The following is a 72,089-nucleotide window of genomic DNA, read 5'->3' on the forward strand; positions in this document are numbered from 1 at the left end:
TGTCCACTTGCAACGTGGCACAGTTTATATTTTGTCTGACTGTTTTTGGATTTGAGTTGGCCTTTTCATTCTGGGCAGTCAGAAAGGGAAGAATTCCTTATTTGGAGTTATGTGGACATTTAGTCTGATGTAGTTTTTAAAGACATTACAGAGTTTGGGATAGAGGCAAGATGCCTGGGATTAGTTTCAGTTCTTTAACTGTCTAACTGTGTAGGTTCCTTGGCATCTGACAAGGAGGAGTTTGCCCTGAACAGCTGTTGGTTCCTTTTTGATTCCAAGTTGTCTGTCCAGCCACCTGCAACACAGACTCACCAAGTAATTCATGTCTGAGAGATTTTTGATCTTGAAGACGTATGGAGGCAGGTTCAGTTTGCAGAGGAGATTATCTGATACATTGGAGTTAATAGTCATACTCTGCCCTAATTACTTACAGCTCTTTGCAGTTTCCAAATAGCTTTCCTCAATAAACATTATCCTCCCGGCCAGATGCTGAAAGTACGATAAACAGCAAGACAGGGATGGCTCTATCTTCATAGACATTATTACCCTGTTTTCACTAAAGCAACCTCATAATGATCATCATTACACAATAGAGCAGTCGGATATGCTTTGATACTTCACTGTTTTGTCTACACAATAATTCTAAACACCAAATAGGACATAGTTTGAAGGTTGCATTTTATTTACATTTGTATGCCTGATGTTCAGCCCAATTCCTGTCATGTGCAATATATTCAGTGAGTATATAAATGAAACAGTCTCTGATAATTCTGAGAAGGTATAGATTAGATAATATACTTTTGGTTTTGTTTTATTTTCCAAGTGCTTTAGGATCCCAGGGCGTGGCACATACTAGGCAAAGACTCCATCACCGAGTTAATCCCCAGCCCTAATTTCTGTTTTGATACTTCAAAAAGAAAGGGCATATGTACTAGTGGTAAGGGATCAACATTTACTTAACATTTATTATGTGACTCCCGTTGGAAGGGTGCTTCAAATGCATTTGTTAATATGACTAATAAAAATACTTTTAAAATTTATTTTATGTAATATATATATATATATATATATATATATATATATATATATATAGTGTTTTGCCTGCATGTATGTGAATAAACTGTGTGTGTGGCTGATGTTCATGGAGGGTGTTGGATTTCATGGAACTGGAGTTACAAACAGTTGTAAGCCATCACGTGGAGGCAGATCTTTTCTAAGAGCAATAAGTGTTCTTAATTGTTGAACCATCTCTACAGCCCTTACTATGATTCTTTTAACTGCTTGTTTTGTTCTGATGAAAAACTAAGGTCTAGAGAGAGTGTTACCAAGGTTTTGACAGTTTTTCTTATTTTTGTTTTTGTTTTTCAAGATGGTTTCTCCATGTAGTGTTGGTGCCTGTCCTGGATCTCGCTCTGTAGACCACGCTGGCCTCGAACTCACAGAGATCCATCTGTCTCTGCCTCCCGAGTGCTGGGATTAAAGGCGTTCACCACCACTGCCCCAGCTAGTTTTTTCTATTAATTAAACTTTTTCATTTATTTTACATACTGACCACAGTTTCCCCTCCTTCCTCTCCTCCTGTTCCCCACATGCCTCTCATCTACCTACCTACCCATCCACTCCTACTCCATTGTCTTCATTTAGGAAGGGGTAGGCCTCCCTTGGGATTGAACAAAGCATGGCACATCAAGTTGTGGCAGGACCAAGCTCCTCCCCCTGCATCAAGGCTCAGCGAAGAAATCTAGCATGGGGAACAGGTTCCCAAAGGCCAGCTAAGCATGCCAGAAGTAGGTCATGATCTCACTGCTAGGAGCCTTGCAGACCAAGCTACACAACTGTCACACACATGCAGAGCGCCTAGGTCGGTCCCTTGCAGGCTCCCTAAGTCCAGAGCTCCCAGGAGCTCAGGTAAGCCTGACAGAATTTTTATATTTATTCTTCTCTCATGTGTTACATTTCAACTGCAGTTTCCACTCCCTCTTCTCCTCCCAGACCCTTCCCCACACCTCCCCTCTCCCTCTGGTCCATTCCTCCTCTGTTTCCCTTCAGGAAAGGACAGGCCTCTCAAGGATACCAATCAAACATGGCTTATCAAATTGCAGTAAGGCTAGACACCCTCCTCATGTTAAGACTGGACAAGGCAATCCAATAGGAGAAAAAGGGTCCTCAAATCAGGCCAAAGAGCCAGGAACAGCCCGCGATCCTACTGTTAGGAGTCCTACAAGAACATCATGCTACACAACATACATGCAGAGGACCTAGGTCCGACTCATAGAGGCTCCCTGATTATTGGTTCCAGCTCTGTGAGCCACTATGAACCCTGGTTAGTTCATTCTGTGGATTTTCTTGTGTCCTTGGCCCCTCTGACTCCTCCAACCAGGGCTCTTCCCCTTCAATCCTTCCTTCCCTTCTTCCACAGTATTCTTTGAGCTCCACATAATGTTTGGCTGTGGTTCTCTGCGTTTTCTCCCATCAGTTGCTAGATGAAGCCTCTTTGATGACCTAGGCTCCGAGGCTTTAAACCATGGCCTACCTGACTTAAAGGTTTCAATGATTACATTGTTTTGTTTTTATGTTTCTCACAGTTGCAGGAATTACTGATAAACTCACAAGTAAAATCTACAACCAGTACTCTTATATAAATAAAAGCACTATGACATTTGGGGACTTCTAGGTTCTGCCTATCTAGCATCAATTTTACTATTTTATCACAGAGTTTCAGGAAGGTGATTGGCCATAATAGCCCCTAGCCCAATGATGGGACAAAAAATGACAAGCTAGAGATAAAATAAATGCTATTTTCTATTATCCACAGTATTAATGATTACACAGCCATGCTTCTTTGTATTAAGACACAAAGCACTTGCCCAGGTGTCAATATTCTGAAAAGTAGACAAGGGAGGGACTAGTAAGGTTTCATAAATCACCCAAATCCGCCTGCCAAAAGGTGGCCCAGCTGAGCCTGATCTTTTGTCACTTGTCCAGAGACATGCAGAGTAATGAGACATTCTCAGTTTGGAACAACCATGTGTGTATAAACTATAAACTAACCTGGCAGATAAATGGATTTATACTTAGGGTCAAAATTGTAACAGCATAATTTCATAACAGCTCGCAATTTACTTTTCCTGCTGAAAAGGAAAAAAACGTCCTTGCTCCTTGATTTCTTTGTGCTTGTCAGAAAACCCAGTTGTAGATTTCAGTTGTGAGTGGAGAGTGGAATTCTCTTAGTTCATTCCAATTTTCAGGGCATCACAAAAGAAGGAAAAGCTCTTCAGTCATTTGGAAATTGTAGTAAGTGGAAATCTGTGCCTGGATATTTGCAGGGGACCTGAGCAATTAAGGCTCTTTGATGTGTTTTGAAAAGAGAGCCTCCTCACAAGCTGTCTCCCACTGAAACTGACAGTCAGCAGGGGCACTGGGAGGCATGCCTTGCTCTTCTTGCCCAAGGAGCTAAGACCCACTTTCTCCCACATAGTCCTTCTCTGGGAATCACACACCAAGGCTTCTGTGGGCTTCAGCAGCATTGTTTATTTTTGACTTCCGTCTCTTGGTGTGTCTTCTGTGTTTAAAGCATGACACAGTTCCTCTGGAGTAGGCAGCTTGGTTTAAAAAGAAGCACACAGTGGATTTAAGAAATGAAACACCTGAGTAGGATGCCATCTGTAGGCTGTGTTCTTGTAAAAGTATCACCAGCCCCTCATTTTTCATCCATGAAACGGAAATGAAGTCTTCCACACAGGGCTATGGGTAGAGTGTGACAATGCATGTGAATGTACTTGTACAAAAAACCCACATCATTATTTACTTCTTCTTTTTTATAAGTCTGATACAGGGGCTTCATAGCCTAGGGTACTCTTGAATTCATGATCCTCTTGCCTCTACCTGTAGAGTGATGGTGTTACAGGTGTGTACCATACCTAGACCTATCATTTTCTTACATTTATGGCTCTATTAAAATAATGTGGGACAAGATGTTCTGTTAGGCTATAAACTATGTGATCAATACTGCTGAAAGACTCATCACTAATTATATGGGTGGAGTACCAGAAGCATAGAAGTTCAATAAATCATGGCTTTCTTCCATTTCCCTATAATTTAGTGTACTCTGCTAAAAAGTCAATGTTATTCATTCATAGACCCTCCACTTGATTTTGTGCCTTAAGATGTGGGTCTGCTTGATTCTCATCTTAAGACCTGGAACCACAACATCACATATACAACAAGACTGTTTGAAACTGATTAAATTTAAATAATTTCTTGAAATATTTTTGGCTACTTTCTTTGGATTCATAACAGAATGAATTATTTAAAATAAAGTTTCATGTCTTTAATAGATATCTGTGGAGTCAATGTCATTGTAAATTCACTGATTGGATTCTAAGTTGGTCTCACTGAGGGCTGGGGAATCACCAGTTGTGGCAGTCAACTTGATTGTGAAATAGACCCAGAAAATAAGTGAAGTATGCCTTTGGGGAGGTTATCACTGAAGGTGTTTCCAGAGAGGATTATCTAAGGGGCATCATCAGGGTCTGTCTTAAATGTAAGTGACACCATCTCACTGTTCCTCGGGGGATTAAAAGGGAGAAGGAGAACATAGAGACTCTTTCTTTCCACCTCTGCTGCACTGGTGTGAGGTACTCTGCTTTGCTGCAGCATCCTGCCAATGATGGACTGACTCCCTTAGATCTGTGAGCCAAAATAAACCTCTCTTAAGTCATAGTGACAGGAGGCATGACTGGCACACCACTCTTCATTTCTCTTCTCCCTGTGGCTTGTCATTGGGCGGGTGCTTGAAAGGCTTGCTGAACCACTTGGGGAACCAGCCATGTAGTTCTGTTTTTTCCTCTCTCTATGAAATCCTCCAAGAGAACTTGTGAAATAGTTGCTTTGGAAGGCAAAAAGACAGACTGCTTGTGTATACATGAAAAATAGAAGCAGAGAGGAGATTCGTGGAAGAATTTTAAAACAATGAAAATCATGTCCTATCGTGCATGGAAAGTTACTATCATCTCTCTTTCCTGTTGTGCACTTCAGGGTTGTCCTGAAAAGGCAAAGTGAGAGGCTACAGTTCCCTCAATGTTCGCTGATAGGTCAAGATAATACATAGACACACAGGGACGGAGATTAAGGCAGCAGAGAGGAGTAAGTCTTTCTCCTTGGGCCCTCAATCCAGCCAGCCAGGCCATGGCTTGTCCCAGAATTCACTCACCAAAGGTGTCCTCTACACCATCCCTGATAGGTTGATATGCCTGGGCCACTACAAAGTGTGAGCAGAAGTGAGTAAAGCTGGCAAAGGAATGTTTTTAGTGGTGGCTCCAGGAAGTGTGTGCAATGATCCCATATATGGAATAAATAGCATAATGAGCCAGGTGGTGATGGTGCACACCTTCAATCTCAGCACTTGGGGAGCAGAGGTGGGTGCATCTCTGTGAGTTTGAGGCCAGACTGGTCTACAAAGTGGGTCCAAGGATAGTCAGGGATACACAGAGAAACCCTGTATTGAAACAAACAAACAAACAAACAAACAAACAAAAAACCAAAAAAACTAATATATATAATGAAGCTTCATCCATGGGTTGTCAGTCAACCTATCAACCTTGTCCTGCTTGAGGCAATGCCCAGGGCCCAAGGGCCTCTGAAACTTCTGTCTATTACTTCTAGTAAATTAAAGAAATGGAGCTATAGATGCAAACTGTTTGCTGCAGTAATGTGTCTGGATCAGGAAAGTCTATGGCTGGTGTCCCTGCCAGGAAACACACAAGCTGGTGATGTTCTTATGTCTGTCTCCCCAGCTCCAACTGATGCAAAGCAACTCAGAGGAATGATGTGCCAAGTCTCCCTCCTTTTCCCTCCAGTTTCCATTCTGGGTTTATGTGCTCTTGGCACGAGGGCTGCCCAGCTGTAGGCCCTGCTTCTCAGGATCCCCATAGGGAAGCTGTGATGATGGCTCTTTGGGTTGAAGAAGGGAAGTGGATAGTTTCCTGCACCTGCTCTGGTCCACACCAGGCATTTCTTCCTTCACTAACTTGACTGCAGCTGAGGGGCAAATGCACTATTTCTATTCTATGGTAGTGGGGCAGTTGGATTAGGTTTTATGTTCAAGAGGAGACTCATAGTTAACAGCAGTGTTTTATCTTGAGAAGATACAGCCTGGACCCCATTTCAAAACCAGCCATCTGTCACATCTATCATACTGGGCTCCTCAAATCAAAAGGACTATATGGATTACATGAATCTGAATTTCTAAATTCCCAAAGTATGTGGTTTTGAGAAGTTAATGTCTCTAAACCTCTGTGTCCTGTTTTATGGGATGAAGAATGAAAGGATGATTACACACACACACACACACACACACACACACACACACACACACACACACACATATATATGCATGCATATGTGTGTATATTCATGCAAACATGTATCTACTCATCTATTTATCTATGTTGTCTGTCTTCTAAATCTTAATTATAATCCCCTTATGGTTTCTGACCCTTGTAACTGTGTAGAAATCTTACAGTTTTCTAAAATCACATTTTTACAATGAGATGTTTATTATTTGGATATGCCAACACTCTTGTTCTCCAAGCCATGTATGTGTGCAAGTTTGTGTGCTTGTGCATTAGCCTGTATGTATATGTTTGTGTGCTATACACAAACATTTGATTATTTATCCAATATAAAAATATATCATAGTAAACCAAGGAGGGAGATTTTGAATTAGAATAGGACTGTAATCTTGCAATTCCAAATTAAATAATAAAGGAAGTAGGCAGATAAGGTAAACTACTAGACAGAAAAGATAAGAGTGAAATGGACTAGATCTATTTTGTCGTAAAAAGAAAACAGCAGTTCTGTCTACTGAAAATCCAACTTAGATGGAATGAACACTCATCACATCTAAATTGTGTCCTCCAAATGCCATTCCCAAGGGTTGGGGACTTCTTTGAGAAGTAGATGATTACAGGTATGGAGCAGGAAACATTTTAGATGCTTCTGGAACAGCTTGTTATATCTGAAAGAAGGGAAGCTATCAAAAGCTCTTGGGGTTAAGTTTTAATGACTTAGAAACAATGAGAATTTGCAGGAAATTTTAGCATCAAAGAAATAAAAGCTGAAATATATTGAAATACATCATATATGTTAAAAATCCTTGTGTTCATAATGATATTTTAAAACAACATATTCACTATTTCCTTTGGACAATTCTAGAGCATCTATTAGTGAGAAACTTGGAAATAAAGGGAAAGATGAAACATCTAACATCTTGTTTTTCCTAGACAAGCTATTCCTTGAGACAACCAAATGGTTGAATGGGAACATTCTTCTTCATAAAAGCATGCCTGATAGCAAATTAAGGAAGGGAATTTGAATTAGAATAGAACTATAATCTTTGAATTCCAAATTAATTTATAAAGTCAGTGGCAGGTGTTGTGGTTTATGCCTGCTATCCTAGCATTTGGGAAGCTGAGCCACAAGTTGGGACCAGCATGGGCTGTATGGTGAGTTCCAGGTTAGTCAGTTCTACAGAGTGAAACCTTGTATGAAGAAACAAAACGAGCACATATAAGACGGTGACCAATGTCTTAGGTAAAATCCAGTAGGGAGTTCTATGAAGAGTTGTTGATTTGTCTGATCCCATGGAAATCCATCATATTAACAGAGGCAATCCTATATGAAAGAAAAAGGAACTCAAATGTAATCCAACTGTTTGAACTGACCCCACAGTTTTCAGAAAATGTGAGAGGCAGAACACACAGAACACAATCCTGGGTATACACATGAGTACACTTTGAAAAATATATAATATGGGAAATTCTAGCAAAATCGTTACATATTACTTCAACAAATATTTTATAAAGAAAAACAGAGGAGTCTAGGGAAGCACCTATAGATCTAAGGGGACTAAGAGACATGTTAACCAGTACAATTAGGAAACAAATGGGCTCTGATCAGAATGGATATTTTATAACACCATGAAGTTAGTGTTAGTTTTTTTTTAAAAGACATTTAACAGTATTATGGAATTGTGTGTGTACTTTGCAGAGAGAGTCACTCTGCTCTGTGATATAGTCACTGATAAATGGCTCATGAGCCAGTCAATAACCTCTCACTGATTGGAAAAAGATTCAAGAACCATCACAAGCACAGGAAACAAAAGTACAATTATTTTCCATTTATTACCTTAGCTTTACTGAGATATAATTTATATGCTAGTTGATTCACCATTTTAAGTATAGCATATTTTGAGGTACTTTGTTATTACATTCATAGAAATGTAAAGCCTCCACTGGTTTCTAACTTTAGAACTTTTTTTAATCACCCAAAGGAAACTCTGTATCTATTTAGTATCACTCCTCATTCATCCCTGTCAATCCTCCGCCATGTCAACCACCATCAACTAATTATAGATATTTTCTTTAAATAGGTACATACTGTTATACTTATAAATTAATCAGAATGTCCAGGATATCGATAGACTTGTTGGATTAAGGAATAGAAAGAAAAAGAATGAGACAAGGTTCACCATGCACTGATAACAGTTGAGAGCTGGAAACAGATGCGTGGGATTTCATGGTATTAATCTTTCAACCCTTGTTCATGTTTGCATTTCCCCCAATCAATAAACAACTTTAAAATGAAACAAGAGCACATATATCGCCATACCCTCTCTTTAGGGATTGTTACAAACTCTGTGTTCTCCCTTGAGCCTTCTTGTTCCTTTGTGCCAATTTTGGGCATTTGCAAGCAATGCATATTCATGTAGGCTATAGAATTTGGTAGTCCAAATGGACAGACTCTAATTCTCAGTTTCCTGTTGCTTGAAATTCTTTCTGTGTCTTTATTTTATTATTATTATTATTATTATTATTATTATTATTATTATTATTATTTGTTAAAAGCCAGAAGTTAGTCTTCAGTTTCATCCCAGGTCTTGCCCTATCTGAAAATAACCTCACACACTTCCAAGAATTTATGGCCATTTATGAGACACCTGTACACTTGGCCCTAGATAAGCAAGCATTCAACTGGATCTTACAATCATTCATTATTTGATATTCCTTTGCATATAGGCAAATAAGAATAACAAAAACAAACAGGCACAAAGCAAAATAGTACTTAGATGTTATGCAATTTTGAAAAGACAAGTGAGACATTTTAAGAACAGTAAAGAAGATATATTGTAGGAGACAATATATATGTTTCTGATATAATAATATTAAGCTGTGTGGAATGAATGGTAAGTCTATGTTCTTCCCCATGTCGTAACAATATCTTTAAAAGGAAAATCATAAAGATTGAGAAAGAGACTGGCTTTCCTCTAGGGCTGAACTATAATCAATCTCAGTCAGTGTGGAGGGCTTTAAAAGGAATAGCCACTTAGGAAAAGTGGATTAATTGTTTACATGGTAGAGTGACCAACAGTCACAATTTTTCCAGAATTGAAGTCTCTTAGGACAAGATTTAAAGCTAAAGACAGAGGCCAGAACACCGCCTCAGCAGTTAAGAACGCTTGCTGCTTCTCCAGAGGGCCCAAGCTGGGTGGGTTACAGCCACCTGCAACTCTGCTCCAGGGGATCTGATGCTCTCTTCTGGCTTCTACAGGCACCCACATGCATATGCCTGTGCTCATGCATGCACGCTGTGCACACAAAGAATAACTGGTCACCCAACAATGAGACCAAAGAAACATTCCTTCAAAAAAAAATACAGGCCTAGTAAAATGAGTATAAACTGGAGGAAAATTTGTTATTTTGGCAATGGGCATTAGTTCTTATGCAATTAATAACCTTTTCCGTAGACAAAATTGGGTGGGAGATCATTTTACATTCAGAATTCTTGAACTTATAAAATCACCCTTCCTGGTTCTCTACATTAAAGCCAATATAATCCTAGGAAAACAATTTCCCAAAAACATTTGTCTAAGGCCTTACAGTTTCCAGATAACAATTTCAATATTAAAATTTCTTTATAATTACCATTTTTGTTTTCCAAGAGAAGTAAGTGCATTAAAATACCTAAAGTCTACGGAAACAGCTTTCCTCTGAGTGGGCAAGCACTAACATGACACAGCTTTGCCTGCTTCATACTGCATTTATTTTTAGGATTTCTCATTTTTAATTTAAGGAATTTTAAAATGGGGCTCCTGCTTTATAAGAGCACAATGGAGTTATACATTGCTAGCTTATGCAAAAAGGAATGTTGGCTCATTTGCTCTTCTATCTAAAATTAACAGAGAGGGTCATTTTGTGTTTGTAGGACAAAGAGCAGATTCCATCTTCCTTTCCATAGGAATACAGAAAGTAGGAAAGGGTCAGGTGTGATAGCACACATCTTTAATCCCAGCACTTGGGAGGCAGAGGCAGGTGGATTTCTATGAGTTCAAGGTCAGTCTGGTCTACATAGTGAGTTCCAAGATAGCCAGTACTCCACAGTGAGACTCTGTCTCAAAACACCAAACCCAAAACCAAACCAAAACAAAAAAGCACCTCTGTGTGTGTGTGTGTGTGTGTGTGTGTGTGTGTGTGTGTGTGTGTGTGTAGGAGATTTGAACTTCAGAAACAGGAATTATGATTAACACAGAATCTGTAAAATTTATGTAGTCCATGAAATGGGCTTATGGAGCTACCCTACTTTATTTAAAACTGGATTGGTATAAATGTACATTATTTTTGTCAGACTTTCCATAGCATTCACTAGATTATGAAGAAGACTTTATTAAATAATTACAATTGATGTTTTAGGCTGCTGAAGAGGAAAGATCAATGGTACTGCCATCCACTAATATTTATGGGGGTAAATATTAAGAAAACAGTGGAACTGCACTACTGTCTCAGAGTGCTGAAGAGCAAGAGGGGAGATCAGCAAAAGGATGTTCTCCAAGACAGCCTGGTTGTCACTAGTGGGAGCATTGAATTACTGTCAAAAGGCTTTGGATTCAGGGTTGGGGGAACTAGAATCAGACCAGGGGATGTTATGACGACTCTTGTGCCTCATGTCAGCCATGGAGTTCATCCTGGTCATTTCTATGGGACAGTCTCTCATTGCAGCATTTCTGGTGTTCAGGATGGAGAATCCCTGGTGCTATAGGGCTTTTCTACAAATGGTTTAGCAGCCGTTCCCGGCCTTTCCTACCCACGAGATGCCAATAGAACTTCCACAGTCTTGATAAACAAACATATCTGTCAACATTTCTAAATATGCCTTGGAGGGCAAAGTCTCCTCCAACCAGGAGTAAATGTTGGAGCAGACTCATGAGAGCCAATGACTTGCTGCTTTGCACAGACCAAGCTGAAGGCAGCAGAAATTCTTCCTATGCTACACAAAATTTTCTCCAGCAAAATCTCGTCTTTGTTCTCAGCAGCTGGGGTCTTGATTTCCCCAAGGTGACGTACACAGCTGCATCTGTAGGAGTCAGTTGGTTATCTGTCTGTTCTGACAAGGCCCCTGGTGTGTTTGAGGGAGGTGCGTCTTTGACTCATCAAAGCACAGTGCATGCACAATTACATCTCTGCATTGTGCTTGCCAAAGCACGACAATCAGAACACTTTGATCCAAGGCTTGTTTTGTTCTGGTTGGTATCAGAAGTTCCTAACCTTAGATTGAGTGGTGAAATTGATTGTATATTCCATTTACCACAAGCCTTCCAGCTTGTACATCTATTCTTTTCATTTTTTTGGCCCACGTTCACAGGCAGCAGTCATATAATATTCTTTAAAGTGTTTTCCATTGTGACTAGGCTTTCCAGAGTAAATTTGGGAGGGGCAACTGCACTCTCAGCATTTCTACCTTGGAATGTCCAAATGGATAGGTCTCGAGCTAGAGCTGTTGAGTCTGGAGTTGAACTGCAGAAGAAGCCAAAATATCTGAAGGATCAAATGGAAAGGAATAGTATAGAAGGCCAGCATGTAAAACCATTAAGTCAGGAGAAAGGTTTCCCTGAACAGAACACTAAAAGCAGATTCTAAAATTGGGATATGGAGCCACTGTGATATGGGCAGGGGGATGGAAGCAAGGAGAAGGCTCAGAACAGCAGCTGCTGTGAAGCAAGGTGGAACAAAAACTTGTGAGTATAAGCTACTAGCTGGGCATTGTACTCTGCATTCTCAGGAAGAACGTGTGGTGCAGGTTCTGCCATCTGGAAAGGAGGCAGAGAGGAGTTCAGCTACTTGCTCAGCATCACACAACTGAGTGTAGAAGGGACAGAAGCAAAAGGGTGAGAATTCTGGCTGTCTGACGCCAGAGCTGGGCTGTGAGTCATTGAAGTCTGTGCCACCCTGAGAAATACACTGGTGGGTATTGAGTAGATTGTTATAATGTCAAGGATCAGGGAAAAATAGGTGAGGAAATTATTTTAATATTGTCCCAGAGGTTAGTTCATAGGAGAGAAAGAGGCCCATGATCAAAGCAACCTAAACTTAGCCAACAATTGTTGGCTTTCAAAATTCCAAAGGATGACACAGCTTAAAAGCCCAAACCTTTGTATTCTGTTGATTTTTGAGCAAAGGATGCTTGAGTTTGATGAGCAGCAAAGTACCAAATACTGTATGATCTGAATAACAGACACTGATAGTTTCAGCATTCAAACTATACCTGATTATGATAGGTAGGTACATCTCCCTATGAGCAAACCTTCTCAATGTTTTGAAATGAAATGTCCTACTTTGTCTCTCATACCAATTTTTGCCTTAAGGTCTACCATGTCTAACTTAAAATAGCACCCCAACTCTTTTGGTTACTGCTCACATGGTGTGCATGTCTTACTGCTTACATGATATGTATGTTTTTTCCTCCAGTTTTTCCCCATTAAAAATTATTTTTATTTTATATGTCTAAGTGTTTTACCTACATGTATGTAAGTCCACCACAAGCATGCTCAGTGCCTGTGAGTGTCAGAAGAGGGTATCCCATCCTTACAAATGATTATGATCTGCCAAGTGTGTGCTGGGACTGGAAGCTAGGTACTCTACAAGAGCAGTATGTGCTCTGAATCACTAAGCAATCTCTCTTGCCCCTTTCTTCCAGTTTTTAATTATATGACTTATTTGTGTATTTTCTTTATCTGTTGAGCTTACCCCCATTGTCTTTTTCTTCTTTGTTCTGTGTATGTGCTGAATTACACTTAATTTTGGAGTGTGAAGTTAATTCATATTCATAATATATTTCACTAATTCATGTTGAGTTACCCCTATGATTGACAGACTCTACATGTCCACATTATATTGACAATTGTTGAATCTTAATAGTTTTCTATTGTCAGGATAATGGCACTAATGACTCCAGAAATGGCGTGGGAAGTACTCCCACTCCTATTTTGTGTGAGATTAGTGTTACTTCTTTTCTAAAAGGTTGACTAAATTCACCAGTGAAACTCCCTGAATCTGGACTCCTTCCCATGCCAAGAATGCTTTCAATGGTCCTGCCTTATGAGATGCTCAAATGTTTTGGTCTGTCTTCTGACTAAGTCTGTCAGGCTTAGTAGGTTTCTTATATGAGATGTGGTCATTTGACAGATTGATACATTTCACTCAAGGTGTCAACTTCGTCGTCGTCGTGTATTATTACATTGTTTATAATCCATATGTTGTTCTGTGGTTATCTTTGTAATGTCCTGGGAACATTCTGTGATGTCTCACTTGATTTTTGTTATTTCTGACTTTCTTTTTGATCAATCACACTACAGGTTGATCATTTGTATTGATCTTTTAAAACGTTATGGTTGAAAAGGCTCCATGGTTTTACTGATTTTTCTTTCTTGTTTGCTTTTCATTTTATTGATTTAATGCTTTTTATTACTTCTTTGTACTTTGGGGTTCAGTTTTTATTGTTCTGTGTTCTCAGTGTGGATATGAGGATAACAGATATTGAATATTTAAAGAATTGGTGATGCAAACGTTCAGTGCTGTAAAATTTCTTCTGAGCACTGTTTTATTTGTACATCATAAACTTTGATAGGGGATATTTTCAAATCTCCCTTGTCAATTTCTCTTTGAAACACAGTCTATTTTGAAATATGTTGTTTTCTCAGATATTTGGGACTTTCCTAGTATCTTTTCATTTTATAATAGTTGGAGAGATGGATTGTATACTTTCTACCCTTTGACATACTTTGAGATTTTCTTTATGGTCCAGATATGGTATATATTTAGTAGATTTTCCAAGTGCACTTGGAGTCTCTGAATTATGCTCTTGTTTGGTTACTGTGGTGGTTTGAGTGATAAATGTCCCCCATAGTCTTCCGTATTTGATCCCCAGTTGGTGGTACTGTTTGAGGACATTTGGGTAGTGCAGTCTTGATTGAGGAAGTACATCCATCGTGGTGGGCTTTGAGATTAAAAACCTCACACTACCTCTAACTTGCTCTCTACTTCGTGCTTGAATTTGAAGATGTGAGCGTTCAGCATCCTGTTCCCGCTGCCATGCTGCCATTTGCTACTATGCCTCCTGTGGGGATTCGAATGACAGTGGCCCCCATCAGCTCATCTATTTGAATACTTGGTCTCTAGTTGGTGGGAATGTTTTGGAGGGATTAGGAAGTGTGGCCTTGTTAGAGGAGTTGTGTCACTGGAGGGTAGACTTTGAGGTTTTAAAAGCTTATGGCATTTCTAGTTAGCTCTCTTTGTCTCTGACTTGTGGGTCAAGATGCCTGCTCTCAGCCACTGCTCCCCATGATAGGTGATGGTCATGGACTCTAACCCTCTGAAACTGTAAGACCCAAATAAACCTTTTCTTCTAAAAGTTGCCTTGGTCATGATGTCTTGACAGCAATATGAAAGTAACAAAGGCACCTCCCCACCATGATGGATGATCATCCCTTTAGGACAACAAGCCAGAATAAATTCTTCCTTATACAAGTTGCCTTGGTTATAGTGTCTTATCACAGGAACAGAAAAATAACTCACATAATTGTGTTGATGAATAAATTAAACCAAATTGGAGGTAAGTGTTATTAACTCTATAATCTTATTCTGTCTAATTTTTTAGCTTCTAGAAGAGGAGTGTACACATTTATATCATAATTGAAAATCTGTTAATTTCTTCTTTCATATTTATCAGTTTTTATTTCATGTGTTTTGTAACCTTCTATTACTTTCTCATATATTTTGAATTATTAGCATTTGATAAATTAGACCGCTTGTTAAGATAAAAATGTCTCTTGTAGTTCAAGATCATCCTTGGCTACATAGTGAATACTAGTCTAGTCTGGGTTATATAACATCCTGTATCAAAAGCAAAACAAACAAACAAAAAACAAAAAAACAACTCCTTCTTTGTTACTAGAGCTAGTATATTAGTTACTTTTCTGTTGCTGTGATAAAACACTGTGACCAAGGTGTCTTAGTTAGGGTTTCTGTTGCTGTCAAGAGATATCATGACCATGGCAACTTTTATAAAGGAAAACATTTAATTGAGGTGGTGACTTACAGTTTCAGAGGTTCAGTTCATTATCATCATGGTGGGGATCATGGTGGCATGCAGGCAGATGTGATGCTGGAGGAGTAGCTGAGAGTTCTACATCCTGCAGGCAACAGGAAATCAAATGAGACAGTGGGCAGTAGGTATCCTGAGCATAGGAAACCTCAAAGTTCCCATGCCCCACAGTGACACATTTCCTTTATCAAGGCCCATACCAACTCTAACAAATCCACACCTTTCAGTAGTGCCACTCCCTTTGGAGGCCATTTTCTTTCAAACCACCATACAAGACAACTCATATAAGGAAGAGTTAATTTGGGCTATGGTTTTAGAGGGTTAAGAGTTCATTATGGCAGGAGAGATGGTAGTAAGTGGCAGGCATCATAGTAGGAACAGCTTACATCTTGAACTATGGACAGAAAGCAGAGAGAACAAGTAGAAATGACATGTAGCTTTTGAAACCTCAAACTCTGCCCCCAGTGACATATTTACTCCAGGAAGGTCACATTTCCTAACTCTACCCAAATATTACCACTAACAGGGGGCCAGTTGTTCAAACCTCTGAGCCTATGGGGGACATTCTCATTCAATTCCCCACAACTATGAATTTGTTCTTAAAAGTCTACCTTGATATGAATAAAGCCACTCTGGTGTTATTATTATTAATATTTGCATAGTTCATTATTCTCTGTTCTTCCAATTTTACAATGTAAGACTCAATAATTTATCTCTACTTACTGCTAGTTTTAATTTATCTATTTTTATTTATGTGTGTACTATGTGTGTATGTGTGTGTTTGTCTGTATGTGTACTATGTGTGTGTGTGTGTGTGTGTTTGTCTGTATGTGTACTATGTGTGTGCAGGTACCTGAAGAAGTTAGGGGAAGATGCTGGGTCCCATAGAACTGGGGTTACAGGCAGTTGTGAGCTTCCACATAGGTGCTTGGAATCCAGCTGGTTCTTCTTTAAGAGCAGTAAGTGCTCTTCTTTTAATTTTAGGAGATTTACTTTTAATAAAAAGACCCCCCCCACTGAGAGATGAACACTGAGGGCTACTGGTTCTTTCCATTTCCATCTGGGCATATACCCCTGCTGCAGCCAAGATTCATTCCCAGTGCCCCAAACATGACTCCAGGACACAGAGGACACACAGCGAGAGTTCCTTGAGTGTTGTTTCCAGTTTCAAGGGCTAAAGCCAGAGAAAGTCCTTTTGCTTGACTGTTCTGGCTTGGTAAGATGGGTGTTAAAGACACTGCCAAGCATCCACTTGGTCCTGAATATCAAGCACTGTTAACTGTAGGTAACCACACCTGACACAGCATAATTACCTCCTTCAAGGCCTTCATCTCTCCATGTTCTTGACCTTCTCAACCACAGCCTGAAGGGCATCTCTACTTCCTGCTTCTTGAGCCCCAGACACTACCAGGTTCTTTGCAAAGACATGGATGGGATGAGGGTGCTCATATTGCCCAAGAAGGCTTTTGTGGTCAACATTGGCTTGCTGCCATCATTGGACGTAATGCTGGGCTCCGAAGAGACCGGAGTACCCGTCTTCTCTAACTGGGTCATCAAAACCAGGGTGTGGCTTCTGAAGGCCTTCTAGACCACTTGGGTATGCCCACCATATGTTCGCCCCACATACCACTTTTGTCCGCTTTTTAGAAATTACTAATGGTTCCATCTTCTATTTTGCCTGTATGTATATTTTGTATGACATGTGCATGATGGTGACATTAGAGGCCAGAAGAGGATGTCAGACCCCTAGAACTGGAGTTACAGATGGTGATGAGCCTCCATATGCATGCTGGGAATAGAACCCCATCCTCTCGAAGAGCAACTGGTGTTCTGAACCAAGACTCCAAGCCTTATAGTACATTTAATAAGCTATATGATGTCCCATTTTTCTTGATTTTTTTCTAAATACTTTTGAAGAATTAGAACATAAGGAAAAGATCTTTTTCTTTACAGAGAGAGATCTTCCAAACTGACCTACCACTGCTCTGAGTGGACTCAAGTTTGCATGTGATATCATTTTCTTTTTTTCCCCTAGAACTTTCCTTAACCTTTCCCATATAGAAATCATTCATGACTCAGCTCTCAGTATTTCTCTTACGTGAGAACATTTTTTTTTTTTTTTTTTTTTTTTTTTTTTTTTGGTTTTTCGAGACAGGGTTTCTCTGTGTAGCTTTGCGCCTTTCCTGGAACTCACTTGGTAGCCCAGGCTGGCCTCGAACTCACAGAGATCCGCCTGGCTCTGCCTCCCGAGTGCTGGGATTAAAGGCGTGCGCCACCACCGCCCGGAAAATGACATTGTGGATCCAGTGAAAACAGCTTTCAAAAACGTGAGAACATTTTTGAAAGCTGTTTTCACTGGATCCACAATGTCATTTTTCTTTCAGCACATTACAGCTGTCCCATTGTCTTTTGTCTTGCGCTTTTTGTGATGTGAACACCGCAGCCATTCTTACTTTGTTTTCCTGAATGCAGTGTGGCTTTTCTACCTAGAGCTCCTTTGAAAATTTTCCTCTGTGTTACTAAGTACTGGTAATTTTATCATGCATACCATGCTAATGTTTTCTTTGTTTTTAGTTTGCTTTGCACTAGAATTTTTGATTGTGTGTATATGGTTTTAATCACATGTGGATAAGATGTCAGCCTTTATTTCTTTAAATATTTCTTCCTTTTTCTCCTTTTCTGACTCAAGTTGCATTTATATTAAATTGGAATGCGTTAATGTTGTCCCTGCTGTACTGATGCTTTCCCTGTGTCATTTTCCACATTATCCTCTTTCTTTCTGCTGAAGTTTTTGTGACATCTATTGTTATGTTTTCAGAACAAATTTATCTTTTCCCATGTGATTTCTAATCTGTTAGTACTTCTATGCAATATATGTATATATTTATATAGATTATGTTTATTTTCTGCTCTAGGAAACTCTTTGGAGTCTTTTTATCATTTAAAATTTTGTCCTTATCATATTCATAGGGTTTTGTAAATTCATTGACCTTATTCAGAATAGCTCCTTTAAAAATGCTTGTTTACCAATTCCACCATTGCTGACATTTCTGGGACAAAAGACATTACATTGTTTATGCATAGAAATATCAGAGTAATCTACAGAAAACCTCAGTGTCAGTTGCTAGTACAGTAGGCTGTAAGTAGCAGAATGACAACAACATAAAGAAACAGGGCATTTATTGTTTTATAAAAGTGTTAGGAGGCAAGCAGTTGCTGGTTCTGATTCAATAGCCATTTAACATGAAGATTCTGATAATTACCTTTGTTGTTTCCCTTATAATGGTAACCCCATCGTTTCAAGAAAACTGCAAACCTCTAGACAACACAGCTATATCCCAAGTAGGTTTCTTGTAAGTTCAATCTAGTTGCTTTCTGGACTGGGGTCACATTTTTTTTTTTTTGGAGGGCAAGTTGAGTAAAATTTCCCTAGTTGATTTAGACTATTGAGAAGTCTTCTTGGATTCAGAGATGAATTGGGGCTTTAAGAGTAGGAGAAGGATGGCAGGCAGGGACAGATATTGCCCTTGCTCTGTAGGTAAAGTATCCTTTACAGAATGACTGTTATCTTCATCAAATGGGAAATTTCATGAGCTGTCTTTCAGGACAGTCCAAAACAACCTGTGTAACCTCTGATATTTCCAGATTTCATACAAGATGCTTAGAAGCAAGTTATTAGATTCCTGCATGCTGTAGTTTGAGTGGTTCTGAAAACACATCAGGACAATGTGGTTGCTGGAAGTGTCTGGTCAAAAACAAGGGTAGTAAGAATCATAGAAAATGGAAAACTGTATGGAAATTGCTAATCAGGCTGGAGGATTTTTTTTTTTTTGGTCTCAAAAATATTTCCTTCGAGTTATGTGACTCAGCCTATAAAAGTCTGTTTCTTTATTAAAAGTTAGACAGAATGATACATTTGTTGTGGCAGGCTACTGGTTACCTGTAGTGTTGGTTCTTGTTCTGCTTGAAAGCAGGAAGCATGTCCCAGTGTCAGTCTACCAGCAGGGGTTCTCTAGGATTTATGTGTCAATGCTGCTTGAAGCCTTTGGAAAAAAATGAAGGATATTGGAAAGCTTCTGTTTGCGCTTGCTGCAGCTACCGAGATTCCCAATTTTAAATGCTGAAGCTGAGAGTAAAAAAGGTGTCATATCATTAAAAAAGAGCAAATTATACTGACTGTTAAAAATAGGTAACATAGGACCAAGAGATTACTCAGCAATTAAGAACTTTCTCTGCTCTCCCAAAGGGCCTGGGTTCTGCTCCAGGCACTTTCATCTGGTAGCTCATAACTGCCTCTAAGTCCAGATCCAGCAGCTCTGATGCCTCTTCTGGCCTCTGCAGGCACCCATATACAAGTGGCTTGCATGCAAACAGACTCATACATGCATGTTTACAAGAAGGTAACATTTTAAACTTTAATAGTCTTGTGTGTGTGTGTGTGTGTGTGTGTGTGTGTGTATGTATGATGTTTGTGTGTTTTTCTATGATGTATATGTACATATGTGTTTGATGTGTGCATATATGATGTGCATATGGGTGTGTATATATGATGTATATATGTGTTCCTGTATAAAGTGTGCATGTACAATGTATATGTATGGTGTATATGTGTTTGATATGTGTATGTGGGGTACACATGTATATTCTATGTATATTTATTTATGTGTGATATGTATATATGAATGCATCCATTGTGTGTTTGTGTATATATATATGTGTGCATGCATGATGTGTGTGTATGTGTGTAGCATGTGTAGAGATCAGAGGACAACTTTTATGACTTGGTTTTCTTCTTCTACCTTTGCTAAGGTTCTGGGGATCAAAATTAGTGGTGACACAAGTATATTTTACCCACTGACCTTAAACTAAAATATTCTTTTAAACATGTTTTCCAAAATAATCAGATCTTGAAAATAGGGATATTATTTTACATTTGTCCCAGTCTCTTGTAGTTTCATGGAGGGCTACAAGGTTGTCTGCCATATTTCTGATTCAGTCTGTTTCACTGTCATGTATTACCTTGGCTCTGGCTATTCTGATAAGCTTGGTGTATTCTCATGAAAAAATGAAACACACACACACACACACACACACACACACACACACACGCAGAAGAGAGAGAGAGAGGAGAAAGGAGAGAGAGAGAGAGAGAGAGAGAGAGAGAGAGAGAGAGAGAGAGAGAGGCTTGCATAAAGAAAATAGCTCTGCTGTTGTCCGTGCCCATCCCTGGCGGTTCCCAGATCAGATATGGAGAATTGTTAGTTGAGAAGTGAGTTGTTATGGGAAGGATGCATCCATGTTTCAGTTTGGAACCATAGAAGGAGTTTCACCCTCAGCCTTCTAGGGCTGCTGTTAGGATTCTGTAAGTTTAGGTTAGTGCAGATTTTAATATTCAAGCAGAGCTGATTCTTGTTTCTGCTCAGTGATTGGACAGTGAGATACTACTTCCCCACTTTTTCTTTGGAGTAGAAGTCACTTTTGGAATATTTTGTTCAAGAGCAGAGGAAGCAAATCTTTGCATTTATTGATAGAGCCCTGTCCTTGTCTCAATATTTATATAAAAATAACCCATTTGGGAAGTCATGCTGAGTGCCAAGCATCCGCATCACACAATGAGTCATTTTCTCTCCCATTCCTTCGCTGCACTCAGAACAAAGAGAAGGGGTTAGACATGTTTATCAGCCCCATTTCACACACCAGGCAAGTAAGACTCTGAGGTTAAAAAACTTGTGCAAAGTCAGAATTTCCAGGGCAAACCTTTATCTCCTGACTCCACAGTCTGTGCCTTTGAAGTCTCCTCCTTGCCTCTCAGTTCTGATTTCTTCGCATTAATATGCATGCTGCGCACCTGCTCTTTGGGAGGCGGGCTTGCCTGCCTCAGCTTTTGAAGTTGGTGCTGGAACTTGTTTTTATTAAGGATGGAAAATTCACTGAATAGACAGATAGACAGGATGGCCTTTCCATTGCTTTGGAGATGAAAACTGCTGGGTAAGTGTAATTATCTGTGTGCTGGTAATTTGATCAAAGAAGCAATAACTATGTAGAAATGACCCTCAGAAAATGGGATCTGAGAAGGGGGCAGTGGTCATCAACTTTGTGCCGGAAGACCTCAGGCTTATTCAAATTTTGATGTAGGAAGTTTCTGTGGGATGAGAAGAAAAGGTCTGCTTCAGATGTTAATAAATTCTGTAGCTGACCCCAATGTAGTAGGAGGCAGGCCAGCATGTGTAAATTCAATATCATGAGCAGAAAAGTGAAGATGAACCCCTAGTGACTTCTGGGAGATCCTTTCAGGCAAGAAAGAGAGGGATGAAGGTAAAAAGCTAATAATGCATATTAGGGGCTCTTCAGAATTCTTGGTTAAGGGGTCTTACACCATTAAGAGTCTCAGAAGAGGCAGGCTAATGATGCTACCATCTAGTGTGGACTGGGCTTGTTCTATATGAAACATTTCACATACGTTTATTTTAAAAATTGTGCATTGAACCCAGGGCCAGGTACATACTAGACAAGTGCTTTACCACTGACCTACACCCTCAAAGGTTTTTGAATGCCTTGTGTCATTTGTTTTTGTTGTTGTAGTTAATTATTTTTTGAAAATTTCTTATGTGTAGACAATGTATTTTGGTCATATCCACTATCCTTCTGCAACTTCTCTTGGGCATCCCAATATGTTTCCCTTTCAACTTTTTTCTTAATACAACCCATTGAATTCCATTAGTGTGCTATGCTTGTACATGGGTGTGCAGCCAGCCACTGTTTTACAATAAGATGATGCAATTCAAGGATATCAAATGATTTTTGCATGGTCATAGAGCTAGTGAGTGGTACAGTAACCAAACCTAGTTCAAGAGATCTGTAGAGGGCAGCTTTGGGCAACATAATACGGCATTAGTTCCCATGAGAGACATCTATCAGAGGTCTTTGTATCTGTTAGAATGCTCATAGCTGTAACAGAAGTCCCACTCAATTTGAATTACATAATCCTGACATAAAAATGTAAGATACTTTCTGGCATGGCGTGCTGTTTAGTTTTTGTCAACCTGATACAAACCTAGACATATCTGGGAAGAAGGAACTTTACTTGAGAAAGTGCCTACATCAGTTCAGCCTATGTGCCAGTCAACAGGGCATTTTCTAGATTAATGATTTATGTAGGAGGCTGAGCCTACTGCGGGAGGTATCAACCCTGGATAGGTGGTCCTGAGTCATAAGAAATATCAAGATGAGCATGCCATAAAAAGCACGGCTAGTAAGCATTGTTCTATCATGATTTCTGCTTCAGCCTGCCTTCAGGTTTCATGATTTGAGTTCTTGCTCTGATTTTATCCAGTGATGAATTTTGCATGATAAAATAAAACCTTTCCTCTCCAGGTTGCTTTTGATCATGAAATAGAAAATAAGACAAAACATACAGGATTGTGGGATCTGCTTCTTTCTGAAATTCTCTTAGCTCTCTCTTTGTGTGTGTGTGTGTGTGTGTGTGAGAGAGAGAGAGAGAGAGACAGAGACAGAGAGAGACAGAGAGACAGAGACAGAGACAGAGCAGTAATTTTCCCCCTGCTTTTTCTTTTAGTGATCAACTTTCTTCAAGGCCTATATATTCTTCAATGGTCACGAGGAGGAAGGAATAGTAGTAGTAGTAGTAGTAGTAGTAGTAGTAGTAGTAGTAGTAGAAGTAGTAGAAGTAGTAGAAGTAGTAGAGAAAGCCAGGAAATAGAGTGGAAAGGAAATACCTCAAGCCAGTGGTTCTCAACCTTCCTAATGCTACGACTCCTTAATACAATTCCTCATGATGTGGTGACCCTGAACCATAAAATTTCATGGTTGTTACTTCATAACTGTAATTTTGCTACTGTTATGAATCATAATGTAATTATCTGATATGTGAGCCCCAAAGAGATCATGACTTACAGGTTGAGAACCACTGCCTAAGCACTCATGGCCCTCGCTTAGGTAATTTGCTAACAGCTCAGGACTTTAGGTGGTCAGGAGAGAATTGGGTGCCAGCTGGTGTAGATTAATCAGAAGCTGAGGCTGAGGCTGGTGCTGAAGGAGTAGACACTAGGTGGATGGGCTTTAGTGTCAGCCATAGTCTACTAAGTGTCTTGAGCTATCTAAGCATCCTTCAGGTCCATTAGAAGCATGCGGGCATCATTGTTTTCTTTGTGAAATGAGTCAAATGGCAACGTGAGATGAGGATTATGAAGGACTCTTGTAAGTATGTACATCTATACACTGTGTATGTACTTGTAAAGCAATTTGACACATATGTTAATATATGTAATACTTCTTAGGTTCTGAAAGGAATATGCCATTCCTTCAGGGAAACCAAGTTTTTCTGAATGTATAAATTCTGAGATGTTTTGTATGTGAATGAAATTTAAATTCACTGCCAAATGACAGATTAAAATTTTGAGCAAGACTTCACATTCTTCCAAAGTAGCAATGTGCTTCATTAGACTTTGTTATTTGGTGTCTGCAGATAGCAACCCAGGACATTTGATGAAAGCTGGTCTCTTAGAGAGTGACTTAGAGGAAGGAAGTAGGGTCCTGAACAGTCTTCTGAGTGGGGAGTGGAGTTCAAGTATAAGTTGCCCATAACTGTTTCTTCAGACATTTTTACCTAGGTCTAATAACAAGAGAGAATAGAATTTATTTCTGGAGAAGATTTGGAATTTATAATTTATTTGTGGAGAAGATAGTGGAGGTGGGCAGATATGGGGAAACAACACAAAATTCCTTTGAGGTCTTACATGTTGGGCTCAAATTGCATATACTTTTTACATTCAATTCCTTGGTGAGTCCCTGTATGTTCTAATATAAGATAAGACTTTGCCACAATCTCTAAGTAAAATAGATGGTGCAAGTGGCTGTGGCATGCTGAAAACAGTGGTTTAATATAGCCAGGCATGTGGGGAGGCTCCTTCGGCAATTTATACAAGTTAGTTCATTTTTGAACTATCACCTAACTTTCTGGGAATAGGCAACATCTCTACTTTGTGTAAAGTTTAATATATCTGAGATAGACTACTGTAGTGGGTAGCCATTCCAGCTTTAATCTGGAAGTTCCAACCTCCAAATAACTCAGCCCGGCTAGCTCAGTCAGTAGAGCTTGAGACTCTTAATCTCAGGGTTGTGGATTTGTGCCCCACGTTGGGCACCAGATATTGGTGAAATTATTAAGGCCACTCCATGTAGTTGAAAGGGAGGTTTATTTTGTGGGGTAACTTACAAGTGAAGGGATAGGTAACAGGGTCTGGGAAAGGTGTGGCGCAGCCTGGCGGTGTTCTCTAGAGAACTTGGCTTGGTCTACCTCCAGCGTCCAGGGTCCAGGAACCAAGAGAGCTGGCCCATCCAGATCTCGGATCTTCAGGGTCCTCTCTTGGCCCCACCTTGTAGGCGTGACAGTTACCAAAGCCTCAATGGGGGTTGGAACTTCCAGATCAAAGCTGGATGGCTACCCACTACAGACTACCTTTAAAGCTAAATTTACTTTTTACCCTCACACTGAGCTCTATCATCTACTAATGATAAATTCCGAATCATAATACACAATTTCTTGTCTTTATTAAAATTGACACAAAACAGTAAACTATTCTCTGTTAAGGGAATGCTCCATTTTTTAATCCAGGAGGCACAGATTCAGAAAAGTGGTTCTCAAGTCTTCTCTGTTGTTATATGACACAGTTTTTTTTCTGGGGAGACACAACACACACACACACCCACACACCCACCCACCCACCCACACACCCCCCCCCCCCCACACACACACACATCTACTCACCCAGATAGGGAACTGAAGACAGACCAAAGTACAGTACCAGCAAAGACTAACTTGGTAAACCAATGAGTTACATTAGGTGAATGATTACTTAACAAGAGCAGAAATGTCTCAAAGACAGATGCATCACCCAAGCCCACCCTGAAGGGACACTAGACTAGCATGTGGCTCTGACAAGCCTTGGCCCTTATCCCCCATTCCCTCTCCCTTGCTGAAAACCATTAGATTACATTCCTAAAGCTAGCCACCAAGGTCTCTCTCCTTATTTGGCCATTTCCTCCTCCTGAGACTGAATACCAAAGTCCAGCAATCAAAAACCCACTTTGGTTTACCTAATAACATGCCCAATTAAAATTAAACACCTCATCATAACACAGGTTTTCCCCTTTACCTTTATAAACCATCACTTGCCTATGTGCCATGTCTGTCTCCCTTCTATCCAGAGCCAGTCCTTTATCCCTCTGGGACAAATACCCCTTCTCTCTTATCCCTTATCTCCTTTACCACTACATCCTAGCCTATTCTAACACAGACCTTCCCTTTTGCTCTTCTTAAAAATTACACCTGCAAGGTCATTTGCTGCTCTTTTCTGCCTGAGTCCGAAAGCAGTCACTTTAACTTTTCTTCACCACTTAACAAAGGATCTCTATGTGAAAACAGGTGTTTGGGTGTGGTTTATGCCTAATTTGGGGTCCAAGAGGGAGACCCCACTTGTAAGGCTCCTTCACACCACAGTATGGATGACAGTATGGATGACAGCTTGCTTCAACTGGAGAGCTGGAACAAATGGCACAGCCATGCAGGCAGCGCAGCTGGTTGGAGAATGTCCTTTCTGGGTTGCTCAGGTGTTCTGCATCTTTTCCAGGCCACTTGTTTGCTGTGGGATGTTCTGTATGGCAAATGTGTTGCTGATTAGGCAATAAATAAAACACTGATTGGCCATTGGCTAGGCAGGAAGTGTAGGCGGGACAAGGAGGAGAATAAAGCTGGGAAGTGGAAGGCTGAGTCAGAGAGACACTGCCAGCCGCCTCGATGACAAACAGCATGTGAAGTTGCCGGTAAGCCACGAGCCATGTGGCAAGGTATAGATTAATGGAAATGGATTAATTTAAGCTGTAAGAACAGTTAGCAAGAAGCCTGCCACGGCCATACAGTTTGTAAGCAATATAAGTCTCTGTGTTTACTTGGTTGGGTCTGAGTGGCTGTGGGACTGGCGGGTGATAGAGATTTGTCCTGACTGTGGGCCAGGCAGGAAAACTCGAGCTACACTTGTTTGTCTTCATTTCTTCTAGGCTGCTTGGCTGGTCTCTAAGCTAGTCTGGGCTCAGAGTCTTCTTTGCAGCTTGGTTTGTCTGAGAGTGACTCTCAGTAGTCTTTATTGCCATAGTATTTTGGGGGGAAGAAGGGCCCTAGTGTATCTGGTCAGTTACATGGACTTTCTGAAGCTATTCGAGTTGTTATTTCCTGTCTTAGTGAGCTTCCCTGCAGGATGGAATGTTTCAATCTTAGAAGAAGCTGCTAAACAATAACTTCCTGTGGAAATTACTTGCTGGAGTTTATGGGTTGTACGGTCCTGGCCACAACCTCAGGGGGTGTGTTTTAACAAGACTTAGGTGAGCTTAGAAATTTGGCCTTTTACAATGGCACCAGATGACGGTGATGCCAGTGACTTCTGGGAAACTAATGGATGCTCACCTTTGGGGAAAAATAGATGTCCTATCTTTCAAATGATCTACAAATCTCCCTGCTCTTAAAGTTTTCTTTTTTTTTTTTTTTTCTTATAGGAGCTAAACTAGTAGATTGGCTTTTTCTTTCCTCCCTTCTTTTTTTTCTCTATCAAACAGAAGACATCAAAAATGCTGGCCACCACTCTACCATCATGGGCCAAGTACTGCTCTGCTGAGAGTGGGTTACATTAAGTCATTTGATCCTCAGAGCAGCTCTATGCATGGCAAGTTCTATATTTTACTCATACAGATGAGAAAACAGAGATTCATAGAGAAGCCTGTCACATGGTAATAAAAATGTTGATTTCTAGCCCAAGATGACTCACCTACACCTTAACATCCAGGGACACCTTTTTATTCCATGATTTAGTGACCCAAGCATTAGGAGGTAGAGTTCAGCAATAATTTTCTATTAGGGGCCAAATACCTGGCCATTTAGTCTCTGCAGTGACACTTAACCGGACCCCTGTGTCAAGGCAGAAAAAGACAGTACAGACATGGACAGAAGTAGTTCTGTTTCAGTGAAACATTGTTTACAAAAGCAGTTTGCCCACCCAGATCTAAATCAAGCAGGACTTGGAAGTCATGTGTCTAAGTCTTAGGACTATCGGGATTCTGAATAAAGGCAAGCTGGTGGCAAAAATCTCCGTTTTCTTTCTTCACTGCTTATGTCTATGACTGCTTTCCTTCCAGCATATTCTAGGTGAACTCTCCTCTCTGTGCCATAGCTTGGGTTTTCCTGCAACCTTTATCAAATTCATATCCCAGCTCTCAGAACTCAGATGTTTCCTCAAAGCTCAACATGTGTCACATCTACTTCCTAAACGTTTCTCTACTTAGTATTTACTCCCACTGAGCAGAACCATCCACATATATAGACACTGAAGGTATTCTACAAGCAGGTCCAACATGGCTCCCCTGGCTCATGCCCTTTGGTGCATCCCAAAATTTTTAGGATAAAGTCTGATCCTTGGTTGTTTTTAACTATTTTGTCTCTCCTGATGATTGCAACTGGGATCACATGCTCCAAAGTGCTCTGAACAAACTGTATTGTGCCAAGGTCTTTCCCTCACCTTTGTAACTGCATGGTGTTCAATACCAGTCACATGTGTGAGAATGTCACTCCTCTTCCTTTGGATTCTTCGGGAGCCCCGTTTCTTGATTTCAGATGTTCTCAGGAAATCCAGTGTTTGTCATTTTCACAGCAGCTCAGTAACTTCTATATTTTAACATGGACAAGTCAGGATGTTAATTCGGTCAATTGGACCTTCCTCTTTCTCCTCCTAGGTGATCCTAATTACCAGAAAGGTGATGATATATCTGTTTCCCACATATTGTGGCAGGATTCCTATTAATATGCAGCTCTTTTTTGGTGGCTGCTATCTTCTTTTGGAAGTGATCTTGTAACCATGTCCTTGATTCTGGTCCTAGGGTCTGATATTGTATGTCTTTTTCTCCAGCAGGTTGGATTTTGGTCTCTTTAAGACAGGGGGTCTGTTCTGTGGTTAGTAATTTTTCCCTAGTTTTGGTTTCTGGTATACAGTCTATAATCTGCATTTTTCAAGAGACGCAAAGTGAAGCTTTTGAAATTCATGGAAATGTAATCAGCCAATCAAGTTTCTTTCTCTCTAGAAAAGTAGCTTTATAAGCCTGCAAATTTGACTCTGATTGTAAACTCTGTCTCCTGCCCTCAGATCTCATGAATGCAGGTTTTTGCACCTGAGATACCTCAAATTATTACCACTCAGCATTTAGAGTATGTCACCTCTTTTAATGAAGTCCAGTCAATGGGAGGCATATGTCAGTCTTCCATGATGTCATAGTGTCTCGCCTGTGTTCCTATCAATATGTCCGTATATTCTATGATGTGTCTCCATTTCCTTGCCATCTTCCAAGACAGTAAGATCATCTTGAAGGTAACTTAGTGCCTTTTAAATTATTCAATTTTTTTGGTCTTAATACAGGGCTTCACATTTTGTAGTTGCTAAAAATGCCATTGTTTGTTGACTGGATAATCCATGCAGCCTCTTGCTCACCTCAGTGACATCTATTTAGTATCTACTGAATTGTTGACTAGTTTTCAAGGATGTTTTGGTTCTTAAACTATTTATAAAGCCCATGAAGTCACTGACAATGTTAAACAACTTTATTTCCCTTAATACTCTGTGCAGAGCCAGGTAGATGTAAAGATTCATTTAGCTGATGATTGAAATAGCTTCCCTTTTTAAAAAGAAAATGAATGCACGGAATTCACAGTAATTCTAGTTGAGTTCTTTGGGTAGGTCATGTGACTTTGCAGCATTACTCATCCTCACTGATATTCACTTATTAGATGATGTCAAATTACACCAGTCTTAGGGCCATGTTTATTTTAAGCTATACCATTCTGTACTTTATGGCTTACTGGGGAGGGAGATTCAATAAGTCTTGGACAATGATCATGGATTGCCTGTTTTCCACTAAGTGAGCTTTCATATTGTACCCTGGCCTGCCAGGCCATACTGCCCATGCCCATGCCTTACTAATGCCACCTCTGGCCATAGAAATACAGTATAAAGAAAGCATGGTAATCAGCCAACAGCTGTAGCTAACTGCCGTCTTTATTGGGAAGCTCCTTTCCTCAGCCGTTTGATGTATGGAGAAGACTTCCATCTCAGCGTTCCCTGCACTTTACATTGGATTCTGCTCTTGAAATTCATGCATTAAGAGAAAGGAATGGACACAGGGGTGGACAATGGTTACTGCTTCCTCCCAGGCCAGCTGCTTCATGTGTAAGCCTTGAGAATAAAATACCATTAATCAGTAACACAGGGGTACACAGGGTCTAAGAGTTTGGGGTAGATAAAGTCTACCTCTTACTGGATGCCTATGTGACCACTTTTGTATAACTCTTGCTGCAATAGTTTGTTGTTTTATCCCTCTCATTCAGAAAACAAGGAAACCAGTTCAACAAGGGTAAATACTGGGCATGAAGTCACACAGCCAGGACATGGTAGATTGGAATCTGCCTCAAAAATTGAATTCATTCATGCTTTTCCGCTCCATTGTGCAATTCTCTGTCCTGGTAATAATCCTCCATCTTTATTTAAACAACAGCGTGATTTTAGTGCACATCCCCAGAAGTGCCTTAGGCTATCTCTAACACTTTAGGCCACCAGAGTACTATTTAATGCAATGAAGCAGATATCTTTTCATACACATAATTTATTTGTAGCTAAGTTTTCCGCTACAGCACCCAAAATGAATTGGGCTAGTGTATTATTTTATACTAATGAGGTGGTTGGAACTTGGCATATTTAGTTTATGAAATTTCAGACTCCCGTTTAAACCTTTGTTTGCTAGTAGATTTCAAGTAAAATGTAACCTAATTAGTTCTTCCTCATTTACACTCTTGTTCATTTATACACTCTCATTCATTTTACACATGAAGGGCATATTGTTGAATTATTTAATGCCCACTATCTGTGATCTTCTCTTAAAGATGATTTCAAGTCCCTTTTAGTGGAAGCAGAATGTTTTGACTTTATGATCTAGTCGTACATTGGTTGATGCTGCAACAAGACCTGGGTTGAGGATTTAGTTCAAATGTCAGTGTTAGTGTTCTTGCTTAGCGTGAACTTCTAGTTTCGAGCCTTGGTGCTATAAAACAGTGAACAGCACCAGTGTTAGTTTCCATCACTGTGATATCTAACTTGGCATAACCAACCTCTAAGGAGGGAAGATTTGTTTGGCTCATATTTTTGGAGTTTTCAGCCCATGGTTGCTTAGCCTAGTTACTATGAGGTCTGGAGTGAGTAGGTATACCACTGCAGACATGAGTGGCAGAAGAAGCTGCCAACTTCATGGTGGCCAAGAAATGAAGAAAGAGAGAGGAGGCGGCACTCTGATTCCAGTTCAAAGGCACACCCTCTGTGAACTTACTTCTGGTGGGCCCCACCTATTAAAGTGGCATTATCTCTCAATAGTGCCTCAAGCTGGTGATCAAACTTGTAGCACATGACTTTTGGGGGATATATAAAATCCAAATTATAACAACATCCGAGACTAGGCTGTTTATATTGAGTAGAAATGTTTTTGTGCTTGGTTCTGGAGTTTGGAGTCTGCACTGGTGAGTGCCCTCTTGCCATTTCATTCTGTGGTGGAAGATAACAGGTTAAAGAGGACAAGAGGAGAGAGCCAGAAGTTTTATTTTATTTTTGACAGCAAACCCACTCGTAATACCTGACTTCCTCCTGTGATACCGTCTCTAATCACCTTTCATTAGGACCTGCCTCCCAACATTGTTGCACTTGAGATCAGGTTTTCCTCATATGAACATTGGGGAATATTTAAGTCACAGCAGATGCCAAGTATAAATGAACTTACAGCACAGACAGTCCCATCTTTAGGGTGAAGTCTTCCATTTAGGAAGCTGAAGTCAGCTTCCAACCTTGGCAAATGCAATCTTTAACCTCTAATGTGGCTTCATATTGAAGCAATCCAGAGGGATAACAGGGCTCTAATGGAAATTGTCAACAAAATTGAAAAGAAGAAAAGAAGCCACATTTTAACATCCAGAACTTGAGAGGTCGCTAAGTACAAACAACACAGGCATAAAACTCCAGAAGGCTTCAAACGGCTTTAATCTGCTGGTGAATCTGTCCTTTGATAGAATGTAAAAATCTAAGCTGAAAAAATGTGTGCCACGGGGTTTCAGTACACTAATTCCAAGATTGATTTTGCAACAGAACCTGAGCAGCATTCAAAACAGGCAACAGCAAGAAAGGGAGCAGGAGACAAGAAAGGGAGATGAGGCGAGAGAGCACACGGGAAAGGAGGATTAAGACTGATGATAAGGAGGATGGTGAGGTGGGAAAGGGTGAGCCTTCTGTTCAGAGACTGAAGACTCAATTTGAATCCTGGTATTAACATTTTATAAGGCTATGCAGATCCCTTGAACCAATTTGGAATTGTTTCCTTATATGTATAATGGTAGGAAGGATTCCAGACTTCATGCTGCAGGACTAATTGAAGTGGTTCCTGTAGGGCAATATAAACATAGAAATTGCTAACCCATCTTCTACTTGCAGCTCTTCTCTGACTGCTCCCATCCCTGCCCTTCCTTCTCCATGTTGATCTTTCGATCGCAGACAGTGTTCCCAAGTGAACTCTCCTTTCATTTCTAAATCATATCCCCTCCTATTGGTTTCTATTGTATATTTCTGCCTCTATTTATTTAATCAGTTATTTATTTTGACATTCTTTTCAGGACACTTAAACGTCCCTTGACTCTCAAGTTGGGGCCTAACTATCTTTAGGTGTAAGTACAAATACTTATAATGTAGTTGGGGATTATGCTGTTTTAGTAAGTGGTGGTTGCAGGTTCCATGACTTCAGTAGCCCTGGGATAGTTGGTTATAGTCTTACCCAGCTTTGATGCCTGTGAATCACGATTATCAGCTTGGCATGGTAACGCTATGGTTGTAGTAGTGGCATGCATACCTCGGCAGTAACCAAGAGTTCTCTAAATGATGGAAAGGCCTGGTCAACAAGAGGCACATCATGCCTTGTACTGGAGACTTGTTTTATAAGGGCTCAGAGTTAAGAGTTTGTCTTCAGTCTCTAAAGAGACTTCAGGCTTTGTATTTTTGATTATGTTAAGAGCTGTTAAGATTATGGTGACTTTTAAATTTGGACATAATGGATTTTACACTATTAAATAGCTATGAGCAGATAGATGCCAGGAGTAGAATATTATAGTTCAGATGTAAACTATTCCTCTCAGACTCGCGCTGTTTTGGGAGGTATAGAACTTGTGGGAGGTGAGGCACCTCAGGAAGAAGTCACTTGTTTGGCAGGCCTTGAATTTTAATGTTTGACTCTGCTTCTTGTTCAATCTCTGCTTCTCAACCTGCCCAGATGTGAGCAAGCACCTTCACATTCTTGCTGCCTCAGCTGGGAGCTTTTCTTGTAACCATGTATTTCTTACCACTGTGAGCTCTACCCTCAAACTGTGAACTAAACTGTACACCTCCTTCTTAGTTACTTCTTGTCATCTGTATTGTCATGGTAATCACGAAAGCTTAAAACAGAATGTGACTTTCCCCTTCAAATATAACTTTCTTAACTTAGTAAATGACCATTTGCCCATATCTGAAACTACAGTATTATCCAGCCACCTTTTTCTGGCATTACATTTCACATAAACTCTTACTAATTCATCTTTTGAAAACTCTCAAGTTTACTCACTTAACTTAGGTCTACCAATGTCCAGCTTGTCAGGGACACTGCCATTTCTCATCCAAATAATGGTGCTGATTTCTGTTTTTTTTTTCCCCCCAATTCTTATTCTCATGCCTGTGCTCCTCCTGATAATTAATGAAAGGGACATCTCAAAATGCAAAGTGTCATGCCAGCCCCCAGCTTGAAATCTTCCATTTGGACATTCAATGGCACTTAGTATATGTGTGTGCTAAACTTTGGTGTTGTGACAATATATCTGACATAAAGAACTTTGAGGGAAACATGATATATGTTTCGGCTTATAATTTGCGCTTGTTGTTGGTTGGCTCCATTGCGACGAGAGTGTGGTGAAGTGGGACATCATCACAGTGGGAGCGTGTGACAGAAGAAGCTGCTCATCATAGAGAATCCAGGAAGAAAGGGGGCAGGAGACAAGGTATATCCTTTAAAGACCTACTTCTCCAACCTGGCCTCATTTCCTAGTTTTCATCACCTCCCAATAGTGGAATCAGATTATGACTCCAGCAATGGAGTAATCCATTAATTAGACCAACCAACCTCATGATCCATGAGGTTTGCTTCTCAATAGCACTACCAGCTTGGGACCAATCCTTTAGCATATTTCATACCTAAATCATAACAGTGTAATATCTAACATTTCTCACACAGTCTGTGTGTAACGACACAATTTGACAGAACTCACCTCACTCATCAGTGACACATTCACTTGCTGTCGTTTGATTGTGCTATGGTGTCCTGGAGTTTGTTATTTCTTTTGCTACCAAGACCTGATTGCTACAGAGAATTCAGAACTACGATGACAGAAAAACAGGAATTTTTTGGACTATAGTAATCTGAACTGTTGTAGAGCATATTATTTTATGTGAGTCTCACAGGAGATTTGGGAGGAATGAACATTTAACAAATGTGGACAAATAAGGTTTTCAAGGGCTTCTGTTCATTTGTGCTAGGGTAGCAGAGCTGACAGGGAGATTAGATTTTATCTAATTCAACTTCTTCCTTTGGGGAAGAGGAGACAATGGTTGGGGAAGTAAAATGACTTGGGAACTTGCTGGTTTACATGCAATATAAGTAGCTTTTTAAAATAGTTCTGAGTGGGTGAACCAAATTCACTTTTTTATGCTAATGTGGTCTTTTCCTCTGCAAATGCTCCCTTGCTTTATGATTTTTTTTTTTGGGTGGGGTAGCTATCATTTGTATGTTTATCCTAGTTTAAGGAAGATTACTGTAAAAATCCACTGATTGAATTTTTCTTTTCAGTAAGAAACTGTAGGTGTGGTAGCAGGCAGATGGAGTTAAGTGTCCAGAGACTCCACTTCTTGTACCTGAAAATCCAGTTAAACAGAGGGTACCAAGGGAGGAAAGAAGGGACCAGGAAAAAGGGCACATCTGCCTTTGATTCTTATTTTTGCATGTGTTCTTCCTGAATGTGAGTGCAGAGACTCAGGACAGCCCTTCTCCAAGTCTCAGTTTCCACAGTGATGTAGTCTCAGAGTTCTGAGAGATGAATTTGATGTCACCAAGCATTCTGCACACACTCACTTGCATTTTTGCTTGTTTTGTTCTTTTGTCTCCTTGGTAAAAAAATCTCTGATTTCATTGCCTCCCCATAATAGAAACATCTGAAGGGCCTGGACATATGTGTATTCACACACACACACACACACACACACACACACACACACACACATACACACACACACACACACACACAAGTATTGAAAGACGTTCATAATATCAGTGTGGTGTGAGCAAGAACCATCTTTGCTGTTTTTTATATGAGACTCTCTCCAGGCATCATTTGATTCATTTACATCTATTTTGAGGGGCACTGATTGAAGTGCTAAGCATTTTTCCTGGGTCTGACTGTTTGACAGTTTACCCACTTTGGGCTTATGGTAGTTTAGTCGAAGAAGACAGGTGAACACACAGCCTTCATTTAGTATCTGTTCGATTGCAGGCAAAGCATTCATACCATCTGTGTCTTATTTTCCTTATCTATTAAGAGGGAGATTTTTTCTTTAGGTTCTCTGTCCTGCAACCCTTAGGAGCTTTCATTCTGGAATACCTGTGCATCTGTATATGAAAACAAACAAGAAATATAGTGATTCCTACCACTGGAGAGGGCAGGCTCACTTTCTGACCAGCATGCCAAATATACCATCTTCTTCCTAGATATAGGTTGAAAGATTGCAGGTTGTCATAGTAAAAGACTGGAGTTTTCTGAAGCTTGGGTTTCTCAGCTGTAAGGCTGACATTATGCCATTGACATTGTCTCTGTGGGGTGTAGGGAAGCAAAGAAAACTGACAGGAACATGAGGCTCATGATGCCAAGTGTGCCATGGGAAATAGCACCCATGCTCCTGACGCAGGAACCTAGTGTCCTCTGGCAGCAACTGTGTGTGGCGAGCTGACTTGTTCTTTAGCAAGCAGTGAAAAATTCCAGACTTGTTCTTGATGATATTATCATAATATTGTTGTAAGAACTGGGTGGGAGAGTGGCATTGCACTCGTTAACTTATCTGGAACTCTCCCTCCCCCTGTATACATTCTATTTATTCACCTGTTTATTACTTATTCACCTTCTCTGCTTTCTTCTCCATCTATCACCTTACAAGTGAGATTCATTTGCACTTCCCTTTTAAACAGTAGCTTCCTTGTACACCAGTCAAGTCCCTGCCAGAGAAGCAGAAGCAGTAGGACACGTGAATGGAGAGATATATCGAGGATTGTATTATATAATTGTAGAGACTGGCCAGACAAATTGGAAACAAACTGAGTGGCCGTTGGGAAGGGCAGGCTGGGGTTCATGGGCAGAAGGCTGATGCTGCAGTTCGGACTTTCTTCTTCCACAGGGGAGCTACAGCTCTACTCTATGGCTTCCCCACTGATTGATGCATCCACCAAGGTTGTCTAGGATAATCTAGACAAAGTCAGCTGCTAGTGGAGTTCAGTCACATCTACAGTTATCATTCCATTAACTCCCAGGTTAGTGCTCCACTAAATATTAGGGATCTGCAGCTTTGAGAAGTTGACATATCAAAGGACTAGACACTTCAATGTGCCCTATTTATTGCCACTGACTTATTTCTGTTATTGTATCTATCAGACTCTCATTAATTATTTTATTTATTATTCTCCTTTGATGATCTGGAAACTTCCCTAGGACAGAGAGTTTTGACTGTTCATTGTTAGATTCCCTACATCTACAATAGTGCATGACTTGTAGCTGTATAAAATGAATTACTGAAGTGATTAGAAAACAGCCTGATATGTGAGAATAAATTAAATTCTAGCTCTTGGTATAATACATATGGATATAATGTCAATGGAAAAAATTTTCACTTAGGGATCTCTTCACTCCCTCCCCCCCCCCACCAGACACCTTTTCAAAGGTACCATCTACCTCTAGCAGATATCCAGTTTTGCTAGTAGGTCTCCATGGGGCTACCACGCCCCTAACACAGTCCCCAGCCTTACCTGTGGACATCTTAATGAATCAGGTGTTTACACTGGATTGAATGTTTATTTTAAAGCCTGTGAAAGCTTCAGACTATTCTTCCTGTATGTTGTTTTTTTTCATGTATTACTCTCCGAACTCTGAGTGTTCGTCCTGTCTCTGTGCTCATTGGCTTCCCTGGATTCTCTTTTTACATTCAGTTCAGGGGTTGATTCTTTTTCAGGGTCCTTTCTCTAAGACTGGCCACATTTTTGTGCCTGCATAGTGTTCTGTCTGCTCTATCCTAAAGCTTAACAGAATTTTCCATTAAAATGATCTATTTCATCTGTACTGTGATGAAACCCTCAAGGACAAGATGATACCATTCATCTCTGCATCTCAAAAATGTAGGTGGTTCTGATTCAGACACATGCTTAGTAAATTTTAGCCCAAAGCTTACCATTTGGTGATCACTCTCAAGTGATCCAGTATTAACTGCTTAGCTCAGCACCATTGAAAGGCGGCATCTCTCAGCTCTCATCCTGCAGTAGTGTCTAGGGGATAGTTTGAAAGCTATTATAGAAACTCTGACACTCTGACTCAGTTTGTCTGATATAAGGCTTGAAAGTTGGCATATTTTTGAAGAGGTTCTCCAGTTAATCTTGATGTGCAGTCAGGACTGAGCAACATAACTTCCAGAACTCTGAACTACTGTGATGGTTAATAGGGATTGACAACAGAATTTAGAACCCCAAGAAACAGGCTTTGGACATATCTGTGAGGGATTATATAGATTACGTTAACTGATAGGGAAGACCCTAAATGTGGTTGGCACCATTCTTTGGGCTGGGGTCCTGGTTAATGGTGCGGCAGCTTCAATCACCTTCTGCTTCTTGAGTGCAGATGCAATCTGATCAGCTGCCCCGTGTTCCTGCTGCCATGACTTCCTCATATTTCCATAGAACTATAAACTGAAACAATTTCTCTCTCCATTAAGCTGCTTCTGTCAGGTATTTTGTCTCAGCAATAAGGAGAGTAACTAATAAACTACCCCCAGGGGAGCAACATTCTTGAGAGCAGCCCTTCTAGGATGCTTGAGCAAGTGAGAGGGTTTATTAAGGTTTTATTTATTAATCTTGTTTATTTATTTTTATTAAAATCAACTTTCTCAAAGATTCTTTCATCAACTATTTAAAATAATAATTCAATTTTATTCTTTGAGAATTTCATACATGTGTCCAATTTATTTTTATTACATTAACACCCAATTTCCCCTTCACCATTCTCTGGACCCCCTCCCAACACATCTCCCTCTCAAATTCATGTCCTTTGCTGCTGCTGCTGCTTCTTCTTCTTCTTCTTCTTCTTCTTCTTCTTCTTCTTCTTCTTCTTCTTTCTTCTTCTTTTCTTTTCTTTTCTTTTCTTTTCTTTTCTTTTCTTTTCTTTTCTTTTCTTCTTCTCCCTCTCCCCCTCCCCCTCCTCCCTCTTCCCCTTCTCCATCTTCCTCTTCTTCCTCCTCCTCGTGCTCCTCCTTCTCCTCTTCCTTCTCTTGCTTCTCTTCCTTCATTTTATAATCCCCTGAGTCCAGTTCATGTTGCTAATATGTACATGGGCCTCTGGCCCCCAACTAGAGCATGGGCAATGTACCACTTGCCACACCACCAAAGAAAACTTACTCTTACTGGAACACTCATGAGCTGTCATGTTAATAGCTCTTCTGATAGGGTGACGCCATTGGAGTCCCTCTCATCCATGGTGGAGCTGTTACTGGTTGATCCTATCCTATCTTGCTCAGGTAACCACAGCTGCTTGACTTTATGGTTTGAAAGACATTGACATTCCACAGCACTCCTCCATCTCTTGCATTCTTTTGGACACTCCTCTGTGATGTTCCCTGGCCTTTGTAAGGAGATGATATGGATGACTCCTTTAGGGGTGAGCATTAACAGTCACTTATTCTTAGCACTTTGAACAGTTATGGTTATTTGCATTAACTGCTGTTCACTGCACAAAAGAAGCTTCTCTGACCGAGGGCACTTTGACTACATAACCATTTAGCAAAATAACAACAGGAAGTTCCATTTATAAGTCCTATGACATCTCTAGCCATGGGCTTTGACCAGGATTAGAGATATCAGTTATGAAGTCCTTCCTGTGGAACAGACAGGCCTCAAATCCTATCAAAAGTAGTTGGTCACCCTTATGACAGTCATGCCATTATTAAACCAGTGAGCATACCTCACTTGTAAGGTCAGAATTGCATCACACAGAATCTAGTGCTGGATAAAAATACTGATATCTCCCCCCCCACCCTCCCCCACGCAGCTTGCATGACACCTTTCAGAACCGTGAAAGTTAACCAGCAGGAAGAATGTTTTCCAGTTATTTTGAGATTGTTTTCTTGATGTTCTGCAACCAAAGAATGTGGTGTTTCCAGCAGCAGGGTCTCACCATCTAGTTCTGTTGGACAATCAGGAGCAATGGCAGTGACTGATGGTTTGGAGACCGCCCCCCACCCCACCCTGGGGCCTACCTGATATTTCATAGGGAGACATCTCATATGCGCCTAGTGCTGAGGTTTTCATTTAATAACCCTTATCTTCCGCAAGTAGCATTGTCTACTTGTGCAGGGTACCCCTGTTCAAACTCTTCTAAGATTATGCTTTTAATTATCTTCATAGTAGTGGGCTTTCCTAAAGAGTGTTCATACATCTGAGTTGTAGCTATCTCACCCTCTACTGCCTTCTCTCCTCCATCTCCTGCTGAAACCTTTAGGCCCAGCACTCCCCGCTTTCTTTCATATCACGGTGTTCTACTATCCTTTCCAATTACAGTTTTGAACTGAGTTATAAGACAGTAGGCTTCCATATGGATTTCCCATGTACCTTTTATTTTGATTAACTTTCCCTATCCTCATGCCTCTTTGATTCAACCTTCTCACCTCCAGTATGCTCCTGTTCTAATTTCATTTTTTACCTACATTCTAGTAAGCATATTATTTTAATTTGAGTTTTTATTGTTTTGACATCTTGGGGATTTGCTTATCCCGGAGGGGTGAGCCCTCCCAGGACCAGCTAATATGGACAGATTACAAATAACTGTGGGCATCTCTTTTCAGTGCAAACCAGCTAGATTAGAAGTTTCTGTCCCTTACATAGAGTTTCCACTCCATAGGTAGCACTGTGTTCCTGCTTGAATCTCTCCAGGGCCAGGTATCACAACACCAGGGAGAGCGTCGGTATTCAAGAGCACACTGAAATCCCTCCTACTAACCTATTCCAAGTTTGCTTCCCTGTCTCGCCTGCCTCAGTGGATGTCACATAAAATTGATCTGTCCCCAGTGCCTGCTCTCAAATCCACTCCTGTTTGATCCCGTGGGACCCTGAACAGGGTGCTTCAAGACTACTGAACAAACTCCCTCCCTTCTGGAAGCCATTTCTCTGTCACAGGCCTTCTCACACCTGATTAAAACAAGTTGTGTTACCCATTAAGAGGAGGGATCTGATGGAGAGGGTTAGAATTCAGAAAGCACAGGACCTGAGGGGAGGAGATGTGTAACACGAAAGGAGACTGCAGAGATTAGTCAGCGTCTCATCCTGGAGGACATGCCAGTGGTAAGAGGAGAGCCAGAGACTCCCCAAACAGAAGCTTGCATGATTGCTGCTGGCTTTGCACTGGGGACTGCTGTGTGCTCCCCGCACTTTCCTCTAGGGGGCAGTAGAAGGGCCTTGTGCATAACTTGTGGGTAGTAGGGAGCTAATGAGCCAGAATCTCTATCCATAAGGACGTTTTCTGGAAGATTATTCAAAAAGAAGGCAGAGGCTGTCAGCAAAACAGTCCAGTCCCCAGGGGAGAACGACAGGAAGCCAGTCTGAATCCCAAGTGTAGCCCTGTTGAGCTTATCAGCTGAAAGACTCCTGGATAAAGTGTTCACTGCGCCCCCTCAGGGCTCCCAAGTAACCTGCTGTCCCAGGGCTATGAGTCACCCTAGTGTTGATGAAAGTTCTGCTCTCAGACATCTTTCATCAATTCCTTTTTATCTTTGCTCTAACTGAGGGAGGATAAGCTTCCATTTTGCAGTCTCTCCTCATACAGCTTGTAGCATCTATTGATTTTTTTTCAAGTTGATACAGGCACAGAAAGAGAGTGGCCTTCACAGGCAAAGTCCTCAACGTGAAAGAGGAGTATAGATGCCTGAAACCACTCCCTCCTCCCTCCTCTTTTAAAGGGTTAGATCCTGCAGGACATAGGACACAAGTGTTCAAATACTCTGGTTTAATTCTCCTCCTTATTTTGTATCACTCTTAAAACAAACCCCTCTTCCTGATGATCAGAATGCATGGCAGCACAAAGTTGCATCCAACACTTGCTTCCTTGAAGGCTTTTAGCAGAGGGAAGGCACAGCCTGGACAGCAACGAAACTCAAATCAGAGCATCTCGGAGCAACTGGCACTCAGGAATCCATGACTCATAAAATAGTTTCTCATTTGTTATATAATTCAGCTTACACAAGATCAATGTTTCATGGCTTAGGAATTTGAGTCTGTGAAGTACAGCCATTTATTCACCCAGTAAATATCCACCCCCCCCCAGTATCCTTTACAGACCTAGAGCTGTCTATGACCCCCAGAACTATCTGGGGATTCCATGTAACAGAAAGAAAGGCTTTCCTACCACGGAGCCATGCTAAGGAGTTCTAAAAATGATCCTGAACCTGGTTTCCTCATGTTACTACAGTGAGAGGAGTTTTCATGGCTGTTCAGGGGAAGGCTGTATGATCATGAATGAATGTCTAAGCTTCCTCAAGACACAGAGAAAAATATTGTATCTATCTCAAATGGCTACTGAGAACTGTAGATGCTACAAGGTTTAATGTCTGGTCCATAGTCAGGGCGCCATAAAAGATATTTATTACTTTTTGAGTAGCTGTGAAGTGTTGGAATTAGGAGCAATTACTTCTTTCTGGGGAAGTCAGCAGAGACAAGTCCTCAGAAGACATGGCCTGGACATTAGAAAGAAATTCTCAGTTCTTGGAAAAGTATCTCTCCCTTGCTTAGAAAGTGCTCAGTTGAGTAACATCTAATAAGTCTTTTACATTACATTGTTCATTTTCTACAAGACTGTATGCCAAAGCTGTGAGTTCAAAATCTACATGTAGGTTATAGCAAGAGCCACAGAAGAGAAGAGACACCATGTTAAGTGATACAGAAAGCACAGTAGATATGAAATTGAGTTCAGATTTTTTAAATAAACTTTTTTCTTTGGTAACAAATAGAGTGAATGAGAGATGAATTCTGACTCTACCTGGGACTAGTTTTGTACCTTGAAGAAATTTATAGTAAGTCCTGTGGTCTTGGTTCCTTCTCTTAGAATTGTTAAGATAATCTTTAGTGTTATGGGGATAATTGGCTAACAAAGGAGAGTTGAAACATAAAATTAGAGCCTGAAGAGATGTCTCAGTAGTTAAGATCACTGGCTGCTTTCCAGAGGACCTGGGTTTGATTCCCAGTACCCACATAGCAGTTAATAATTATTCCAGGGTATCTGACACTTTTCATAGCCACTGTACACACATGTTGGCAAAACTCCCATACACACGAAATATAAGAAAAACATAAAATTAATGCATCAGACACTTTTCTTTCTTAACACTCAATGATTTAGTCTATTTTGTTCTCCTATGACAATACCAAAAGCCAAGTGATTTATTATTATCATAAGTTTATTTGGGTAATGGTCCTAAAGCTTATGAACTGTAAGTGTGAGTGGTCAAATTTGGTGAAGGTCTCATGAAAGAAGGCATTACATGGCAAGAAAGGATAGAAGGGTCCCAAACTTGCTGTTTTATCAGATACTCTTTCCTAACCTATTCCTTTAGTGACTACAGTAACCCATCCTCACCTTTACTTCCTAGTCATTTTTTCTTAAAGAGTCTACCTCATGGCACTGTTGTGTTGAGGGTCAGTTTCTACAATATGACTTTTGGGGACACAGTGGTCTATGGTAGAGTATGGGGAGGAGTCCTGTGCCCATCCTGAGGTTTGTTCCTCCCTCAGGAGGTGTAGCGATGGCAAGCAGCTGGTTCAATTCTGTGAATAAAAGCTGATACTTGGCTGTAGCTGGAAGGTAAACAAGATGATGCTTCCAGTACTTTCAGTAGTCTAGAAAGTCTAGTGGCCATCTTATAGTAAGCTAAACAGCCAAAAAATGATGTGTTGCTTAGGTTGTTTCTTGATTAAAACCCTCAAAGGATCCCATTTCCATTGAGTAAAGCCAGTGTCTTCTCATTGCCCAGCTCAGTTGCCTCAGCCCTGATGTCTTTCTGCATCATGCCCAACTGTTTCACTCTAATTGACTGTTCCACATGTGCTCTCATGATGTCTCAATGTTCCAACCTTTGCATACAGTGCTCTCCTTAGGGTGATGTCCATACAGATCATTCCTATCTCCTCTATCTAGCTCATTTTCCATGAGTCCCATACTGCCCACTCTATTTTTAATCACAGGTTATTTTTCTCACACATACCATCTCTGCATAGTCCATGGCTACCTTTCTTTACTTTTTTACATTAACACTTATCATCATATAAATTACTTATTATTTTTGCTAAATTTTTGTTTTGAAATTATGTTCTCACTAGAATTCATACTCTGCAAGGACCTGGGATTTTTCTTTAACATTATATTCACTTGTGTATCACAAGAATACCCAATAAACCAGGCATATTGCAGGTGTCTACTACATACTTATTATCAAATGAATGAATACATTTTAGTTGAAATTATGTTAACTCACTATATCAACAAAAAAACCCACAATGGAAATTTTAAACACAAAATTGAGAGATAAACCCTTTTCTAATAAGAATGTTTTAATTAATATAAACTGAAAAAATATTAAACACATTTTAAAAATGTGATTAATTCATTGGAGGTATCAAATTTCTTAAAATGGGGTGTGAGCTGTGTGAAGTATCAGGAGAAATGATACTGAACAGAGATCATCTCAGTGACCCTGACAGACCTAAGCGTTGAACACTTACTGTTAGTATCAGTACTCACTTCACAGTTGCATATTTCCTTGTTGTGTTTTCTTTGCTTCCCCATGTTTACATTGCACTCTTGTTTCTTTCAGAATTACCAACCCATGAACCTGTTTTGAACAGAGATGTTAAGATAAAAACATTGTCTCAAGTGAAGCTCAGCATACTAAGCACAGTGTCCTGGGTGTGGGCAACACACACACACACACACTCACACACACGGGGGCGGGAGGGGGGGAGAGACAGAGAGACAGAGACAGAGAAAAAAGAGTCAGAGAGACAGAGAAGGAAATAGTGTCTTAAATGTACACATATCTCCATCTCCATCTGTATTTCTTCCTCAACATGCCAGAAGTGGGTACTTACTTAAGGGGAAATATTTTTGTTATTTCATTGAGTAAAAGGAGCTGAGGAGGAGATACAGTGCTTCATGCCTTGATTATCTCCTTCCACCAACTTGCTCTTTATCTCCACGGGGAGACTGGAGGCAGTAATTAAAGAATTAAACCTGCTTTATTCATTCATGCAGAGCACAGGATCTTCAGCCATTTGGTATTTATTTTCCAGATAAGAGAGTTTAATTTACTTTTCTTTCATTCTTTGAAACCCAGCTGCCTGACCCACAAGTGCCTCCTACTGTGGCTATGAGGGACTCCCACTTTTCTTCTTGAATGGGACTCACTTATGTCAGGCAGGTGAAGAAATGTGACAGGAGTCTATGTAAGATCGAATCCTCATTCACCTTGAATGGCCTGGGTGGTAGGGTGGAATCCATTCCTATTCCATTTTCCTGGGCTTCTTATTGTTGCTGATGGCAATAAAGCTGTTTCAGGCACTGTAGAACTCACTTCACACAAGTGTGAAAGTGGACCTCAGTCCAAATCTTCATTCCTCATAATATGACTGATGCATATGGTTGGCAGTGCTCCCAGGCAGCAGAGGGAATTAATTCTATGATTGCCAGTGGATGCTTTGTGCACAAGATACCTACTACCTTAACATTGGCCCTAGGATCCCTACATAGTCCTCCTTTCCTTGTCTAACCTCTATCCATACACATTTTGAAAACAAGTTTCAATTTTCACATACTTTCTTTAAAGTATGATTTAGTGCCTCAAAATCTTAAGAGTGTGAGCTCAGAGGACAGTGAGAATTATTCACATCAACCTTGCTATACAAGGTTGATTTTCCTCCCTTGGTGTCTAGAACTCAGACAGATGGTATGCTTCAGGGGTGATAATATGTCCTTTCTAAGCCTGTAAACTTAAAGCCCAAGAATCAACCTCTACCAAAAACAGTCTGACATGCTCAGCTTTCACACATAAGATGTCTCTTGGTGCCTCAGTTTCTCACAAGCAAAATGAAAATGTGCTAGTGTGTGCAGGTGGTTTTGAACACCGCATATATAAAATATTTAAGAAAATACCATCAGATCTAACTTAAATCCCAACTTTTTATATCCAACTTATAAATTTCAACTTATTATATCTTCAGGATCAAGTATAAGCAGACTAAATACAAGCTAGGGCTTGAGATGTTGTAGGCTCTGGACAGACAAGACAGGTAGATAATTTGGGAATATCTATGATAACTCAGATCTTTACTCTTGTCTCTTGATGTGCATCCAGGCATCAGAAATAAGGTAAGATCCACAAAATTGCCAAGTGTATTTTCTGACCGCCCATGGATTATTTGGTGGGTAGACAGCAAGTCTGGGACCAAGGTGAAGATGCCTGTGCTAAGAAGGGAAGCAGCACCCAGATACAGAAGCAGGGTCAGCAATATGTTTTGTAGTAATAGTCAACACCATTGTCAGAAACTACTTAAGCACTGTTTCATTTAATGGCCACAGTGTCACAAATGAGGTAGGCATTATCTTCATTCCTACGCTAAGTCTTGCCTACTTGGTTTATACAAGCAAGGAAGTTAACAGCCAGAGAAGCTAACTTACTCAAATGGAGCTACACATCTAAGTGGCAAAAGTGGAAAGTCACAATGGAAATAGATCATGTGACTTGCGTCCAGAACCTAGCCATTCTATTAAGATTCAAGTCACCAGAGAAGCAGCAGGTATTACATTCAGAGGACTGGAGTCGACATGTGGTCAGAAGTAGAGAATGCTGGTCCAGGCAGGTGGCCAAGGACAGAATGACTCTTAAAGGTGCTGAGTAGTATTAGGTATATTTGTTCCTTTTATGCACACCTTGTTCTCTTCTAGTAGTCATCCTTAAAGGAGTCATACTCTATGCAATGCCTGGGGAAAAATCTTGTAAGTCAAGGCCTATATTGTATTGGTTTGCCTTATTCATTGTTTATGTGCAAGGACCCAATTATGTTCTATGACTGCAGATTTAAAGAGTTTCTGTCTGTAGAAATTTCAATTCTAGTATAGGAGAGGGGCATTTACAGTGTAGTAAGTTCTCACACTTAGTATAGGAGAGGGGCATTTTCAGTGTAGTAAGTTCTCACACTTAGTATAGGAGAGGCATTTTCAGTGTAGTAAGTTCTCACACTTAGTATAGGAGAGGGGCATTTTCAGTGTAGTAAGTTCTCACACTTAGTATAGGAGAGGGGCATTTACAGTGTAGTAAGTTCTCACCCTTAGTATAGGAGGGGGCATTTTCAGTGTAGTAAGTTCTCACACTTAGTATAGGAGAGGGGCATTTTCAGTGTAGTAAGTTCTCACACTTAGTACAGGAGAGGGGCATTTTCAGTGTAGTAAGTTCTCACCCTTAGTATAGGAGAGGGGCATTTTCAGTGTAGTAAGTTCTCACACTTAGTACAGGAGAGGGGCATTTTCAGTGTAGTAAGTTCTCACACTTAGTACAGGAGAGGGGCATTTTCAGTGTAGTAAGTTCTCACCCTTAGTATAGGAGAGGGGCATTTTCAGTGTAGTAAGTTCTCACATGTAGGAGAGACTGCTTTGCCTGGGACATGGAGGAAGGGCTTTCACAAAGAGATAGTCCTCAATGTGATGCTCCCCCCCCAAAAAAAAAAAAAAGCAGAGGAGAAAACCAGGTAGGCTGTCTGCAGACCTTTTCCTCTCTCTCTGTTCCCCTAGACTCAACCTCCCAATCTTGTCCCTAGTGCTGCAACAGACTACCAGCTGCAGACTCCCTTCACCCCTGCCCACATCTCTTGTGGATCCCACAGACCATCCCCTCCTGACTTCCCTCCCCCTACTCCTCACTGCATTCCAGCCTCTAAAACCAGAAGGCATTCCTTGTGAACACACCAGCTGATCAGGCCTATAAAATAGGCAAAACACAGCCATTAAACTCTGAAAGTCCAGACAGAAAACAGAAAAAGGTACAAAACACCCACCCAACAAAGACAAACCCAGAAATCAGCACATAGACCTAAGCCAGATGCCTAGAGCCAGTGTAAGAATACAATCAATACCAGTCAGGGCATTATGTCTCCATTATAGCCCAGTTATCCTACCAGAGCAGGTCCTGAATATTCCAACATAGCTGATGCACAAAAAAAAAAAAAAGTCCTTAAACCAACTATATGAAGAGAGAGGTCCTTGAAGAACAAAGGAATAAGTCCCTTAAAGAAATCCAGAAAAAACAAACAAACAATTGGAGGAAACAAATAAATCCCTTAAAGAAAACCAAAAAAATACAAACAAACAGTTGAAGGAAATGAATGAAATCATTCAAGACCTGAAAATATAAATAGATGCAAAAAGGAAAACACAAGCTGAGGGAATTATGGAAATGAAAAATTTAGGAATCTGAACAGGAACAGAGGCAAGCTTTACCAACAGAATAATAAAAGATGAAAGAGAAATTTCAGGCATCAAAGATATGATAGAAGAAATGGACACATCCATTAAAGAAAATGTTAAATCTAAAAAATTGCTGACACAAAACATCCAGGAAATCTGGGACAGTATAAAAAGACCAAGCCTAAGAATAACAGGAATGGAAGAAGGAGAAGAACCCAAACTCAAAGGCACAGAAAATATTTTCAATAAAATCATAGAATAAAAATTTCCTAACCTAAAATAGCAGATTCCTGTAAAGGTACAAGCAGCATACAGAACATCAAATAAATTGGACCGGAAAAGAAAGTCCCATCACCACATAATAATCAAAACACTAAACATACAGAACAAAGAAATAATATTAAAAGCTTCAAGAAAAAAAAGACAAAGTAGTCGGGCAGTGGTGGCCCACGAATCCCAGCACTTGGGAGGCAGAGCCAGGCGGATCTCTGTGAGTTCAAGGCTAGCCTGGGCTACCAAGTGAGCTCCAGGAAAGGCACAAAGCTACGTAGAGAAACCCTGTCTCGAAAAACCAAAAAAAAAAAAAAAAAAAAAAAAAAAAGACAAAGTAACATATAAAGGCAGACCTGTTAGAATTAGATCTGACTTCTCAATAGAGACTCTAGAAGCTGGAAGGGCCTGGACAGATGTGCTGCAGACTCTAAAAGACCACAGATGCCAGCAAAGACTAGTATATCCAGAAAAACTTTCAATCACCAAAGATGGAGAAAATAAGATATCCCATGACAAATTCAACTTAAAACAATATCTATATACAAATCCAGCCCTACAGAAGGTGTTAGAAGGAAATCTCCAACCTAAGGAAGTTAACTACACCCATGAAAACACATGAAATGAATAATCTCACACCAGAAAAACCCAAAGAAGGAAAGTATGCACACACACACACAACCACTACCACCATCACCACCACCACCACCACCACCAACAACAACAACAACAACAACAAAAACAAGATAACAGAAATGAACAATCATTGGTCATTGATCTCTCTCAATATCAGTGGTCTCAATTTGCCTATAAAAAGACACAGACTAACTGAACTGATGGGAAAACAGGATCCATCCTTCTGCTGCATACAAGAAACATAATACTCAACATTAAGTATAGACATTATGTCAGAGGAAAAGTTTGGAAAAAGACATTCTAAGCAAATAGACCTAAAAAGCAAACTGTTATAGCCATTTTAACATCTGACAAAATAGACTTCAAGCCAAAACCAATCAAAAGAGATGGGAAAGGACACTACCTACTCATCAAAGGATAAATCCACCAAGATGATATTTCAATTCTTAACCTCTATGTTGTGACCAAACACAAGGGCACTCAAGTTTGTCAAAGAATACCTACTATGTCTTAAATCATGTATTGACTTTCACACACTGCTAGTGGGAGACTTCAAAACTAATGGACAGATCATCCAGACAAAAACTAAACAGAGAAACACTGCAGGTAAGTAATGTTACAAACCAAATGGACCTAACATATATACAGAACACTTCATCCAAACACAAAAGAATATATCTTCCTCTCAGCACCTCATGAAACTTTCTCCAAAATTGACCACATGCTTGATCACAAAGCAAGTCTCAATAGATACAAGAAAAATGAAGTAGCTCCTGAATGCTATCAGGCCGCCATGGATTAAAGCTGGATATCATCAACAACAGAAAAAACAGAAAGCTTACAAATTAATGGAAACTGAACACCTCTCTACTGAGGGCAAGACAAAAATAAAGAAATTAAAGACTTCCTAGAATTCAATGAATATGAATGTACAGCATACCCAAACTTGTGAGTCACAGTGAAAGTGGTACTGAGAAAAGTTCATAGTATTAAGTACCTACATAAAAAATCGGAAAGATTTCAAACTAGCAACTTAACATCACACCTGAGAGCCCCAGAACAAAAGAAGCAAGCAAATGTAAGAGGGAGAGATGGCAGGAAAAATCAAATTGAGGGCTGAAATAAATAAAATAGAAACACAGAGAACAATACAAAGAATTAATGAAACAAGAAGTTGGTTCTTTGAGAAAATCAACAAGATAGACAAACCCTTATCCAAGCTACTAAAAGGCAGAGAGGGAATACCCAAATTAACAAAATTACAAACAAAAGGGGCCATAATAACAGACACCAAGGAAATCCAGAGAATCATAAGGATATATTTTAAAAACCTGTACTCCACCAAATTGGAAAATCTAAAAGAAATGGATAATTTTCTTCATAGGTACCACTTACCAAAATTAAATCAATGTCAGACAAACAATTTAAAAAGACATATAAGCCCTAGTGAAATAGAAGCAGTTGTTAAGTCTCCCAACAACAACAACAACAACAACAACAAACAAAAAGCCTAGGACTAGAAGGTTTTAGCACACAGTCCTACTTAGACTTCCAAAGAAGAGTTAATGCCAATACTCCACAAATTATTGCAGAAAAGAGAAACAGAAGTAACATTGCCCAATTCATTGTATGAGGCCACAGTTACCCTGTTACCCAAACTACATAAAGACTCAATAAGAGAATTACCAATTTCCTGTAGGAACGTAGATGCAAAAATACTTAATAAAATACTTGCAAATGGAATCCAAGAACACATTAAAAAGATTATCTACCATGATGAAGTAAGTTTCATTCCAGAGATATAGGGGTGGTTCCATATATGAAAATCAGTCGATTTAATCCACCATATAAACAAACTGAAAGAAAAAAAACCCCACAGGATCTTCTTGTTAGATGCAGAAAAGGCCATAAACAAAACCCAACCCCCCTTTATGATAAAATTCCTGGAGAGATAAGGGATATAAGAGATATACCTAAACATAATAAAGGCAATTTACAGCAAGCCTATAGACAGCATCAAATTAAATGGAGAGAAACTCAAAGTAATTCCATTAAAATCAGGGACAAGACAAGGTTGTCCACTCTCTTCATATCTATTCAATATCGTACTTGATGTTCTAGCTAGAGCAATAAGTTGAGTAAAGAAGATCAAGGGAATACAAATTGGAAAGGAAGAAGTTAAAGTATCCTTATTTGCAGATTATATGATAGAATACATAAATGACCTTAAAAATTCCACCTATAGAATTTTTTCTATAGGGAACATCTATAACTGGTAAATATTTTCAGTAAAGTAGCTGATACAAGATTCAGTGACCCTCCTGTATACAAATGACAAATGGACTGAGAAAGAAATCAGGTAAATAACAGCTATCACAATAGCCTCAAATAATACAAAATATCTTGGGATAACCCTAGCAAAGAAACTGAAAGGCTTATAATATAAAAACTTCAAATCTTTGAAGAAACAGACTGAAAAAGAAGTCAAAAGATGGAAAGCTTTCCTATGCTCATGGATTGTTAGGATTAACATAGAAGAAATGGCCATTCTATCAAAAGAAATCTACAAATTCAATGCAATCCCCATCAAAATACCAACACAATTCTTTGCAAACCTTGACAGGACAATTCTCAACTTCATATGGAAAAGCAAAAATGCAGGACAGCTAAAACACTCTTGAACCATAAAAGAATTCCTGGAAGTCTCACCATACCTGATTTGAAGTTGTATCACAGAGCTACATAAGAACCACATGCTATTGGCATAAAGACACAAAGGTTGATCAATGGAATAGAACTGAAGACCCAGACATAAATCCACATATCCATGGACACCCGATTTTTGATAAAGAAGCCAGAAATTCACACTGGAAAAATGATAGAATCTTCAACAAATGGAGCTGGTTAGGCTGGATGTCTGCATTTAAAAGAATGAAAATAGATCCATACTTAATATCTTGCACAAAACTCAAGTCCAAGTGGATCAAAGATCTCAACATAAAACTAGATGCACTAAGCCAGATACAATAGAAAGTGAGAAATAGTCTTGAACACACTGGCATGGGAGACAATTTTCTGAACAGAACACTGGTAGTTCAGGCACTAAAATCAACAATTAATAAATATGACCTCATGAAACTGAAAAAGTCTGTAAGGTATAGATAAACAGTCTTATTAAATAAGAAACATAGCCGGGCGGTGGTGGCGCACGCCTTTAATCCCAGCACTCGGGAGGCAGAGCCAGGTGGATCTCTGTGAGTTCGAGGCCAGCCTGGGCTACCAAGTGAGTCCGAGGAAAGGCGCAAAGCTACACAGAGAAACCCTGTCTTAAAAAAAAAAAAAAAGAAACACAGAGCCAAATGCAGAGTTAAAAGCCCAAGAGGTCAGAGCAGTAGCTGAGAGCTGAGACTTAAAACCACCTTCTTACCCCTCCTGCCACTGCTGTCCTTCCCCTCAGCAAGAGACCTACTTCCTGTGTATCTGTCTTTTTATTGACTTTCTGTTCTGCCTTCTCATTGGTTGTAAACCCAACCACATGGGTTTACACCACCTCGTCACTGCCCATCTATACAGACTTCCAGATCTTCTATGGTTGGTATTGAGATTAAAGGCATGTGTCTCTATGCTGGTGGTATCCTTGAACACACAGAGATCTGCCTGTCATGTGATCAGGATTAAGGGCGTGTGCTACCACTGCCAGACTTCTGCTATGGCTTGCTATTAGCTCTGACTCCCAGGCAACTTTATTAACATACAAATAAAATCACATTTCAGTACAAATAAAATATCACCATAGTAAGGTAAAGGATACTGTCATTTGGACAAGGTAGCAACCTGTAGAATGAAAAAGATTTTTACCAACTCCACATCCAATAGAATACTAATTTCCCAAATATATAAAGAAACCAAGAATCTAGATATAAAAAAAATCCAATGTAAAAATGGGGTATAGATATAAATAGAATTCTTTTTTTTTTTTTTTCTTTTTTTTTTTTTTTTTTTTTTTTTTTTTGGTTTTTCGAGGCAGGGTTTCTCTGTGTAGCTTTGCACCTTTCCTGGAACTCACTTGGTAGCCCAGGCTAGCCTCGAACTCACAGAGATCCACCTGGCTCTGCCTCCCGAGTGCTGGGATTAAAGGCGTGCGCCACCACCACCCGGCATAAATAGAATTTTCAATGGAGGAATCTCAAATGGCTGAGATACACTTAAAAAAATGTTCAAATCCTTAGCCATCAGGGAAATGCAAATCAAAACTACTTTGAGATTTCATCTTACACCTGTCAGAATGATGAAGATTAATAACAGGTGACAGCTCATGATGGTGAGGATGTGGAACAAGGGGAGCTCTCCTCCATTGCTGATAAAAGTGCAAATTTGTACATCCACTATGGAAATCAATATGATGGTTCTTTGGGAAATTAGGAATCTACCTATCTCAAGACCCAGTTATACCACTCTTGGGCATATACCCAAAGGATGGTCAATCATACCACAAGGACACTTGCTCAATCTTGTTCACAGTGGCTTTATTTATGATGGTCAGGAACTGGCAACAATGTAGATGTACTTCAACAGAAGAATGGATAAACAAAATGTGGTACATATTACTCAGCTAAAAAGCATGACATTCGTAGGCAAATGAATGGAACTAGAAAAAAAGATCATCCTGAGTGAGGTAACCCAGACCCAGAAAGATAAACATGGTATGTATCCATTTATAAGTGGATATTAGCCATTGAGTAAATGATAACCAAGCTATAATCCATACATTCAGAGAGGTTAGATAAAGAGGAGGGCTCCAGCAGGGACCATAATCTCCCTGGGAAGGGGAAATAGAATAGATTTTATGAGTGGACTGGGTGTGGGTGGGGATGGGAGTGGGATCAGGTGTGGGAGGAATAGAATGGGAGGAAGAGAGTCTTGGGAGAGATGACTGGAATTGGGGGGCACTTGGAGGGTGGTATGGAAACCTAATGCAGGGAAAACTTCCTAAAATGTATGAAGGTGAACCTAATGACTCCTAATAATGAGGGACATGGAGTCTCAACTGGTCTTCTCTTTTAGCCAGGCAAGGCTTCCAGTGCTTAATTCTGCGTTTCATTCACTTGAGTTGTTGGCCAAGTCCCATGGAAATCCCCAAACAACCCAGGTTGTTGCTAAGACAAAAGGTTGCTCTCTGAAAACTGACAGGGCAGGGTGGGGGGCAGGGCATTGCCGAGGACAACACCCATACAACTCATTGAAAATTGAGAAGTTGAGCTGGTGTCTACATGGAGCCCTCACCTGTAGCAGGAATCTTAAAAGTTCTTATTAATAAAACAAACCCGGGCCAGGTATTGGGGTGAACACTGGAAGATCAGAGAAGCAGAACAAGCCACAGTAGCTCACCTTGCCAATTCTTCAACTGGTTCTGTTTCCTCAGACTGGAGGCCTCTGAGTCCTCATCCAGAATGAATCTCAGCTGAACTGTGCTGCTCCAAAGCCTGAAAGCTTAACCAGCCAAATGCTTCTAGTTTCTGGTCCTCACGCCTTATATACCTTTCTGCTTTCTACCACCACTCCCTGGGATTAAAGGCTTGCTTTCTGGGATTAAAGGCGTGTGTCACCATGCCTGGCCGTTTCCAATGTGGCCTTGAACTCACAGAGATCCAGAGGGATTTCTACCTCTGGAGTGCTAGGATTAAAGGTGTGAGTGCCACCATTTTCTAGCCTTTGTATCTAGTGGCTGTTCTGTCTCTGACCCCAGATAAATTTATTAGGGTGTACAATATTTTGGGGAATACAACACCACCACACTCACCTCTATGTTCTAGTCTCTTTGGTGTGGGAAGGTACCCTGCAGGCTACTGAAAGAGAAACATAGACACCAACCTAGTAACAAAACCTTTGACCTACAATTTATCCTGCCTGCAAAGTATGCTAGGGCAACGGTGGCACAGAACTTGTGGGAAGAGCCAATCAATGTCTGATTTGACTTAAGGCCCATTCCACAAGAAGGAATCCGTAACTGACACCACTTGGGTAGCCAAGAACTAGAGACTAGATAGTCTAGTGACCTAGGACAAAAATCAAACAAGACTGGTCAAAAACAAAGCAAAAAAACAAAACAAAACAAAACAAAAAACAAAGCAAAACAACAACAACAACAACAAAAAAAACGAAACCCAAACAAACAAAAAAGATTCCTAATGATATTCTGGTATACTCATAGATTGGTTCCTAATCTAGTCATCATTAGAGAGGCTTCCTCCAGCAGCAGATGGGAACAGACGTAGAGACCCACAGCCAGACATAATGCAGAAAGAGAGACTAAATTGGAGGTCTCCTTTGAATGCTGCCCCTCAGAGCTCATGGAATCCTATTGAAGAGGAGGTGGAAAGATGGTAAGAATCAGAGGAGATTGAGTATACCAGAACATAGCTCCCTGAATCAACTAAGCAAGGAGCATATGAGCTCATAGATGCTAAAGCAACATGCACAGGGCCTGCATGGGTCTACACGAACTCCTCTGTATGTATATACTATAGCTATTAGCTTAGGATTTTTTATGGGAATCCTCTTGACTATGAAAATGAGTGATTCTTCTGCCTGCTCTTGGGACTCCTGGGTTGCTGTGTCCAACTTTAATATGAAAGTTTTTTCTTCATCTTATATTTTATTTTGTCGTGTTTGTTTTTTATTTCTTAAGAAGTCTGTTCTTTTCTAATGAGAGACAGAAAGGGAGTGGATCCAGAAGGGAGAGGAGGTGGGGAGGAACTGAGAGGAGTGGAGGGAGGGGAAACTATAATCAGAATATGTTGTATGAGAAAAGAATCTATTTTCAATTAAAAAAAAAAAAAAGAGCAGGAATTTGCAAAATGCTTGAGGGCAGTAGGAAAATACTTCAGGCAGAGAAAATTGCATATGATATTCTCTGTCTACCATTGTTACTGCAGATCTTAAAGTGTGTTGACATCTGGTAAGCTTTCCTCTTGCTAGAGTAAATGCTGTTTTCCAAGGACAGGGTGGATTAGTCCTGAATGCTTTGGTGATCAGGAAGAAAAGTGGTAGAGGAAAAATTTTCCTAGGACTTGCCACATGCATGCTAATTACATGCCTCCCCCTCACTGGATCCAGGTCCTACCTGTCCCTGTCTTGCTTTTAACCTTGAGAGCTCAGGGTTCAGAAAGCGACTTTGCTTCTCAGACCCTTATTTAATGGAGATCTAGTTGGTACCCTCTTTGACCTTGGTGGATAGCCAGACCTGTTGTTCTTCCTGAATGGGAGACTGAGCTGTACTTCATGAGTTAGCCATCAGTTCCTTGATGTTTGGGGTCCCCATGAGCCCATTTCAATTACATGGATAATTATTTAGGAAGGGCAATACAGATGATTCCAAGGGATGCTGTGAACCCCTCTGGAAGATTTTACCTTGAGAGGTGTAATTGACCTTAGCATGCAGTAGAACTGGTTCCAACTCAGCTCTAGGCACATTGATCGCTTGATCCTGGGTTTCATGCCCTGACAGTCCTCAGACTATGCCACCGTGGTAGCCACAGTAGCATAAAAGCCAGTAACCTCATATGTTGTGTGCCTCAATTCTGCAGTGAGGAGGTTTAAAATAATGTGGTTTAAGGAAGCAAAGAGCATCTTCATAGATGTGAGGTGACCTCTGCATTGTAACTTCATGGACCTCAGTTTTCTCTTCTATAAACAAGAATAACAAAAAAGCAAGGTTTGAGTTTATTTTTGGTGTGTGTGTGTGTGTGTGTGTGTGTGTGTGTGTGTGTGTGTGTGTGTGTGCCTGCCTTCTACCTTGTGTGACATAGGGTTTCTTGTTCACTGCTGCTCATTACAGGTCACCTGACCCATGAGCTTCCAGGGGATTCTCTTGTCTCCACTTTCTATCTTACAAGAGATGCTTTTGGGATTACAGAAGTGCATTACCATATCTGGCCTTCACATGGCTCCAAGGGATGCAAACTCAGATCGTGCTTTCCCCACTGAGCAATCTCGCCAGCCCTGAGTTTGAGTTTTTGACACTTCCTTTTGAGTCCCACATAGAAGGCTTCTGGCAATGCAGATTCTATGATAACCTATGCTTTCTGCCCAGGAATATGTCCCAGGAGAGTGTCACTACCTCTGTGAGAGAGCCCTTATCTCAGTTCTTCAGTTTCCATCATACACAGCACAGTTAATTCATGTAGTTTGCAGCCCCCACAGTGGATCTTGCAGCAGCCCTGTTTTGCTGCCTCTGAAGCATACTCCCAGTCCATTGCTGGCACCAGTGTGTCTGCTCCACACCCAAAGTTCCACCTGCACTTTTGTGCTACTGAGGGGATGCCTGGTTCTTCTTTCTTTGGCTGCTCCATCCTACCAGCCCTGTCTCATCTTTACTCAGCATGCAGGAAATTCTTTTATAAATAAATTCAGATATATTGGATCTTATCTCTCTCTCTTGCTCAAGCCTGTGTTGGTTCCCCAATATATGTAAAATAAAATTTATCAATTGTCTATCACCTAGAGCCCACTTGTCTCTATCAGCATTGACTGTAACTAGACAATTTTGAGCATTATCCCTTCAGCAGATCTCTGCTCTTGTTGGTCTTATCTTCTCCTGCCTTGGTTGGTACCATTTAAACCTCCAGATGTGTGGTGCAATGCTAACAGGTGCCTTCCCTCACAACCTCTCAGCATCATCTCTTTTGTCACACTGCAGCTGCTTGATTTCCTTCACACCACTCATCTCTCTCTGTGTGCAGTGTGGACCAGAAGAGTGTTCTATTTGCACTCCTTCGTCTAGCAAGGGGGCTTCTCAGGAGATGGGTCTTTGTCAGTTTATGTGCTGTGGTTACCCAGGTAGGGTTGCCAGATAAAACATGGCCATTTGGTGAAATCTGAGTTGTGCTGGTCCTATGTTTACTAAAAACAATCATACCTTAAAATTTCTATTTGTGGCATCTCTCACCCCATTTAGATTGTCATCTCTGTTGGTGCATATGAATATCTGTTCAATGAAACAACAGAGAAAGCAAGTGATCAGTGAAAGGTGACCAGGAAAAAGAACCTCCAGGCTGAATTTCTCTTTTCCTGGCCTGTATACTCTGTTTGCTTCTTTATGATCCATATATGACTAGTGCTCACCAGAAGCATGCAACTGAACAGAGTGGTAGGTTCTTACATCACGGTGTCTGTTCCCCTTTTGAGATAGAGAAACAGGGTTAGAAAACAAGAGCTCTTTCAAATTTAAAGCAACTGGGGACAGATACCATCACAGAATCCAGGATGTATCTTTCATAAATAACTTAAACCTGTTCTTCATGTAAAGATAATTGAGGCCCAATATGGTGGCCCCAAGATCATGCTTCCATCTTTCCCCTTCACAATTCCCAAAGCTAATGTCTGGTGTCAAGTTTACAGTATGACCCTAAATGGCTGCTGGAAAGCCAGTCATCACATTCACATTCCAGGGAGGTAGCTCACCAGTGGATGAAGACCAAGACAATTTACTATTCTTCTTTTAAGGCAGTGCAAGCATGATCATATATGGAGGTTTGCTAAATTTTAAAACATTGATTGATTGATAATGGATTCATGTGTGCAATGCATGCCATGGCCCACATGTGGAGGTCAGAGAACAAGTTGCTGGAGTAGATTCTTTACTTCTACCATGTGGGGATTGAACTCAAGTCATTAGGCTTGGCAGCAGGCCCCTTTACCTGCTGCACCATCTTATGGACCCACACATGATCTCTTAAATTTCCTTGGTCAGACTCTGTCTCCTGATCACTTCTAGAAATAAAGGAGCTGGAAATGCCATCATTAACGTTAGCCACATGTGTTCTGGGAAAGCTTCCTCTTAAGAAGCTTAAGAATAGGTCAGTTCGGACTGTCTCTCGACCATTGCCAGCAGTCTGTTGTGGGGGTATCTTTGTGGATTTCTGTGGGCCTCTCTAGCACTTTGTTTCTTCCTATTCTCATGTGGTCTTCATTTACCATGGTCTCCTATTCCTTGTTCTCCCTCTCTGTTGTTGATCCAGCTGGGATCTTCCGCTCCCCCAAGCTCTCTTTCCCTCGGCCCTCGCCCTTCACTACCCCCACTCATGTCCAGGCTGTTCATGTAGATCTCATTCCATTTCTCTGTCATTGGGCGATCCCTGTGTCTTTCTTGGGGTCCTGTTTTCCAGGTAACCTCCCTGGTGATGTGAGTAGCAGTCCAGTCATCCTTGTTCCACATTTAGTATCCTGCTATGAGTGAGTACATACCATGTTTGTCTTTCTGAGTCTGGGATACCTCACTCAGGATGATTTTTTCTAGATACATCCATTTGTCTGCAAACCTCATGATGTCATTGTTTTTCTCTGCTGAATAGTATTCCATTGTGTATATGTACCACATTTTGTTTATCCATTCTTCAGTTGAAGGGCATCTAGGTTGTTTCCATGTTCTGGCTATTACAAACAATGCTGATATGAACATAGCTGAACAAGTGCTCTTGTGGTGTGGTTGAGCATTCCTTGGGTATATGCCCAAGAGTGGTATAGCTGGATCTTGGGGGAGATGGATTCCCAATTTTCTAAGAAAGCGCCAGTCCGAACTGACCTACTCTGGTGATGGGATGGCCAAACACCCCAATTGTCGTGCTAGAAACCTCATCCAACTACTGAGGGATCTGGATGCAGAGATCCATGACTAGGCCCCAGGTGGATCTCTGGGAGTCCAATTAGCGAGAATGAGGAGGGTTTATATGAGCGAGAATTGTTGAGACCAAGGTTGGATAAAGCACAGAGACAAATAGCCAAACGAACCGAAACATATGAAATATGAACCAATGGCTGAGGGGTCACCAACTGGATCAGGCCCTCTGAGTGGGTGAGACGGTTGATTGGCCTGATCTGTTTGGGAGGCATCCAGGCAGTGGCACTGGGTCCTGTGCTCATTGCATGAGTCGGCTGTTTGAAACCTGGGGCCTATGCAGGGTCCCTTGGCTCGGCCTGGGAGGAGGGGACTGGACCTACCTGGACTGAGTCCACCAGGTTGATCTCAGTCTGTGGGGAAGGCTTTGCCCTGGAGGAGATTGGAATGGGGGGCGGACTGGGGGGAAGGTGAGGGGGGCGGGAGGGGGAAGAACAAAGGAATCTGTGGCTGATATGTAGAACTGAATTGTATTGCAAAATAAAAATTAAAAAAAAAAAGAAGCTTAAGAAGAGAATGGTTGTAGGGGACCAATGAGCCACCTCTGGCCCAGGATAAAAGAAGCAGAGGGATTCCTGCTGTGTCCTCTGGGCTGCTCCTATCACCAATGTCACTTGTGGGTGAAGATGGGGTGGGACCCTGGCTTCTGTCATAGGAATCAGAGGCTTCCTATGCCTTTGCCTTCTGTTTGCTTGGACGTGTGCTTGAATAGGAGGGGACAGAGAATGTTGGATGCACCCTGCTGTTTTTTTCTGAGATATTTGCCAAGTTGAATACATTAAGCATCATCCACAGAAAATATTGGGGAGTTTCCAGGTGGCTTCAATTGTCTGACACACATAGAAACACAAATAAGGTTCAGAGAGTTATAAGGAAGCTAAGTCACAAGAGATGTCTGGTCCATTGTTTCAGGACCCCCATAGAGCTCAACAGGCCAAAGCTGTAGTTATTTAAACCTAATGATGTGTGACTAGACGAGTCTAAAAGAAAACCAGGAAGATGGATCAGCATGATATAGCAGCAGCAGAGTGTCCAGGAAGCCCCAGGGAGCTCCAGTAGCAGAGTAAACTGAGGGAATGCTTTAGCTGCCATGACTATGAAGCATTATGGATAATTTTTTTTACCTTTTCCTAAGTTAGCAGGAACAGGGAATTTCAGAGATGGTGGCAAGAGTCATACTGTATCACACACACACACACACACACACAGACACACACACACACACCTGTCATAATGGTGTCAACTGTTCTATGCTTCATGTCTTAAAAGGGAAGGGACAGAGCAGAGTTTTAAAAGGTGACCTATTTAACATTTTTATAAGTTACTTGGGTCGCATCTACTTATCAGATTTGCAGAATGCTCTAGTCTGACAGAGGTAGCAGATACAGTGATTGGCAGAATGAGTCAAGAATGACAATGGGCCAGTGTGAGACTATGGAGGAATCAGATTAAAGAATACCATCACAAAATGATAAGTACCTGAGATAGAGAGGAGGCTAAATAGTTCAACTTAGCCATTCCACCAAGTATGCTCACTTTGAAACTCTCAGTGGTACATGATAAACATACACATGCTTTTTGTCGTTTGGGGTGAAAATTAAGATTAAAAACGAATAAAATAGACTAAAGGATGTCATCCAAGTGACTGACAAAAATGTTAAATAGGTCACCTTTCAAAACTCTGTCCCTTCCTCTTTAAGGCATCAAGCATAGAACTGTGGACACTGTGATGACAGGTGTGTGTGTGTGTGTGTGTGTGTGTGTGTGTGTGTGTGTGTGTGTGTGCGCGCGCGCGCGCGCGCTTAAGGTATTTTTCAGGCAGAAAGAAACATTTTCTAGCTCTCCAAATCTGGTGCTCTTTATAGGTAGATTCCCAGATGCCCTCAACTGCCAGGATTAAATGCCAACAACCTGAAGCATTCTGCTTTCACTCTCCCCCTAGTTCCTTTCCCAGTGGATAGCCACATGTGTTCATTCCCTTACCCAAAGGGATTCCCCCTCCCAGCTCCTGTTTATCAATGTTGTCACACCTGCCCTAGGAACTCATTGTATCAGGCAAGATTCCAGGGAGAAACAGATGGCACACTCATATTTGAGTGATTTAAAAGGAGATCATTTACAAAGCTGGGCGCAGGGCTTAGGGAGCCACAGAGAAGGATGAAATCATGGAGGGTTATAAAATCTGATTGCCATGATAGGCTTGAAAGAGTGAGGGAGAAAAAAAAAACCTCATTCATAGTAGAGATGGTGTAGGATAGATCTCTTAACAGGACTCCCGGATATCACAGAACTGGCCCATTCAAACCCCGTGGCAGTGGTGACTAATGTCATCCCTTTGCTGGAGTCCCACCATACTGAACAAATGCAGTTAGAAGTCAGTGAGCAAGAGCCCAGTGGTGTGGTTCAGGGGGTTCTTTGTTAATCCTGCAACATTTCATTCGGGGGAGGGGCTTAGAGTTCTTCAGTGGACATCTCTGCTAGCTCATTTTGAGTGCTGTGAGTGAGATGTATTTTTTTTTTTTTTTTTTTTGCCTACAAATAATGCAGGAAATACGGTTGAGTGTTAATGAATAGTAACCATAGAGACTGAATTTGCCAGAAGTCTTCAATGCCAGAAGTTTCTTCTCCCCATTGCAGGGTTGCCCGCTCTCGGGTCCATAAAACAAAATGCTGGCTGTCACTACTGACAAGACCTGGGATTGGCTCCTTTTAAGTAGCTACCAGGTCAGAGGGATTAAATGTTCTCCAGGGAGTCCCAAGAAAAGTAGAATGTCAGCATCACCTTTTCTCTATGAAGATGGCTCTGACATTTTCAGAAAGGAAAGACAGCCACTACCTGTCTTCACTGAGTGGAGAATACAAGGTTAGTGTATTAGTCAGGGTTCTCTAGAGTCATAGAACTTATGGAATAAATCTCTCTCTCTCTCTCTCTCTCTCTCTCTCTCTCTCTCTCTCTCCCTCTCTACACATACACACACACACACACACACACTCACACACTCACTCACACACACACACACACACACATATATATACATACATATGTATGTATGTATATAAAGGAAATTTATTGGAATGACTTACAGGCTGCAGTTCAACTAATCCAACAGTGGCTAGGTGTGAATAGAAAGCCCAAGAAACTAGTAATTGCTCAGTCTCATGAGGCTGGGTGTCTCAGCTGGTCTTCTGTAAATTGCTGGAATCTTGAAGAAGTAGGCTTCAATGGATGTGCTGACAAGGCGAGGGCAAGCAGACAAAAAATGATGAATGACCCCTTCCTTCTTCCATTGTCCTTCTATAGGCTTACAACAGAAGGTGTGGCCCAGATTAAAGGTGTGCCTTCCCGCCTCAAGATCTGAATTAAAGGTGTGTATCCTCCCACCTCAAGAGTTGGATCACAAGTGTGCCCTCCATTTCCGGATTGTAGTTTATTCCAGATATAGTCAAGTTGACAACCAAGAATAGCCATCACAGTTAGATGGCTCCTTACCACCAGGAGATGACCAGTGTGGCTGCAATGCACTTCTCAGAAGCAGCTAATGTGAGAAAGCCAGAGGACTCTTGTGAGACCTGAGAGGCAGCCAGGTGGGAGAAGGAGAGAGCTTTGGCCTTATAAACTCCTGGGTTTGCATCTCACCCTGGACTTGTAATGTTCTCTGCAAGCTTTGAGTTGTAGAGCCTCCCTGGAAGAGGCCCTTGGGTCTGAGTTTCTGTCATCTGGTGAGTAGTGGCTTTGAGTTGCCTGAACTAGTTCCAGGAAAAAACTCTTAAGGCCAACTTTGTCTACCTGTCATGTCTTTTAAAACAAGCATACAGGAACAGCTAATTAATATTCATGCATTACAGACACCAGCTATCCCTTAAACACATATAGTGACTATTTTGTCTACCTAGTGCGAAAGTATAGTCTCTACCAAGAAATCCAAATATGTCAGGCATGTGTGTGTGTGTGTGTGTGTGTGTGTGTGTGTGTGTGTGTGTGAATGCATATGTGTGTGTGCATGTGTATATGTGTATGTATATATATTTATACATATGTATGTATATATTTTTGTGTGTAAGGTTTAACTAAAGTACATCATCAAGGAAGGCTTCTTTATTGCACTACATTATTCTATTGAAGACCTTGTATTGGAGGTTTTGGTAAAAATAGAATTAAAAAGCTTAAGACTTTTCTTTGGGAAGAAAAATGTGGATTAAAAACCATGTCACTTTCCATTTTGTAAAGGCTCGACTGAAGGGTAATGGTGAATAGTTAATCCTGTTAAGACAGGAAACCATCTAAGGAGACTTAAGGATACTTGTTCATAGAGGTGCAATGTTCTGAGTTACCTTCCTGTGTGGCACGAAGAGTGTAAAGAGTCAAAATGTTTTTGACTTAGTGATGAATCAAAGTGTGTTGATTACTGGATATTAATCTTGTGGTGAAAGTATCAGATAAAGTTAAATTTGACTCTTTTCTGTTTTCTCTCACATGCTGGGAGACCTGCTGAGAATTTTCTGAGAACAAGAGACGTCAATTACAAAAGATTAACAGGTGCTGTTTCTGCTGGCCTGGACTCTCATGCTTTACCCTTAAGAACTGGCAACTCTATACAAAACTCAATAGCTTTCCTATATTCCAATGATAAGCATGGTAAGAACAAAAGGAAGAGAACAATTCCGTTCATAATAGTTCCTAAAATATCTTTGAATAACTCTAACTAAGGAAAGGAAAGACATGTACCATGTAGACTGTAGGATTCTCAAGAAAGTAATTGTCAAAAATACCAGAAGAAAGACCTTACTTGCTTATGGATTGGTAGGCTTAATATTGTGAAAAATGGCCATCCCACCAGAAGTAATATACAGAATAATGTAATCCTCATCAAAATTCCAGTGCAATACTCTATGGAAACTGAAAAAATAAAGGTTAAAATGCACATGGAAAGACACACGTACACATAAAACAAGAATAGTCAATAATGCAATAAAAGTACTCCTGGAGCATCTCCATTCCTGATTCCAGTTATATTTCAGAGCTATATTAACAAAATCAGCATTGTATTGACATAAAAATAGACACCTTGACCAGTGGAATAGAATTGAGGTCCCAGATCTAAATCCATTTACCTATCACCACCTGATTTTTGACAAAGAGGCTGAAAACACTTACTGGAGAAAAGAGAGCATCTTTGACAAATGGTGCTGGTCAAGCTGGATAGCCATAAATAGGAGAATGAAGCTAGATCCTCATGGCTCCCCAAGTATAAACTCAGCTCCATATGTATCACAAACCTCAATATAAGACCTGATACTCTGAGTCTGTTAGAAGAGAGAGTAGGTGTCTTAGTTAGGGTTTCTATTACTGTGGTGTGACACCATGACTAAAAAGCAAGTTAAGGAGGAAAGGATTTATTTGACTTGTACTTCCATGTTGCTGTTCATCATCAAGGAAGTCAGGACAGGAATTCAAACAGGGCAGGAACCTGGAGGCAGGAGCTGATGCAGAGGTCATGGAGGGGTGCTACTTACTGGCTTGCACAGTTTACTTTCTTGTAAAACCAAGACCACCATCCCAGGGATGGAACCACACCCACAATGGACTTAGCCCCCTACCCTCATCAATCACAGAAAATGCCGCACAACTGGATCTTATAGAGGCATCTTCTCAATTGAGGTTCCATCCTTTCAGATGACTCTAATTTGTGTGTCAAGTTGACATAAGACTAGTCAGCATAGCAGGGAAGCTGCTTGAACTCATAGACATCCTTTTCTTTTCCATGTATTTAGAAAGGATCACAGAAAACATCATATTTTAACTTGCATATTGAGATCTGAAATGTCTGATCTGTCATCTTCTTGTAAAAAAATTAAGGTTTTGAGGGTGGGAATTCCTCTAATAGCTGTTAAGATATCCTCTCATTGCTATTGTCTCCTGTCTAAGTAGTATGTTGTGTGCTTGTGTCTAACACTGTGATTACTAGAGCAAAGGTCACTAATGGGGATAGAAGGCCAGGCTATTCCCCTGTGAACTGTGAAGTGCTGGATTGTTTCAGTCTCACCTAATATAAATCAAGGAAGTTGGCCTAGATGGTAGAAACAGGCTTGGGTGGACTTCCCTCAGTCAAGTAAGTATATTTGACTTCAGGAAACTTTTGGCTTGTTATCACACTATAGTTAATGTTATGAACAACTCCCAAGAACTGAGTGATTTTGGTGGGTGAGAGACTGTGCTATGGAGATAGGTACTGTTTTGATTGATGGCACAAACTGGAGATGAGGACTCATACATTTGTTAAGGACACATAGCATGTTGAAGATGGTGGCATCAGTGGTGTTACTTTTGCTCTTTGAAGACAAGTCTCTGCATATAAAATTGAGAAGCTAAGAAGGGTTGGGACCCCAAATAGGTGGTTGGGATATAGATTCTCAACCATCTTGTATTCATAACCTGATCCAGAACACTCAGACACACCTTGAAGCTCAGAGGCAATGGGAAGCATCAAAGTGCAAGGTGTCATGGTGTTCTCCTTTGTTTGGGTTTCTTATCCAAGTAAGGACCACAAAGGAGAGAGTTGGTGCTTCCTTTCTCATGAATCCTTTTACCATTTTAAATTTCACTTTCCATTGCATGGCGTAGCATAGGGCATGCGCAAATCCTTCTCTTTCACAGCTATAGCATATCTTACCATTTAGCAACAGCACAGATGAAAAAGTATAATTAGCTAAGTAGAACAAAGGAGAGTGAGCTTACAACTAGTTATAAGTCAATTAATCTCCGTATTATAGAATATAATGATACTAATTAACATCCCAGTTTTCTGATTTCTCCATGAATCTGTTGAGTGTCAGCTACCAGTATAATGACTGGATTTGGGCATGGTTCCGCTTGACCTTTCTCTTTACACTGAGCTGAGTTAGGGTGTTCTATAGTGTGGCAGGGAGTTCCAGGCTGTGAGTCAGGACTTCTAGATGCTGGTGACCTCTTGTTCTTTGCAGGCACGGGTCCATCATGTGACACTGGAGATCAGCTTCAGGAATGGAGGTCACCCTGTGAGCAGGCTCAACTTGGGGATTGCAAGTGAGGAGTAGAAGAGATGAACTCTGGTCTGAACTGTCTGTTTTCTGAGAGCAAACAAAGGAGAACGAACAGATTTTGGAGCTAGAAGTCATTGCTGGAGTGGGTGGGGGCTTGGAACTTGAAGTTTCTGTGTGACATTCATGTGTAAATGATGGGGTCTTGAGTGTGACCATCTTGACAGGGATCTTGGAAGCAGTTGATGGAGAAAGATGAACTGAAGACAAGTGGAGAACTGTGGTTGATACATTGTGCACCCCAGTAAACTTATCTGGGGGTCAGAGAACAGAACAGCCACTATATTAAACATAGGTTTAGGCAGTGGTAGCACATGTGTTTAATTCTAGCATTTCAGAGGCAGAGATCTGTCTGGATCTCTGTGAGTTCAAAGCCACACTGGAAAAAGCCAGGCATGGTGACACACACCTTTAATCCCAGAAAGTGATGGCAGGAAGCAGAAAGGTATATAAGGCATGAGGACCAGAAACTAGAGCCTTTTTAAGCTTTCAGGTTTTAGCAGCAGTTCATCTGAGATCCATTTGGATGAGGACTCAGAGGCTTTCAGTCTGAGGAAACAGAATCAGCTGAGGAATTGGTAAGGTGAGGTTGGATGTGACTTGTTCTGTTTCTCTGATCATTCAGCATTCACCTGGCTCCGGGTTGGTTTTTATTAATAAGACCTTTTAAGATTCATGCTACAGAGAACTCTGTAGGAAATACGGCTGAAGTTCCCTATGGGCTCACATACACCACTGATGTGCTGAATCATGACTCTTCCTATAGCCTCCTTTGCCTGAAGGAAAAGAGTGAAATGTCTTCAGCATTATGGTCCCAGTCTTGTCCCCACAGATCTATATATTGTACTTCTTCCCCTCTTCCTGTCAGAGAAGATGTCACCTTTTCCTTATGAGGAAATCTGTAACATTCACTAATTTGCCTAGAGACATCAAGCCTTGGGTAAGATGTAGATTTTTATACCACTTTCTAAATACACCTTACTGCTGGAATGCATGACTCATGGGTAAATATATGAACTAAGACCCATTGGTGTTGTGGGTTAGCTTGTAGCCTAAGATGACAAAGATAGAGATGGGCAGTTGATTTAAGGTTTTTTGAATTGTATGCCAGACTTAATGAGAGTTTTGAACATCTGAAATTGGAAAAGGCTTCAGGGAAGGTGAGGGTAGCCTCCCCCGCCTGCCCCCAGAGTCACTGATCTGCAGATTGTCTTCTATTTCCTTCCCTTTCTTAGGAAGAGACCTTGTCAACCTCATAATGGCCCTTCTGAAGCATTGCTCTGATGACCTGTGCTATAATAATCCTGGGGAGACTTATTAGTGGGCACATTAATGTCATTTGACCGGGAAGAAAACTGAGACTCGGACATGAATTGCTTTGTTCAAGGACATGTGTTTACTAAGTGACAAACTGGAGATGAGAGTCGTTATATTGATTCCTTTCCAGCCTGAAAGCAGTTGCTCAATCTTACTTAGACCATTTCAGCAGTCAGTTAAACGGTGTCTCTAATATTGGTGTACATTGGAGTTCAGGGGATGCCATTGGAAGGGCCCTAGGTTCTTGTGTTCCTGAATGAAGAATCGAAAAGAGAAACAGTTGAAGTAGAAGCAGAGATGGTTTTTACCAGGAGAAAATTCACTTCAAGGGACGAAGGGAGCCCAAGCACAGATGAAATTTAGCTGCTCAGGATTGCAGGGTAGAGACTTTTACTTTACCTTAGCAAGGAGATTTGGAGTTTGTTTGAATAGTGTCTACTTTTTGCCTTTGTCCAATGCATTTACACCACTTCATGTGTTGTATCTCTCATTAGCATCTCAAATCTCTACTTAGGGCTGTGGGTTTTAGCATTACAATGAGCCATAGATTACTTTGCAACACTTGGATGCATCTCTGAGCCTGCACCAGTGAAACAAGCTGGAGCTGGTTTAAGTTGGCCTTCCTAGAGGGCTAGCTTGTTCTTTCCTTTCTAATTTTGCAGGAGGTCTTTTTAGATCTGTTTGCTCTATTTTCCTAGCACACACCCCAACCCTAAGCTGCCTCTTTCCTTTTTGGTTTAGTTTGGAGATTCATCTTCTTAGAATAAGGCTAACTCCTGTCCACTTTCATCTTTCCACATATCCAATGTCTCCATATAGTCCACCAACAATAGGGCAATGTTCATGCAAGATGCTCAAGGCTTTCAATAGTCTGCTCTGGATGATGTGCCCTGTGTCATCAGCTGGAACTGCCTTCTGTGTTCTCCATGTGTTTGTGCTGTTCTTTAGCAAGGACAATGTTGCTTTCTTGTTGAATACTGTACATCCTTTGAGGGCTTAGTTCAAAGGTCACGTCGTTTATGATTGTGGAACTCAAACTCAAATACCCCATACTCAATGCTGTGCACCCTTATGGAACTTGATCTCACTCCACTCCTGGCATCCAGGCCTGAGCCACCTAACACACTCAGTTCTTTGGGAAATGCCAGGAACCCAACCTCATTCTTCATGTTATTTTATATACTTAGTAAATACATTTAATGAATGAGTTTGTTAGTAAACAAGCCAGTGTTTTAGGAATGTGATAAAGCACTGATCTATATTTAATACTCATGAGAAAGTAGACCATTTTGGGGTCTGTAGAAGAGTGTTCTCCAAACTTCTGTCCCTTCAAGCATTTTGCTGTGTGACCTGCTAGATTGATCTAGACTGCTTGTTGAAAGTACCAATTGCTAGCTCTAATTCCAAAGTTTTGGTCTGGTATGACACATGGACTTTAGGTCATTTGTATGCTAACCCATGGCTAGGAGCCGTTGGCCTGGAATACCTGTCTTTAAGAATATTTTGATCAATAAAATAAATCAAGCTAGTTGAAGATTCATTCATACCAAAAGGGCTACTGTGGCTTACAGTACTGAGGCTTACAGATGGATTCAGGAGTACTTTGTGTCACAGCAGGAAGCATGTAAGTGGCATCCAGATTTCAATCTTCTTTCCCATTTGACTGCTCTACCTCTGCTACCCTACCATTGTGATTTCTTGTCTGTTGTTTTTATATTGCCATCATGTCTGCACGTCCGTTTTACCTTCAAATAGCCTCCTCCCCATTGCTTATTAGATGAACATAACTTCTTCCTATATAGACCCCCGACACACACACACACACACACACACACACACACACACACACACACACACTCTGGTTTCTCATTCTGCTTTCTCTCTTTGATTTGTTACTGAGATGCTGGCATTTTTTTTTTTTTCTGGCATCCAAACCTAGTGTTGTCTACTTTGTGAAATCCAGTGTATGCAGAGTACAGTCTGCTGGCCATGTTGCTTCCAGATGTTAAATTCTCCACCACAGAGGCAGGTAAACCTAATTAGTCTCTCTGAATCTGAATCCTCAGACTGAATGGGTGCTTGAGATCCTGTCTCCACCCACTTTATAATCCTGTCTCCACCTCCCTAGTGCTGAGATTAAAGGCATGAGCCTCTCATGAGCTTGGATCAAAGGCATGAGATCCCAAGTGCTGGGATCAAAGGTGTGAGCCACCACTGCCCAAGACTTTGTTTCTCTTTTACACTGGTTCATTCTGATATAGCTCAGGGTGGCCTTGGACTCCTGATCTTCCTGTTTCCTCCCTAGTGCTGGGACTTAATGTGTGTGCCACCACTGCCTGGCCTCTATGGCTAACTAGTGGCCATCTGCACCCTCTGATCTCCAGGTAAGCTTTATATGTCAGAACACAAACAAAATATTACACAACACCATCAGGGTAGGTATGGGTACATGTTTGGAGTACTTATTATAGTTGAGTTTTCCTGCTTCTACTGAAGAAGCAGTATCCCTTGCTTTATGTATGTAATATAAGTGACAAGGAAGGTTGTTTGCACTATAAAAAGCTCAGAAATCAAAGCCCACAGCCGCTTTTATTCTCAGTATTAGTGTCTCTTATATTATTCAGAGTGCTACTGCGTCTCTATCCCACCCTAGCTGGCTGAGGTGCTATCCATGTCTTCCTAATGGCTGTTGGCTTGGCATGTTTACTGTGGGTTGCTGTCTCCCCTCCCCTGCCACTTCTAAAGAATGTAGTCAGTCACCTTTTCTTGGCTTCTCACAGTCCTGGTACTAGCATGAGTGATCCCTCAACTTCCCACTCCTTATTTTAAGATTTTTTCCACTGTTGGGTTATGTGGCAAGAGACAGGAATCTTTGTTACTTTTCTGTTATGAAGATCTAGCCCTCACTGTTTACACTCTTGGTTATTTAATTGTATGTTTTTATTTATTCTTCTCTTATACAGTACATCCCGACTGCAGTTTCCACTCCCTCTGCTTCTCCCAGTACCCCTCCTCCTTTCCCGTCCTCTTTCCCTTCAGAAAAAAGCAGGCCTCCCAGGGATATCAACCCAACACAGCACAAGAAGATACCATAATACCAGGCATAAACCCTCATATCAGGGCTGGGTAAGACAACAGAGTAGGAGGAAAAGGGTCCCAGGTACAGGGAAAAGAGTCAGAGATACTCCCACTCTTACAAGTCCCACAAAAATCCCAAGCTAACAACCATAGCACATATATGCAGAGGATCTGGGCATGGCCCATTCAGGCTCCGTGATTGCTACTTCATTCTCCATGGATCCCTGTGAGCTCTAGTTAGTTGATTCTGTGGGCCATGTTCTCATGCTATCCTCACCCCTCTGGCTCTTACAATCCTTCTTGCCCACTTTGGTCGGGTTCCCTGAGCTCCAAAGGAAGGGACCCGATAGATAGAGAACTCCAGTTTGGGCTCTCTCTCTCTGATATGTTTGGCCATATTACCTTTTTGTCTTAAGAAGGGTAAAAGGAAAATCCAGTTTGAGAGGGTAATTGACACTCATTGCGTTCCCTGTATGGGTGAGGTGAGGAGACTCTGACACCATATTAATGAAGCCTTCATCGTCCTTCAGCTTAGTATAAAACTCTGGCTATAGCTGAGGTAGAATATTCACTACAGCTTCTTGTCAGAAAAGTTACATCACCCTTTCTTTATCCATGAAGATGCTGAAGTTCCAAGAGGTTTGGCCACTGGCTCAAGGACACAGAGCTAAGAACACACAGAAGCTAGATGGAATTTCCTGCCGGAAATACAGTTTCTATCCTCTGTTCCTCTCTGCTCAGAGTCTTGTGGATATGAAATGATATGCCCAGGGTACCAGGTGAGCTGAAGACATCCGTACCACCAGAATCCAGCCTAAAAGATGACCGCCCCCCTGGTCTTTTTGTCACTCACTCTAAGTTCTCTGGTCTCTTACTTCTCTTTGTCCAAGAATGTCAAATGGTAATAGCACATGAGCTGGAAACTACTGAATGAAAAATACTAACAGAGAAAGGAAGATACATGATGAGTAGAGACAAGTACTCTGTTTATCACCCTTGACTTTGTTACAAAAGATCTGCAAAGGACATGCACACACACACACACACACACACACACACACACACACACACACCAACTTACAGATCACATGATGGTTAATAAAACAGTGTATTAAGCCTCCCTGGTTCAACCTACCGATTCCTGAAGGAACTCAGAGTGCCCTCTCTGTGTTTTGTTTTAGGGCCCAGTACAAAAGGTTTTCACCTTAGGATAATTAACTTTTTATCATTAATATTCTGAAAAATTGAATTGTGTTGGACATAGGTCACTATAATGAGAATTTAATGACGATGTATTACAATGCAAGCTAAGCTTTGAATGTGTGCTAAAGGCGTCACATTGTCACTGACCTATGCAAATTTCCATCTCAGTGGCTCTTATTCTTTCCCACTGTGGCATCTAGCCCCCTCCCTTCTCTCCCCTCATCTCCTTAAACAATGATTCCCTCATTTTCATATTAATTGCATCACTTAGCTGAGATAATGCTCCCTCTGAAATGAGCAAAGGGATGAATCACCGAAACGGGCTATTATTCTTTTTGCTTAACCAATTTCACAGGCCCCGCACAAAGCACTGCCTTCATTTGGTTTCCCATAATTGCTTATCATTAGGCCCAGCCGCCCCACGAAGTA

General features: G+C 40.8%; 2 long non-coding RNA genes and 1 pseudogene across 2 annotated transcripts in view; all 3 read right to left on the bottom strand.

Moving 5' to 3' along the window:
- Positions 1 to 16,654: 16,654 nt before the first annotated feature.
- Positions 16,655 to 17,101, bottom strand: LOC131921140 (proteasome assembly chaperone 3-like; annotated as a pseudogene).
- A 16,153-nt stretch (positions 17,102 to 33,254) lies between these two features.
- On the bottom strand, positions 33,255 to 37,214 carry LOC131921141 (uncharacterized). Its single transcript, XR_009381866.1, has 3 exons — positions 37,089 to 37,214; positions 35,753 to 35,865; positions 33,255 to 33,293 (listed from the first exon to the last, which is right to left on the bottom strand). It is a non-coding gene; the product is annotated as an uncharacterized LOC131921141 (long non-coding RNA).
- A 30,352-nt stretch (positions 37,215 to 67,566) lies between these two features.
- The window catches only part of LOC131921156 (uncharacterized), a 6,623-nt gene continuing 2,100 nt past the window's right edge, over positions 67,567 to 72,089 (bottom strand). The window contains exon 3 of the long non-coding RNA XR_009381872.1: positions 67,567 to 67,631. This is a non-coding gene — a long non-coding RNA (uncharacterized LOC131921156). The remainder of the gene's footprint in view (positions 67,632 to 72,089) is intronic.

Source organism: Peromyscus eremicus, chromosome 10, assembly GCF_949786415.1.
Source record: "Peromyscus eremicus chromosome 10, PerEre_H2_v1, whole genome shotgun sequence".
NCBI lineage: Eukaryota > Metazoa > Chordata > Mammalia > Rodentia > Cricetidae > Peromyscus > Peromyscus eremicus.